The sequence below is a fragment of the Bos javanicus genome, chromosome 5 (genome assembly GCF_032452875.1).
Source record: "Bos javanicus breed banteng chromosome 5, ARS-OSU_banteng_1.0, whole genome shotgun sequence".
NCBI lineage: Eukaryota > Metazoa > Chordata > Mammalia > Artiodactyla > Bovidae > Bos > Bos javanicus.
Window position 1 is genome coordinate 87,984,785 of NC_083872.1, and position 72,089 is coordinate 88,056,873.

The following is a 72,089-nucleotide window of genomic DNA, read 5'->3' on the forward strand; positions in this document are numbered from 1 at the left end:
GCCCACGGCACCGGGATAGGTAAATGTGTCAGTACATGCCCCACTGCTCCAGGGTAATTGTCAGGGTGTCATTATCCACGACACTTCATTCTCTTTCCTAATTTTCCAGTTGGGTTTTGAATTTGTCATAGTTCCGTGTCATTTACTTTACTCCATCATTATTCTACACCAGGCTGCCTTTCTTAAATGCGGCTCCCCTCACGTCTACGGGTAGCGTTAGATTTCGTCTTAGGATGTTGTATTAAATAGCTCCCAAGTTTTTTTAGACTTGTCTCTCGGGTTCTCTCTTTTCCTTGGTGCCTGTCTGTTTAGCACAAGGATAGCTCCTGTTCTGCCTGATAAACCCAAGCTGGTATCTTGTGCTTTCTGCCATGTGTTATTTAATTAAAACATGTAGTTCTTTCTTGGTCTTCTAAATAGTTCTGGCACCATAATAGTTGCTGAGACTCGGGGCAGCAAAAGGACTTATCATTGAGCTCCTGACCTTGATCTAGCCTTTCCCAGTTTCACAAAATTTTCTTTGCTGATTGTAGTATGTAGTCTTAACTCCCTGGCAAGAATTAAAGATAAGCACTTTGGGTTCAGGTCCAATCCAGGGACTTTCAATATATATTCCTAAGGCTACAATATATACAAGAAATTCTTATTGTACTGAATTATATTTCCCAGGAAAAAAAAACTTTGGAAGAAAGTTTCTATGTGAAGGTAATGTTTTTAAGCAGCACTCTTTGACTGATGGACTGGTTGAGTTTGTTCAGCAAAAATGAAGTTAAATATTAAACATGTATAATTCACATGCATAAACAATATCTGTCAATAAAGTCATCCACAATGTTAACCCCTTCCTTAATTCTTTTTAAATATAATCATATTTAGTGTAATTATTCTGTTTTCTCTCAACTCTACACTTTTACAAGTTTGTTTTGAAAAATATTGCATGGAAAAAGAAAATTAATTTAAACCTCCTCGGGCTCCCTGTTCATTTATTTTTTTTTTTCAAATTAGAGCTACTGTATTTCTAACCCAAGACTCTAAGTTTTGTAATTTGATTTCCTGTTTATAAGGCAGAATTTTTTTTAAACTGACTTTTACTGAATTCAGCAAAGGTGTATGAATCCTCAATAAATAACAATGGCTGGTCCTGAGAATCATGACCTCTGGAGTGAGAAGGAAAGAAATTTCTATTAAGGCAGCAGTGATAAGTTTAGAAAGTCAGAATCTCTTTTCTCACAATATTATTTAGGGGTTGACTAAGGATGAATAAGGGTTTCCCAGGTGGCTCAGTGGCAAAGAATTCCTGCCTGCCAATGCAGGAGACATGAGTCAGGAAGAGCCCCTGGAAAAGGAAATGGCAACCCACTCCAGTATTCTTGCCTGGGAAATCCCAGAACAGAGGAGCCTGGTAGGCTACAGTCCATGGGGTGGCAAAGTGTCAGACACGACTTAGTGACTAAAGAACAAGGATGGTCAAACAGTGGTTTCTTGAGTAAAACAGGTGAGGAAGACAGAAGTCTATACACACCAATCTCCCAAGGCCAAGACATAAACCCAGCCAACAGCAGGGACTCCCTCAGTCAAGCAAGGCAAATGTCCAGAAACAGTGGCTAATTCTGTCTTGATTTAGCTGACTGTCAGCACTAGGGTTGCAACAGATGGTGCAAGGTCCCAGCTCGGTGGATGGAATCCAGGGGACCACTGACATTTAGAAGTTTTAAGATCAACCGTTTCTAATCTAAGGCCGTCTATTCATTTAAATTATAGTCACTGGGAAAGAGGAAAGAGGACCAAGAACAGCAATGGCCTTACCCTCTTGCTGAGGTTCAAGAGCAGGGCTCCATAAACTTAGGAAGAGACTATAGGCCAAGATCAAAGAAATCAAAGCATTAGTCCACTCCAAGACAGTGGGACCCACAGGAGAAGAAAAGCTATGACTTCAAGGAGCAGCCCAGTGGCCAAACTGGCCTGCCAAGGGATAATCATTCATCCAACAAGCATCATACTTCAAGAATGAGGGTTCCACATGTAAAATAGGTAATCAGTGCGAATTTACTGTATAGCTTAGGGAGCTCAAACCTGGTGTTCTGTGACAACCTAGAGGGGTGGGATGGCATGGGAGTGGGGAAGGAGGTTCAAGAGGGAAGGGACATATGTATACCTATGGCTGATTCATGGTGATGTATGGCAGAAATCAACACAATATTATAAAATAATTATCTTCAAATTAAAAATAATTTTTTTAATTTCCATTACCATAATAAAAATGTGGGTTCTGCAGTCAGAGAGTTTACAAATGAGTACAGAAATCACTCTAAGTCACTAGCAATAATAAAGTGTGAACAAGCTGTAACAGAATAACAGGAGTCCTAAACCTTGTCTGAGATGGGGAGAAGATGTCAGGAAAGACCTCTCCTGGAGGAACGCGTGTTTAAGCTGAAGCCAAATGAGAGTCTAATCTGCTGTGAAGGAGAACCTGGGAATAATTCAGGAGACCCACATTCAACCACACCTGCTAGATGCATGAGAGTAGGATACGAAAAGAGGAAGTTAGGAAAAAACATATTATTTTTTACTGGCTAGGGATGTGACCCTGAACAAGTATGTGGAACCCTGATCCTGGTGAACTCATGTGAGCAGAAAGTAATATTTTCTTCTTGGAGGATAAACAGTTTAAGCCATCTAGACTTAAATTTATCAAACTGTATTCCAAGGACAACTAGTCTCATAGATTAACCTACATCAAAAAGGTATGTGGTCAACTGCCTTTGAAAGACTCTGAACATTATTACCACCTCTTCAAGAATCACAAATCATGCTATATACATTTAATTAGGCTTCCCTGGTGACTCAGACTGTAAAGAATCTGCCTGCAATGAGGGAGACTTGCATTCAGTCTCTGGGTTGGGAAGATCCCTTGGAGAAGGGAATGGCAACCCACTCCAGTATTCTTGCCTGGAGAATTCCACGGACAGAGGAGCCTAGCAGACTGCAGTCCATGGGGTTGCAAAGAGTCGGACACAACTGAGCAACTAACACACGATATAATCTAATTTATTAAATAATTACTTTGTATATACTTATAAAATTATATCATTTATAATATTTCTATATGTCTTAATTCATTTAAATATAAAAATAAAAAGACATATTAATTAAATATATATACATTTAAGGCACCAAAAAGATTTACAATTAATAAATGTGCTTGAATTTTTTAACCATGCTAATTCACAAACTTATTTAACCATGAAACTCATTTTTATGTAAAAAAATATTAATATTTCTTAGAATTAGTGTACTGTGCATCATACATCAACCAAGTTTTTTTAAGGGGCAAAATAGTAAATATTTTATATATAGGGGAACATACATAAGTGTCACACTAACCAATTTTATTATAGTGGCAACCCAGTCATGGACAACATATAAATGAATGGATGTGGCTGTTTTCTAATAAAATTTTAATTATGAACACAAGCAATAGGCCAGACTTGGCTCCTGGGTAAGGTTTGCTGAGCCCTTTTCTAGACAATGACTCACTACTATAGGCCCCACATCAGAGATTACCCTTAGCCATTCAGTGACCAGTGGACTAAAGGGGAAAGAATGAGAGCCAGTATAAGAGGCAATCTGAGGCCTGTAATACCCAGAGCTGCTGCTGCTAAGTCGCTTCAGTCATGTCCAACTCTGTGCGACCCCATAGACGGCAGCCCACCAAGCTCCCCTGTCCCTGGGATTCTCCAGGCAAGAACACTGGAGTGGGTTGCCATTTCTGTCTCCAATGCATGAAAGTGAAAAGTGAAAGTGAAGTCGCTCAGTCGTGTCTGACTCCTATCGACCCCATGGACTGCAGCCTACCAGGCTCCTCCGTCCATGGGATTTTCCAGGCAAGAGTACTGGAGTGGGGTGCCATTGCCTTCTCCGAATACCCAGAGGGAAGAATACAAAAAGATGAACTCTGGGTAGAAAAGGAGAAAGCCTAAGAGATTACGATGAATGAAAGCAAGATATTTTAAGGGGGATAAACCTAGAGACTATTATATAAAGTGAAGTAAGTCAGAAAGAGAAAAACAAGTATCATATATTAACACACACATACGGAATCTAGAAAGATGGTGCTGATGAACCTATCTGCCAGGCAGCAGTGGAGACACCGACATAGAGAAGAGTCTTGTGGACACAGAAGGAGAAGGAGGGGAGGAAAGGGTGGGACGAATTCAGAGAGTAACACTGAAACATATGCATTACCATATGTAAAATTAAATAGCCAGTGGAAATTTGCTGTACGACTCAGGGAACTCAAACTCAGTGCTCTGACAACCTAGCGGTTTCCCAGGTGGCTCAGCGGTAAAGAGCCCGCTTGCCAGTGGAGGAGACATAAGAGACTCAGGTTCGATCCCTGGGTTGGGAAGAGCCCCTGGAGGAGGGCATGGCAACCCATCCTGTATTCTTGCCTGGAGAACCCCATGGACAGAGGAGCCTGGCAGGCTACAGTCCATAGAGTTGCAAAGAGTCAGACACGACTGAAGTGACTTAGCACACACACAAGTGACAACCTAAAAGGGTGGGTTGGGGTGGGAAGAGGAAGGGAGATTCAAGAGGGAGGGGATATGTACACCTATGGCTGATTCATGTTGCTGTATGGCAGAAACCAACACAATATTGTAAAGCAGTTACCCTCCAGTTATAAATTAAATAAATTTTAAAAGAAAGGAAAAAAAACCAAAATATTTTCATGTATTTTCTGAGCACATGACAACTCCAGCACACCAGGACCATGAACCAGTTGTATCCTTGGCCAGATCCCTCATCAGCATTTTCCTGGATAGAGCAAGTGGGCAGCACTTGAAGTTCCCCAGCACGAACATGCAGAAATACCTGAAGTGAAATTGAAAAACCAAAAGACTGGGAGGTAAAGGCAGGGACTGACAATGGTCAGACATGCCTCTTTTTATTCCTGCTCCCATCTTCAGGCAAACAACAATCAGGGTTTGTCCTAAATGTAGGGTGATAGCTACATACCTTTTGAGATTTCTGCAAATCTCTCCCAATATCCAAAATTCTGTCTTAAAGATGTAAATCTTGTAGGAAAACAGAAAAAACAAGGGAACAGGTGTTGAAACAGTCAGATATACACTGTCCATGCCTCTAGTCAATGACACCAGAAATACACCTGCAGTTCAACAAAGAGGGGCTTACTGACATGTTGCAATGGGGGAGAACACACACATGGAGAACCATGGGGCCCTCCCAGTAAGAAGCTGTTATGGGACTGTTAAGGAATATGCCATGAGACTTGGAATTTGTCTTAGATGTCTGTGAGGAGGAGTCAAGAAGTGGGGCTCTGCTTCAGATTTAATTTTTTGTGGTTGGACACTGCTCAGGTTTGGGGCCGTGTCTGGACATGATTATGGAGTGATATGGTTTGTCTTGATCCATCACAGCCACAAAGTGGTCTCGTCTGATGTTAATGTTCTATAACATTTTTATCTTCAACAAGAGCCCTTGTGGCCTAAATATGAGTGTGAGGACAATCCATAGCAACACTATAGCTTAGCTGGGTCAGGTTCTAGCTGTCAGACATAGCTTTTCCCTTTCTCATGACTGCAAATTTGAAGCATAGCAGAGGGAAGTTAGATGTGATTCAGTAGACATAAGTACTAAAAGGATAAATATTTGGAAAAGGATGAGAAATTCTAAAACATGAAGTTAGGCAACACAATATCAAGTAATTTCCAATGGAGAAAAAAGGAACTGTCTTAAAGAAATTCAAAGTAGTAGTACAAGGAACACTTAAGTGCTCCATGTTTTAAAAAGCGTATGCGAAAGAAGAAAGGAGAAACACAAAACCATTGTTGGCTGGGCAAGGAGAGCATGAACCAATGAAAAAAGACAAAACAGCCTAATACCCGATGTACTTAGTGACTGCTTCTGACTGCAGAGAATTTTGGATGGAGAGGAATGCTGCATCAAGCAACTTCTATATCAGAGTACCAGAGGGAACAGATGGTACTGCTCAACTGGATAGCTGAGAAGAGGTTAAAAAAGAAACTCTTACAACCATTTAGGAAAGGCATAGGGATGGCGTAGGCCCCTGGAGTTAGCAACAGCAGCAAACTGTCACTATCTCCAGATCTGAAGAGACAAGGGGAGGGCCAAACACTAGCCCCAGACAGGAGACTTTACGGAGAGGGTTGATAGTAACGCAGCCTTTACCAAAGGAAGGAGCCACAGTGGTTCAGCAGTGAGGAATCCAGGGAAACAAACACCCCAATGTCGCTTTTCTTCCTCCATCCCATCTCCTGCCGGTGACTCCCATTCGGCAGGGAAATGTGTGAGTGCAGGCCATAAAGTCAGCCTCCTGGGGCACAGAAAAGGTGCAATGTACATAGGGAGGGAAAAATGGAAGGTAAGTCACCTTCAGCTCAAAGATTCCACTGCTCCAAGATACCCTTTAGTGCCTTCCATTCCCAACCTGACAAAGCAAATCAGGCGTGCATAAAAAGTGAAGCTCCAACAATGAAATCCTACTTTTCCCTTCAACATGGGCATACTTTGTTGGGATCTGTATTCACTTTTCACTAACTGCTTACGATCTTCACTCCCCTTCATTGTCCCCCATTAGAGATCTCCCATCCCCTATTTCTGAGCTCTTTGCTCAGCTCTTTGCTCTTCCACCTGTTGCACTCTGCTAATGGGCCCCACTGGGCTGGCTCCTGGACACACTCCCCTCCCCCAGTCTCAACCTCCTAGTCCTATTCAGTCAACCTCCCAAGTGGTCTGGTGCTCCTGAGGCCAAAACCAATCATAATTCTTTATATGTTTAATGTGGGAGAAGTGGGAATAAGGAAATGTATTTAGAACCAAAATTATTCATGACCACTCCACAAGGAAACTCCATAATCACTCCACTCTATTAGTCCCAAAATATCAAGGACATAATATAACTTACTGTGAGTTTACATAATTATAAGCACCAAAGAATTGATGCTTTTGAACTGTGGTGGTGGAGAAGACTCTTAAAGAGTCCCTTGGACAGCAAAGAGATCAAACCAGTTAATTCTAAAGGAAATCAACCCTGAATATTCATTGGAAGGACTGACGTTGAAGCTGAAGCTCCAATACTTTGGCCACCTGATGCAAAGAGCCGACTCATTGGAAAAGACCCTGATGCTGGGAAAGATTGAGGGCAGGGAGGAGAAGGGGATGACAGAGGACAAGATGGTTGGATGGCAATGGGCATGAGTCTGGGAAAACTCCGGGAGATAGTGAAGGGTAGGGAAGCCTGGCATGCTGCAGTCCATGGGGTTGCAAAGAGTCGGATACAACTTAGCAACTGAACAACAAATGAGTTCACACATGCTCATTTATAATTAATCACTACAGCATAACCTAGGAAATAACTGCATTCAGAGAAATTATTTTGGTTAAAGCTTTCAGGCTAGAATTAGAAGTCAGCTATAATCTCCATGAGGGCAGAGACTATGTCTCACTTTGCTCACTGGTATCTCTAAAGGATGGAGCAAAGAGCATGCTCCTGGTTCTTAAAACTATGTTAGTTGAATAAGTATATTTAAATACTTCATTTAATACTTCACTAAATACATCATTTAAGATGATGACATCTTTCAAATTTCCAAAAGCAAAAAAAAAAAAAAGTGGTATCCCAATTTTGAATATTACATACTTTTCTTCTTTTTTGCCCCTTTGAAAAAAAAAAGAGAAAGAAAACCAGATGCAGAAATGAGTATATCATGCCTGTGAGCTTATAGCTTATACGCCTAATCAATCCATTTAAAGGTCTGCTAATTTGTCACTCTATTTTCCCCTTCATGTCTGTGCCTTTCCCTCCTCAAAACAGGAAGAAGCTTAATGTATTTTTAATTAAACTTTTAATTTTGAGGTAATTGTAGGTTCATATGCAATTGTAAAAAATAGTACAGAGATCATTTGACTCACTTTCAACATCTTGCAAAGCTACAGTGCAAGATCACAACCAGAATACTGAAATTGATGCAGCAACACACAGAATATTTCTACCATCAGAAGAATCTCTCTTGTTTCATACTTCACTTTCCTCCTCCCCGACTGCCTCATTCAGCCCTGGTGACCACGAATCTGTTCTCTATTTCCACAGTTTTTTTATCTCAAGAATGTTACACAAATGGAATTGTACAGTATGTAAGCCTTTGGAGACTGGCATTTTCACTCAACATAAGTCTTGAGATTCATCCAGGTTGTTGCATGTATCAAGTACTTGTTCCTTTTTATTGATGAATAGTCCATGGTACAAACATGCCAGTTTGTGTAACCATTCACTTTTTAAGGACATTTGCTTATTTCAGTTTCCAGCTATTACAAACAAAGCTGCTGTGGACATTTAAGTAAAGGTTTTTGTGCAAACTTCACGTAAAGGTTTTTGTATAAACATAAGTCACATGGTCTAACTCAAAGACAAGTGAGAAGTCCACGAAGACTACCTTGAGCTCCGAAAAGGAGGTGAATGTATTACATTTCTATAGAAGAATGAAGCTTAGGGACCAATCATTCAATCTACCACAGTTGCTTAACCTCCAGCTGCTGCTGCTGCTGCTGCTGCTGCCAAGTTGCTCCAGTCGTGTCTGACTCTGTGCAACCCCATAGACGCAGCCCACCAGGCTCCACCATCCCTGGGATTCTCCAGGCAAGAACACTGGAGTGGGTTGCCATTTCCTTCTCCAATGCATGAAAGTGAAAAGTGAAAGTGAAGTCACTCAGTCATGTCCGACTCCCAGCGACTCCATGGACTGCAGCCCACCAGGCTCCTCCGTCCATGGGATTTTCCAGGCAAGAGTACTGGAGTGGGGTGCCATTGCCTCCGTTACCTCCAGCTATCAGCTATCAAAAATAACAGAGCAGAAACCTTTCTTGAATGTTCTTCCTTGTAAGTCTTGAGTGTATTCTCAAGTGATAAGCACTTAAGAGTGGGAACAATAGATCACAGGGAACTGGTATATTTCTCCAAACACTATTGAACTACTGTCAATATGACCATAACTATTAACACTCCCATAAGCAATACAAAAGAGTTCCTATATCTTCAGATCCTTGCCAAGAATCAGAATTCACTCACCTTTTAACTTTTATTAAAGTTTTATTAATTAAAACTTTATAAGTTTTAATTTAAAATTTTATTAAACTTTTATTGCCTTTTAAACTTTTTATTTTCTGACATATGAAACGTGTTGTTTTAATCTGTGTATCTTAGATAAGATATGAGTTCATAAATTTGCTACTATTTAGACTCTGTTCGTTGTTGCTTCGTCGCTAAGTCATATTCGACTCTTTTGCCACCCCATGGACTGTAGCTCCTCTGTCCGTGGGATTTCTCACGCAAGAATACTGGAGTGAGTTGCATTTCCTTCTCCAGGGGATCTTCCCAATGCAGGGATCGAACCCTGTCTCCAGCATTGGCAGGTGCATTCCTTACCACCGAACCAGGGAAGCCCACAGTCTACAAATTGCCTATTCATATGTGTGCATATATTTTCGGTTTTGTTTATTTTTACTGATTCTCAATTCTTTCTATATTTGTATATTACACTTTTGTCAGTTTAAGATGTCAAAATATTTTTTTTCATTTTTGTCTATTAGTACTTCCTGCAGTTTCCTTTATGAAACAAAAATCTATAATTTTGATGTAGTCAACTTCATTAATTTTTTTTAATTTTATTTTATTTTTAAACTTTACATAATTGTATTAGTTTTGCCAAATATCAAAATGAATCTGCCACAGGCATACATGTGTTCCCCATCCTGAACCCTCCTCCCTCCTCCCTCCCCACACCATCCCTCTGGGTCGTCCCAGTGCACCAGCCCCAAGCATCCAGTATCGCGCATCGAACCTGGACTGGCAACTCGTTCCTTACATGATATTCTACATGTTTCAATGTCACTCTCCCAAATCTTCCCACCCTCTCCCTCTCCCACAGAGTCCATAAGACTGTTAAATTTTTTTACTTGAATTCATCTGGAATACACTTTTATAAGCAGTATAAGATATGGATATAGTAATATTTTTCCTCATTTTAGTGAGTTTTTTACAGCATTTTGTACCGAATACCATGGCACCCCACTCCAGTACTCTTGCCTGGAGAATCCCATGGATGGAGGAGCCTCATAGGCTGCAGTCCATGGGGTCGCAAAGAGTCGGATACGACTGAGAGATTTTCGACTTCACTTTCACTTTTGACTTTCATGCATTGGAGAAGGAAATGGCAACCCACTCCAGTGTTCTTGCCTGGAGAATCCCAGGGACAGGGGAGCCTGCTGGGCTGCCGTCTATGGGGTCGCACAGAGTCGGACACAACTGAAGTGACTTAGCAGCAGTTAACATATCAGTGATCAATGTAAAGAAATAGAGGAAGACAATAGAATGGGAAAGACTAGAGATCTCTTCAAGAAAATTAGAGATACCAAGGGAACATTTCAAGCAAAGATGGGCACAATAAAGGACAGAAATGGTACAGACCTAACAGAAGCAGAAAATATTAAGAATACGTGGCAAGAATACATAGAAGAACTATACAAAACAGATCTTCATGACCAGATAACCACGATGGTGTCATCACTCACCAAGAGCCAGACATCCTGGAATGTGAAGTTAAGTGGGCCTTAGGAACCATGACTACAAACAAAGCTAGTGGAGGTGATGGAATTCCAGTTGAACTATTTCATATCTTAAAAGATGATGCTGTGAAAGTGCTGCACTCAATATGCCAGCAAATTTGGAAAATTCAGTGGTGGCCACGGAACTGGAAAAGGTCAGTTTTCATTCCAATCCCAAAGAAGGGCAATGCCAAAAAATACTCAAACTACTGCACAATTGCACTCATCTCACACGCTAGCAAAGGAATGCTCAAGATTGTCCAAGCCAGGCTTCAACAGTACATGAACTGTGAAATTCCAGATGTTTAAGCTGGATTTAGAAAATGCAGAGGAACTAGAGATTAAATTGCCAACATCTATTAGATCATAGAAAAAGCAAGAGAATTCCAGAGAAACATCTACTTCTGCTTTATTTATTACACCAAAGCCTTTGGGGATCACAACAAACTATGGGAAATTCTTCAAGAGATGGGAATACCAGACCACCTGACATACCTCTTGAGAAATCTGTATGCAGGTCAGGAAACAGCAGTTAGAACTGAACATGGAAAACAGACTGGTTCCAAGTCGGGAAAGGAGTACGTCAAGGCTGTATATTGTCACCTGCTTATTTAACTTATATGCAGAGTACATCATGAGAAATGCTGGGCTGGATGAAGCACAAACTGGAATCAAGATTGCCAGAAGAAATATCAATAACCTCAGATATGCAGATGACACCACCCTTATGGCAGAAAATGAAGAGGAACTAAAAAGCCTCTTGATGAATGTGAAAGAAGAGAGTGAAAAAGTGGCTTAAAACTCAACATTCAAAAAACTAAGATCATGGCATCTGGTCCCATCACTTCATTGCAAATAGATGGGGTAACAATGGAAACAGTGACATACTTTATTTTCTTGGGCTCCAAAATCACTGCAGATGGTGACTGCAGCCATGAAATTAAAAGACACTTGCTCCTTGGAAGAAAAGCTATGACAAACCTAGACAGCATATTAAAAAGCAGAGACATTACTTCGCCAACGAAGGTCTGTCTAGTCAAAGGTATGGTTTTTCCAGTAGTCATGTATGGATGTGAGAGTTGGACTGTAAAGAAAGCTGAGCACTGAAGAATTGATGCTTTTGAACTATGGTGTTGGAGAAGACTCTTGACAGTCCCTTGGACTGCAAGGAGATAAAACTAGTCAACCCTAAAGGAAATCAGTCCTGAATATTTATTGGAAAGACTGATGCTGAAGCTGAAACTCCAATACTTTGGCCACCTGATGCAAAGAACTGACTCATTGGAAAAGACCCTGATGCTGGGAAAGATTGAAGGCAGGTGGAGAAGGGGACGACAGAGGATGAAATGATTGAATGGCATCACTGACTTGATGGACATGAGTTTGAGCAAGCTCCAGAGTTGGTGATGGACAGGGAAGCCTGGGATGCTGCAGTCTATGGGGTCACAAAGAGTCAGACATAACTGAGTAACTGAACTCAACTCAGTTCACATATCCCATTAATTTGTGATGCTGCATTTATTGTTTATTGGGTTCCTGTATTTAAATAAATCTATTTTTGAGTTCTCTATACTCCATTAGTCAATTTGCTTATTCGTGAGTCAGGCCAAACTATTTCTAATAACTATGTAGTTATTATCCTACAATATCCTGTAGGATAAGACTCCTTCTTTTGTTTTTTTTTTTTTCAAATTGATGTAGCTTTTTATCAACTTTAAACATATTTGAACGTGTTTGGCCAGCTTTTCAAAATTCCAGTTGGAATTCATTTATTGTCTGTAGATTAACTGGGGCACAATTAACATCTTTACTTAGATCAATCCTGTCCACTATAAATATGGAATATTGTTGTTGTTCAGTCGCCAAGTCGTGTCCTACTCTTTGCAACCCCATGGACTGCAGCACGCCAGGCTTCCCTGTCCTTCATTATCTCCCGGAGTTAACTCAAACTCCAAAATATAGAATATAGTTCTGTTTACTGTAAGCTTTTACGTCCTTTAATAGGATTACAGAGTTACCTATGTTAAGCTCTTATGCATCCTTGACAGCTCAATTAGTAGATACAGCATAGTCTTTACTGTGATGTGTATGGTACATTTTATTGCATTCTTAGTTGATTATTGCTGATTGGAGTAATACTACTGATTTTTGTTAGACCTTTTAGCTAGCACATTTGCTTGACTCTTTCTAGCATATTTCTAGTAGCTTTTTTTGGTTGGTCTTGTCAGATTTTCTATGATGATCAATTATTTTCAAATAATAACGTTAAACCTTATATCTCATATATTTTTCTTGTCTTATAGCATTGAACATGAGTTCAAAATCACATTAAACACCTGCAGTGATAGTGGTTATCCTGTCTTATTCTTAACTTTAATGAACATGTAGCTGAATTTTCTCCAGGGTGTAAACATTTTTCTAGAAGTTTCAGAATATTTTATTTATCAAAATAGAGAAATCCCTTCCCTTCCTGATTTTATAAGGTTTTTTAAAATTATAAATCAATACTGAATTTAGTAAAATGCTTTTTCTGCATCTATTCAGATAATAAAAAGAATTGTCTTCTTTGTTTTATACATGTGGGGATAAAATAATAATAATATTGTTTTAACACACTGCTGGATTCAGCTAGCTAATATGTTATTTAGGACTTTTAAGGGTACTTGTGTATTTGTATAGTAGATATAGATATACTACTACAATATTTTGAAATTAAGGACTTGTATAAAATACTTTCAGCAGCTCTAAATTGTTTCCTATTACCAAACAATAAACTGGAAATCAACAGATCCTTAAAACTTTAATAAACTTATCTGCGAAACTGTCTGGGCCGGAGCATTTGGAGAGCAAAGATACATGATTTCTATTTCCATTTTCTACAACTGTTATTTAATTTTTCTTTCTTCTTGCTTCATTGCTGTCGTGTTTTTATCTTAAGTTATCAAATTTATTAGCATACAGTTGCTCATATTTTTATTCTCATATCTATAGTCATGTCTTTATTTTTATTTTTTACTTTATTTGCACCTCTCTGACTGAGCGACTTCTCTTCCACTTTTCACTTTCATGCACTGGAGAAGGAAATGGCAATCCACTCCAGTGTTCTTGCCTGGAGAATCCCAGGGATGGGAGAGCCTGGTGGGCTGCCGTCTATGGGGTCGCACAGAGTCGGACACGACTGAAGCGACTCAGCAGCAGCAGCAGCAGCACCTCTCTTTACCTTATTAATTTTCTCAGAGAATAGCTTTGAGTTTTGTTCATCTCTGGTTTTTGTCATCTATTTCATTGAGTTCTGTCTTTACGTTTTTAATTTTATTCCTTCTCAAAAAGGTCTCTATTAGCATTTTTCAAACTTCTTGAGTTGAGAGTTTGGCTCACTTTTTAAAAATGAAACTTCGCTTAAAGGACTGTTTCAACTATTATACATATTTTACCATGTAAATTTTCATTAGTCATCAATTCTAATTATCTCTCCATTTTCTTAATATTTTGTATTTACTATATAAAATATTACAGTTTTGCATAGAATGTTTTTACATTACTATACTTTACTGTAAGGGTTTTACAGTAATGTTGACTTCCAGCTATATGGACGTTTAAAAGTATTCGTTTATTATTGTTGGGGGACTGATATAGTCAGTATGATCTTGTTCTTTGGGAATTATTAGAATTTTATCAGTCAGTGGGTTTCTTTACAAGAATATATACTTCCTACTTATTGAATAAATCTATGTAGATATGTGTGTTTACAATATATAAATAATATATGTGGCATCTATAAAACTTTATATCCAATAATACATTTTATACATGAGTTTAAGCAAATTAATTCTCCTACTCTAATCCTCAACATTTAACTTTGTCTCTTTGCCTTAGCTTTTGAGAAGAAGGAAATTAAAATCTCCAGCTATGATTCCTTAACCTTCTGTCTCATCTTACAAATCTATCATTCATTGCTTTGTATATTTTAAATCTATACTATTAGATATATGTGTATGACATAATATCTTTTTTATTTGTTTTTCCTTTTGCCATTTATAACATCTCCGTTAATCCTTTATGACCTTAGTCTTGAATTCTATTTCTCTGATATTAAAGCTGTTTCCTGAAGGTTATTTATTTTAGCTCAATTTTTAAAATATTTATCTATTTATTTACTTATTTGGCTGCATCAGGTCTTGGTTGCAGCATGCAAGATCTTCACTGCAGTGCACAGACTCTCTCTCGGGCTCAGTTGCTCCGAGGCATGTGAGATCTCAGTTCCCCAGCCAGGGATGGAACCTGCATCCCCTGCACTGCAAAGCAAATTCTTAACTACTGGACTACCAGGCAAGTCACTTTAGTTCATATTTATCTAGCAAATATTTTTTATCTAGCAAATATATTTTACCTAGCAAATATTTTCACTTTTTAAAAACTTCTATGTCTTATAGACAATATACTGCTATACTTTTAATAAAATGAGGTATTTCTCACCATCTTATATTTTCTGTTCACTCCATTTTTATACTTTCTCCATACTTTCTTCCGTTCAGTAAGTAAAACTTCGGCTAAAAAATAATTTTACGCATGTTACTTCCATTTTCTGGTGGATATCCTTACCCGAGTAAGACCCATATTCATGTTCTTTTATTCACAGCAATTGTCTAAACTTTCAGTACTTAGGAATATCTTTGTATAGAAAAAGTTCCTTGACTTTAGTCTTGGCAATGATTTTTCTGGATATAACACAAAGCACAAGCAACAAAAGCAAGAATAAATCGATGGGACTACATCAAACTAAAAAACTTTGCACAGCAAAAGAAAGAGCAAAACAAAAAGCAACCTGTGGGATGGGGGAAAATATAGGCAAATCATATATCTGATAAGGGGTTAATATTCAAAATAAATAAGGAAATAATACAACTCAATAGCAGAAATACAAATTATCTAATTAAAAGATGGGCAAATGACCTAAATAAACATTAAAAAAAAAACTCATGCTTTAGGTACATGCAGAAAATGTTCAAAATCACTATTCATCAGGAAAACGCAAATCAAAACCATGAGATGTCACTTCTTATCTGTTAAGATGTCTATTATCAAAAAGTCAAGAGATAACAAGTGCTGGCAAAGATGTAGAGTAAAGGGAACTCTTCTTTACTACTGTTGAGAATGTAAATTGGTGTAGACACTATGGAAAACAGTCTGGAGTTTCCTCAAAAAGTTAAAAACAGAATTACTTTATAATCCAGCAATCCCACCTCTGGGTATATATTCAAAGTTAATGGAATTACTATCTCAAAGGCATACCTGCACCCTCAGGCTCACTGCAGCATTATTTAAATAGCCAAGACATAGCAAAATAGTTGTCCACTGATGATTAATGGATAAAGAAGTTGTGGTGTATGTATACACACATACAATTGGAGAAGGAAATGGCAACCCACTCCTGTAGTCTTGCCTGGAGAATTCCATGGACAGAGGAGCCTGACGGGCTACAGTCCATAGTGTCATGAAGAGTTGGACATGACTGAGCCACCATAACTCACACTTATATATACAATAGAATACTATTCAGCCATAAGAACAGGGCCATGCTGCTACTTTTGATAACATGGATAGATCTTAGACCATTATGCTATGTGAAGTTAGTCAGAGAAAGATGCTGTTCTATTCAGCTCAGTTCAGTCTCACAGTCATGTCTCTTTGTGACCCCATGGACTGCAATGCACCAAGCTTCCCTGTCCATCACCAACTACCGAAGCTTGCTCAAACTCATGTCCAACGAGTCGGTGATGCCATCCAGCCATCTCATCCTCTATCATCCCTTTCTCCTCCTCCCTTCAATCTTTCCCAGCATCAGGGTCTTTTCCAATGAGTCAGTTCTTCGCATCAGGTGACCAAAGTATTGGGAGTTTCAGCTTCAGCATCAGTCCTTCCAGTGAATATTCAGGACTGATTTCCTTTAGGATGGACTGGTTGGATCTCTTTGCAGTCCAAGGGACTCTCAGTAGTTTTCTCCAACACCACAGTTCAAAAGCATAAATTCCTCAGTGCTCAGCTTAAAAAAAAAGAATTAAAGTCATTGAAAAAGAGTAGAATGATGATTATGAGAAGCAGGGAGTGGGGGAAATTGGTGAAGGTGGTGGAAGAGTATACAAACTTTTAGTTATAAATTATAAATTCTGGGCATCTAATGTCCAACATGATTCACAATACTGGGTTGTATACTTGGAAGTTGCTAAGAGAATAAATCTTAAAAGTTCTCACCACTCAAAAAAAAAAAAAAAGTAATAATAATAATGGTAACTAAGTGAAGTACTGGATGTGTTAACTTATTGTGGTAACAATTTTGCAATGTATACTCCATATGTCATAAACTCAAACAATGCTATATGTTACTTCCTGTTTTTAATAGGTTGAGGTTATTATTTTTAATAGTTTAAGGCTATTTTTCTTTAACATGTTGACACAATTACTGCATTATCTTCTTACCTCAAGTATCACTATTGAAAAGTCTAATTTCAATCTGATATTTTCAATTTTGTGGATCTAAAAACTTTTAGAATTTAAAAATTTTCTCTTTGAATTTGATATTCTTAAATTTCACACCTCCAGGTAAGGTTTTCCTTATTTATCCTATCTTGTCCTCCATAAGCTCTTTTGTATAACTAATGTTCATTTTTTCTTAATTGCAAAAAATGTGTTGTCACTATTTCTCAATTGTTCCCTCACCCTATTAAATTTCCCAGTCTCCAGTCTTCCTGGGAGAAGGCAATGGCAACCCACTCCAGTATTCTTGCCTGGACAATCCCATGGACGGAGGCGCCTGGTCGGCTACAGTCCATGGGGTTGCTGAGAGTCGACGCAACTGAGTGACTTCACTTTCACTTTTCTCTTTCATGCATTGGAGAAGGAAATGGCAACCCACTCCAGTGTTCTTGCCTGGAGAATCCCAGGGGCGGGGGAGCCTGGTAGGGTTGCACAGAGTTGGACACGACTGAAGCAACTTAGCAGCAGCAGCAGCCAGTCTTCCTGAGACTCCACCAGAGGTATACTCTCATTTATCCTCCTTATCATAATTTTTTATTTTCTATTTTTCTTTTTTTTAATTCTTTCCTGTGTCTTCTAGGAGATACTCTTACATTAACTTCCCAGTTAACTAATTTTTTCTTTGCCTCTACCCTTCATGCTCTATCCTTCATTGAAATTCTTTATTTCAGCTGTTATAATTTTTATAGCCAGTGTTTCTATTTGGTTGTTTATTATAACTGCTCCTTCATGCTTTATGTAACCAAAATGCTTTCATCTCTTTGATGACATTTATTACATTTATTTTAAATTCTTTATCCATCTGTTTCATTCATTCTGATTGGTTTATGATAGATAATCTCAGTGTTTTCTTTCTTTAGGCATAGGGTGCTTCTTAGCTTTTGGCCAAATGATGATTATTTTATCCTAGAAAAATTACCTGTATTAGCCAAAACTTGAGAAGGGCAAAGTTTAGGATTCTGTTTGTTCTCTTCATAAGTTTATGAAGAACGGGTGCCCACACTCCAAGTCACGGAGCTCCATGTCTTGACTATTTCTATTTATTGCCTGTGACCGTAGCTCTTTACTATCTGAAAGTGAAAGTCGCTCAGTCATCTTTGCGACCCCATGGACTATACAGTCCATGGAATTCTCCAGGCCAGAATACTGGAGTGGGTAGTCTTTCCCTTCTCCAGGGGATCTTCCCAACCCAGGAATTGAACCCAGGTCTCCTGCATTCAGGCGGATTCTTTACCAGCTGAGCCACAAGGGAAGACCAAGAATACTGGAGTGGGTAGCCTATCCCTTCTCCAGCAGATCTTCTTGACCCAGGAATGGAACCGGGGTCACCTGCATTGCAGGCAATTCTTTACCAACTGAGCTACCAGGGAAGCCCCTTACTATCTGAGCCACCAGGCAAGTCCTTGGTGACCCCAACTTTTAAGGAATGCTTCCTCTCACCTTAAACTGCTCTCTTCTCAAGGTTTTCTTCCTTTGATATATTGATCTAACTTAGAGTATGGAGGGACCGGCAGCAAGTCATTCTTTTGTTATCTGCTCCTCACTCAAGCCAGTCTCTGGCACTGCCATAATGTTGCCCCACAAACTCTTGAGTTATTGGGCTGGCACTACCTTATTTTCTGTTCTACAGTTAAATGGGAGCAAACACTAATCTACCCAGAGATATGTATGCAGAGAGACATTCACAACCCCAAAGCTCCCTCCCAACTCATTACCAATATATATATACACACACACATACACACACACACCATCACAACTACCTTCTTGAATGGATCTCACAGTCGTCAATTTAGTTATTCATGCTGGTTTTTTCTTTATGTGAGTCTCCAGGGTTAGATTGTGGAGGGAGTAGCAGCCCATATTTGTTCATCATGTTGTTGGAACCTATCTTTACTTTTCTACTGCATTAAACAGAAGAATTTTCCGAGTCTAGTAAATAAATAAGAAAGCTGAATCTATTTTCATAATTTTCCTCAAAGTTTGTTTCTACAAGTGTAGATGGACATGTCTCAGTCTATTAGCCATGAAGGATGGAGTAGAGAAGCTGTCCAAGAGAATACAGGGCTCAGTTTTCAGACAAGAGACTCAAAATGAGCTTTAGACTCCAGGATATGCTCCATGATATAAGAGTAGCAATTACAAGGGATTTTCTCTGGAAGAACATAGTTTTCAGCCTATCTGCTCTAGATGCAGGCTCAGAAATCTATCCTAAACAAGCCTTGAGCCACACCCAGTGAGCAAGTTACACCAGGAGGCTGCCATACTCAAGGTCACCTGAGAACCAAGTAGAGGGTAAGTCACAGAAGACATTATAAGCTCCTTATCTCTAGAGCATGAGCAAATTGGTTTACTTGATAACTGTGACAAATTCTACTTTACCAACTTTCAAAGGACAGGGGATTTTTTATTGTTGTTGTTTAAGATAGTGGAAAAAAGTAAAAGTGTTAGTCACTCAGTTGTGCCAACTCTTTGCCAACCCCATGGACTGTAGCCTGCCAGACTCCTCTGTCCATGGAATTCCCCAGGGAAAAATACTGGAATGGGTAGCCATCCCCTTCACCAGGGGATCTTTCCCACCCAGGGATCAATTCCGGGTCTCCTGCACTGCAGGCAGACTTTAAAGATAGAATCAATTATCAATTGCTGTGCAACAAATTACTTCAAAACTTAGAAGCTTGAAACAATAAATGTCTATTAATATTATTTCATAGTTTCAGTGGGTCATGAATTCAGTAGCAGCTTAGTTGATAGGTGCTGCTTACGAATTCCAGAACAGATGATAGGAAAAGCTGCAGTCATCTGAAAGCTTGAGTAGAACTGGAGGATCAGCTTCACTTACGTGGTTATCGACCAGAAGCCTCAGCTCTGTGCTGGCTGTTGGCAAAAGGCTTCAGTTCCTCAGAACCTGGGCTGCTTGAGTGTCCTCACAACATGGCTGCTGGCTTCCCACATAACAAGTAATGTGATAAAGAATAAGGAAGGAACCAAATGCCTTCTGCCACCTAGTCTCATCATTTCCAACATATTCCATTTGTTTTAAGCAAGTCACTAAGTCTATCCCAAGATAAAAGGAATTAACTTTCTCTTCCTGAAATGAAGGAAGGAATAGTAAAGAGCTTGTGGACCTTTGTTTTTTAAATCACCACTGCAACTTCAGTTCAGTTCAGTTGCTCAGTCATGTCTGACTCTTTGTGACCCCATGAATCGCAGCACACCAGGCCTCCCTGTCCATCACCAACTCCCAGAGTTCACCCAAACTCATGTGCATCGAGTTGGTGATGCCATCCAGCCATCTCATCCTCTGTCGTCCCCTTCTCCTCCTGCCCCCAATCCCTCCCAGCATCAGGGTCTTTTCCAATGAGTCAACTCTTCTCATGAGGTGGCCAAAGTATAGGAGTTTCAGCCTCAGCATCAGTCCTCCCAATGAACACCCGGGACTGGTCTCCTTTAGGATGGACTGGTTGGAGTACAAATAAATGATAGGTCTCCCTTGACCAACACAGGGTTTAACAAATCCAGTGCTACATCAAATTTTAGAACTTTGTTATGTAAAGTTTAAAAATAAAATAAAAATTAAAAAAAAAAACAAATTTTAGAACTTTGTCAATCAAGTTAACAAAGAATTTCAAGGACATAAAAGCAATATCCCTTTTGTCATGATGTGGCAAATAGATATTCAACTGTTTCTCTAAACCTTTATAATACTGAAAAATGCTAAGAACTCTAAGATGTTAGAATTGATCAGAAAAAGTATCTAAAACTTCAAAATAAATCCAAAGATGCCAAAATCACTTTTCATTGTCATACTGGAGCACTGTCTAACAGGTCTGTCCAAGGTTTATTTAATTTTCTAGGGGAATATATCTTTGTTTGACTCCTCATTTACTGTTCATTCAAGCTCAGACTCTATAAAGATATGTATTACTTTGTGAACTTTAGTCTGATAAGTGATGATTTCTCTCCAATAGAAAAATAACCCTAATGTTTATTATTTTATTGCTCTGTGAGATATAATGCATTTAGTCTCTTATTTAGTCAGCTTGTTTTATCATTCCTTTCATGACTGACTATAAAAGTCTTTGTTCCTTCAGTTCTTTTTTAAACCAGTTTTACCTCCTGGCTGGACCCCTCACTAATGAGTTAAATAAACATTGACATATTCTTACTTTATACTTGTACAGAGTCATGTTTTTAGCTTTCTGAAAATTATACTTTAATCACCTGTGAGCCGAGTCTATTTCACTATGTTGTCCAAGAAGTATACCTTGTGAATTTTTTCCTCATTCAAACATTTCTCTTGAGTCCTGGAAGAAATCCCAAAAGAAAAATAACTTTTCTTCATTGACTGTCTGTTTTTTATCCTTCTGATTTTGTGTTTTTATTTTCACTTTTGGTTGTGAGTCTGTACTCTGTCCAATTTGTGGTTGGGACCGTGTCTTCTCCCGTCATCCAGTCCATAGATTTCTAAACAGTGGACCATTAGGCCAATCTCAGTCTAGAGATCACCTTGCATATACATGAGTCTGCTCCGCACATATGCCTAGTCGCTCAGTCGTGTCTGACTCTGTGACCCCATGGACTGTAGCCTGCTAGGCTCCTCTGTCCATGGGATTCTCCAGCCAAGCGTACTGGAATGGGTTGCCATTTCCTCCTCCAGGGGATCTTCCCAAATCTGGGATCAAATCCACATCTCTAGTGTCTCCTGCATTGCAGGCAGGTTCTTTACCTGCTGAGCATTATTCACCAATGGTACAAAGGATGATTGGAAATCTGATTTTATGGTATGGCTCTGTCAATATAATGGGGACCCAGTCTTGGTCAGATGAGAGATGACAGATAATCTATAGTCTGTTTGACTTTTTGGTTTGTTGCTTTGTCTATGTGTGAGCCTAACCCAATTAGGAAAACGCTTTATGCTTATTGAAAAGGAGCTCTCTGAGATCTAGACAGATGAGTTTTTCATTTTTGTTTACCTTAGACCTGTGTCTGTAGTTGTGGAATTGAAGCTACAACCCTTCTGTGTGTCTCTGTGTTGATAAATGAGAAAAGAATTCCTTTCACTTCATTACTATGAAATATTTTCCTACCTCTGGAGGGTAATAATACATTAAATTTTAAAACCTCAAATTAAAGAAGCTCTGTTTTATTTGGTTGTAGAGAACTACAAGGGATTACATAAATTTAGGATTTCCAGAATTTTGATAATGCTCTTTAAAAAAGCAAAAAATAGAAGCTTTCACAGAAACTGCTAGGTCAGAAGCGTTTTTATATAATAATCCAAGTTCACACAATGAAAGTGAATTTTGCAAAAATCACAATGAATTTTCTAATTTTTCTTAAAAAGAGCTTCTTGTAGGACTTCCTTGGTGGTTCAGTGGCAGAATCTGCCTGCCACTGCAGGAGACATGAGTTTGATCCCTGATTCAGGAAAATCCCACATGCTGTGGAACAACTAAGCCTGTGTGCCACAACTACTGAGCCTGTGCTCTAGAGCCCGGGAGCCACAACTTCTGAGCCCTCTACTGAGCCTGTGCTCTAGAGCCTGGGAGCCACAACTTCTGAGCCCTCCAGCTGCGACTACTGAAGCACGAGCGCCCTAGAGCCCATGCTCTGCAACCAGAGAAGCCACTGATTTGAGAAGCCTGCACACCGCAACGGAAGACTGGCCCCTGCTCCCCACAACTAGAGAAAAGCCCATGCAGCAACAAAGACCCAACACAGCCAAAAATAAATATTACTAAATTAAAAAAAAATTTAAGAGCTGCTTGTTTTTTCCTTAGTTTTATCAAAGTGAAGGATAATCAAAGCATACCTTTTTAAAGATTTGTATTTACTTATCACAAAGAAACTAGGAATCTGCGGTACTTAGATTTTATTTTTTATAAGTTTAGATAATATTGCTATTATATAACTTTTAATTGAGGAAGATTACACTTCAGCTGGGCTTCCCAGGTGGTGCTAGTGGTAAAGAACCTGCCTGTCAATGCAGGAGATGTGGTTTCAATCCCTGGGTCAGCAAAATCCCCTGGAGGACGGCATGGCAACCTACTCCAGTATTCTTGCCTGGAGAATCCCATGGACAGAGGAGCCTGGCTGGCTACAGTCCATAGGGTAACAAAGAGTCAGACACAACTGAAGCATCTTAGCATGCACGAATACACACTTCAACTAAATAATTGTAATTCTGATGAATATTTTACATCAACAGTAATTATGTCCTGTAGTGTGTCACCTGAAACTTGTTTTCCAAGGTCTTTTTTTTTTTACTTTTAAGACAGAAAACTAATATTAAATTGAGTTAATAATTGGAATGCTCTTGGATACTTGACATAATATCTAAGTAAACATAATTTTAATATATATATTTTTGTTTCTTTTTCTTGCACATTGTAAAGAGCTATACTTCTGAGCTGGTAACATACACATTCATTTTTCCTACTTTAAGAAGGTATAAAAAGATGTGTGTAGCTGTAAAACATATGTGTGCTCATAAGTTTTGTGGTCTGCTAAAAGGCTTGTGTATCACAAACAGTTCACAATGAACTACCTCCAGTGTTTTTCTGATTAATAGAAGTGAGTTACTTAGGTTAAACACTGTATTGTTGAAGGTGTACTAGAACAATCAGCTACAAATGTGAAGGTAAGAAAATGGGGTATGTGTGAGTCCCCCCCACCACCACCGCGCAAAGAAACAGAGTGGCTTTGTCTTAAAGTGTTTTATTTCAGAACATGAAAAGGAATTATGAAAGAAAACTTGAATGAATTTAGAAAGTCATAGAAAGTTAGAACACAAACCCCATTTGCTTTGGTTTTAAATATGTGCAAACAATGAGTCTGAAAAGAAGAAATGAAATATGTAAAAGGAAAATCAGCAGAGTATGCTTAGTCTGATGCATTAATTTCAAAATAGAAGGCTTTCATGAAAGACTAGAATTAGGTTTTTCTCTCTTGAAATGAAAAACTGTTCTCAGAGTAATTAGTCTGCTCTTAACAAGAGGTAGTAAAAAGAGATTCCTCATATTCTCTGTTACCAGCCCAGGTAACAGAAATTCTATATCTCAGCAGAATAATGTTCTGTGCTTTGTACTGCATTTTTATGCCCTTCATTATTTTCTAAAGCAAACAACAGAATCAGGAAACTTAAGACAGACAACAGAAGTTATACAATCTGAAGAAGATAGAGAATAAAAGATTGAAAAACAAAAGTGAACAGAGCATAAAGAACTTGGGGAACACTATTGAAAAGTCTAATATATGTGTAATTGGAGATGTAGAAGGTGACCTTCAGAAGTTAATTTTCTGGATTAATAGCTGTTCACCACTGCAGGGCTCTAGATATTTCAACCATACTCCAGAGAGGTTCATATGTGCACATTCCTGGCTGCATCAAGGTAAATGAACAGAACAAAGCACAATATAACAAGACTTCTTTGTAATTAAAATAATCTTTGGAGTTAATTCTTATCTTGAGGAAGGGTTGTAATTTGTTAAGAAAAAATATCCAAAACTTGAAAACAAGGCAAAAGGATGACAGTTAATCTTTCCAGTGTTATACTGTGGCATTCGCTAATAGGTCTGCCCAAAATTTATTTAATTTTCTACAAGAATGTCCTTTTGATTGACGTACTATTTGGGGCTTCCCTGGTGGCTAAGTGGTAAAGAATCCACCTGTCAATGCAGCAGACCCGGAGACATGGGTTCGATCCAAGGGACCCACGAAGCTCCCTTGGAGAAGAAAATGGAAAGCCACTCTAGCACGCTTGCCTGGAGAATCCCATGAACAGAGGAGCCTGGCAGGCTACAATCCATGTGGTCACAAAGAGTCAGACACAACTTAGCATAAACAGCAACTATTTACCACTGATTATAACCCAGACTCTAAAGTCACAATCTAATTTATAGACTTTCACCCAGCATAGATAGAAATGATTTCTTTGACATGTGTTCACTTTCTGTTTGTACAAGTAATCATTTTACTTTTTTGAAACATTTACTTTGACAGGATGAAATCACTGAAATTCAGTTTTGGAAAAGTCAAATGATGGCATGTGAAACTTTGGTTGTGGGCAGAGATGGACACAGAATCTTCTCCAAAGAGTTGTTTTGTGTGTGTGTGTTTTAGGAGACAACTGACACAGCCTTAGATACTTTCATGTGATTTCATGAGGCAAAACCAAGTGTATAAGATTAAATGCTGCTTTACGAATCATTAAAAGCCATCCTAAAATCAATTTAAAAATTGACCAGAAGCCACTGCAATTTGCTCCAAAGAGAAATAACATGCTGAGTAAGCAATGCAAATGCTCCTCACCCTTCCCCAGACTGAAGTAACCTGCTGGATCAGCACGGTGACAGCTACGACTACAGTGAAGTCAAAGACAGCAAGACCTGCTGAACAGAAGCCAAAAAGATGGGCATTTCATTTACTCTGTTCTTAGTAACTGTATTAGTTTCAGTTTCGAGGAAGAGCATAATGGCAGAGTGTGATGTAAGACATATCCTCAAACTTCTTTGAAATTTGCTCTAGAAAACCATCTCAAAAATAAGAGAAAAGCCTCAAATTCCCATAAGATAAGTAATCAGGCTTTTTGTGTCATCTGATACTTTTGATCAAGAAACCTAAATTCAAATCAGTCAGATGTTCTGACTGCAAAGGACTACAGCATCCCTGGAAAAGGATGCAGCAGCTGTTTCCCACAAAAGATAAGGCTCCTATACATGACGCTCCTAAGTATTTTCCTAAAGTCACCAGAATCAGTTCTTCTAAGTTCACATAAACACACTCCGTTCTTGCTGTATTGATATCTTTGAGCCCCTCACTTGTGCTGTTAGATGATACTTTTTTAAAGTATTTTCTGCTATCTCCAAAAATTAAACAGTTTTAGTTGGGCTCAGTAAATAAGTATAATCATTTCTTTCCCCACTCCTCTCTCAAAAAAAAACAAAAACTGAAACAAGTAAATTTCCAGAACACACTGTGTAATAGTAAGGGAAGACTGCTAATTGAAGATGAGATGCAGACCTAAAAAATAATCTGAGAGAATGGAACAGCAAATACCCTTAAATCCTGACATTTTTGAACATTTTTATGTGTTTGCTTTTTTTTCTATTTGGGCTTGAGATTACTACTTCAAGAAGCTTATACTGGCAACGCGATGACAGTTATGAAGTGGAAAAGAAATGGAAAGAGGGTAACATTTCAAGTTTGTGTTTTTTTTCTCACAAAGTCCATGGATTGTGGGAGAAAAGTAAAAGACATGAGGAGAAAAAATAAAGCATTAATTAGAGGGCATATCTTTGAACAAACTTGGGGACAAAATTACAGATTTTTGTTTGGGTATTGTGTTTTGTTTCTGTATGTGAGCTATGCTCTGAGCTCTGTGCTACAGATTCTATTCTGGGATCCCCAAATCTTAGCATAGGTAGTACCAAGAATTTGATAGGCATTCCATAAACATTTGTTAAGGACATGATAAAACCAAATAATTAGTGAGCTATTAAAAACTGCTATGACAATAACCTTTATTTATAAAAAAGATTTCAGTTTAAGGGTAAGGTATAAAGAAGTGTTTCTGGCCAGTTCTTCTCAAACTTTAATGTTCATACAAATCACCTGGATATTCTTGTAAAATGGCAAATTCTGACTCAGTAGTTTTGGGCGGGGCTGAAGAATCTGCATTTCTAACAAGTTCTTAGGTGATGCTAATGCTGTGCATTCATGGGCTACATTTTTTATTTTTAATTGGAGGATAATTGCTTTACAATATTGTATTAGTTTCTGCCATACAGCAACATGAATCAGCCATAAGTACATATATGTCCCCTCCCTTTTGAACCTCCCTCCCACCTCCCACTTCATTCCACCCCTCTAGGTTGTCACAGAGTACCAGGTTTGAGTTCCTTCTGTCATACAGCAAATTCCCACTGGCTATCTATGTCACATATGGTAATGTATATATTTACATGCTACTCTCTCAATTAGTCCCACCCTCTCCTTCCCCTACTGTGTCCACATGACATGGGCCACATTTTGAGAACCAAAATCCTGGACAAGCTGACGGTCTGTGTCAATAAGGAGGCTACAGAGTTGGGCATCACAGAGAAATGTTGGACACATGGCCAGCAAGGAAAAAGGAAGGCATGGGTCAAGCAGGCATGGCCATAGGGGAGGAGAGGAATGACCATCCGAGAAGTCTGCACACGGCCCTGTCCTTTCTGGCTCTATGAAATGAAAAGTTTTATTTCCTGCTTGAAAAGCAAAGTTTCAAGAATCAGCAAGCAAATGGGAGAAGGAAACAGAGACTGTCTCCTTACCCTCGAAATCATATTCAGACCATCCATGAGGCTTTATGAGGCCAGTTGAGAGAGGTTGTGAAAGACCAGTCTCTGCCCCTTATGGCACCTTCTCAAGTCCTCATTTCCTAGAGGAGAGACCTTGGCTACAACCACAGGATGCCTATTTCCCCAAGATCTTTGAAGCTTGGAAGAGATTATTCTGGCATCACTGGCCTCTCAAGCAGCTTTCGCCAATTAATTGCCTCTTTCCCTCTCTTTTTCTACCCACCTGTCCTCTCCCCTACACCTAGTCAGCCATCAGCCTCCATCACGGCCATCATATTCATGGAGGTCATGATGCACTCAACAATGCACCTTTAGTTAAAGGTCAAAGTGACTGAATCTACTCACCTACATTCCTGGCCCACAGGTTACATGAACCTTTAGCCCCTGACGTTATCTTTTGAACTCTAGTTTCATACAAACACAAAAAACAAGAACAGAACTCAAGGTATGGAGGAAAAAACATGGTTATTTTCCGGTGCTCGCTCTTCACCCGAGATGCAACAGGCAGTAGTCTCCGCCTGCCTTCTTATGACAGTGGTGGTCCTGGGCTGGGGCCTCAAGTGTCAGTCAAGACACAGAACAACGAAAGTAGGAAGCTGGATGCCGCTGGGCGGCCGCTCTCAGAGCAACCACTTGACGCAGCTTCCGGGGCATAATTAATTTAGATACCATGTGAAAGTCAGCTCCTGGAGCTGTGTGATTCTGCAGCCCTGGAAGGGACTCTTGAGAGAAAACGACCCAAAGAAGGAGATGGGAGAAGGGGAACACATGACGGTGAAGGAAGAGAGGTGAATTTCAGCTCTAAGGAAGTTTTCTCCAGAACATTTCTCTTTAACTTTATATGGGAATATATACAACAACAAGGATTAAAATGTATATATGGCCTCAGGAAAGTATCCGTGCCATTCGTTAACCACCAGGTCATCTCCCTGGCTCTGTAATAACAACACAAATTACTGTCTCATGTGTAAACTACTGAGCATTTATTTCTAATGCTCATGCTTTACAATAAGAATAATGCATAATACTAAATGTGTCAATGTATATTATTGGGAGTCTTATTTTATTTCAACAATAATATAACTTTGCCAACAAAGATCCATATAGTCAAAGCCATGGTTTTTCCAGTAGTCATGTACAGATGTCAGAGCTGGATCATACAGAAGCCTGAGAGCCAATTGGTGCTTTCAAACCATGTTGCTGGAGAAGACTCTTGAGAGTCCTGTGGACCAAGGAGCTCAAACCAGTCAATCCTAAAGGAAATCAACTCTAAATATTCATTGGAAGGACTGATGCTAAAGCTCCAATACTTTGGCCACCTAATGCAGAGAGCTGACTCATTGGAAAAGACTTTGGTGCTGGGAAAGATTGAAGGCAAAAGAATAAGAGAGCAGCAGAGGAAGAGAAGGTTAGATAGCATCACTGACTCAGTGGACATGAATTTCAAACTCTGGAAGATAGTGAAGGACAGGGAAGCCTGACATGTTGCAGTCCACGGGGTCGCAAAGAGTCAGACATGAATTAGCCATTGAAAAACAACAACAATGTCCATCTACTTCTGATTGTGACTGAACAACAACAGATTTTATTGTAGTTGGTATGTTTCCAATCCTAAATTCAACAAGTAAAAAGGGAAAAATTAGTATTAATAAAATTTTTAACTAGAAATGTGTGACAAGATAAATGGGCCACCAATAACATAATATACCCAAAGAGAGAAACTAAATGAGTAGTTGTGCTCTGAGAGAAATCAAAGACCAATCATAACAGACACATGTCATCTCAACAAAAAATAAGCAGTGTTGAAGGCTTGCAATTTTAAGCGCAATGTTAGAAGCCATTGTGTCTAATCCCATTTAATCCTAGCAACGATCCTATAAAATTGGTACAATTATTGTCTCCATTTTACCCCTAAGCAAATTGGAGCACAAAGGGGATCAGTAACATATTAAAGGCCGTATAATTGGTAAGGAGCAGAACTGGAATTCAAGTCCAGGCTAACTGAAGTGCCCATGATTTTGCCAGTAAGATATACATGATCCCTAGAACCAGCAACCCACATTTGTTCCTCTGTACTTAACATTGGGCTGAGTGTTTTACTATCTTCTAAAGCATTAACATAAATCCATGGCATATTCAGTTCTACTTCAGCTAGTCTGAAAAAAAAGAACATCAAGAAGCTTCAAGTGAGTCCAAAAGAGGAAGAATTTCTTAAAGTTTATCCAGGATAGTTCAGGGGAAGTAGCACTCTGGCCAAATAGTGTGACCAGTTCAAATAACTTAGCCATAGGAGGGATATTCCAGATCAGTTCAGTTCAGTTTAGTTGCTCAGTCGTTTCTGTCTCTTTGCAACCCCATGGACTGCAGCACGTTAGGTTTTCCTGTCCATCATTGAGTTGGTGATGCCATCCAACCATCTCCTCCTCTGTCATCCCCTTCTCCTCCTGCCTTCAATCTTTCCCAGCATCAGGATCTTTTCAAATGAGTCAGTTCTTTGCATCAGGAGGCCAAAGTATTGGAGTTTCAGCTTCAGCCTCAGTACTTCCAATGAATATTCAGGACTGATTTCCTTTAGGATGAACTGGTTTGATCTCCTTGCAGTCCAAGGAACTCTCATGAGTCTTCTCCAACAACACAATTAAAAAGTATCAATTCTTCGGTGCTCAGCTTTCTTTATAGTCCAACTCTCACATCCATACATGACTACTGGAAAAACCATAGCTTTGACCAGATGGACCTTTGTTGGCAAAGTAATGTCTGTGCTTTTTAATATACTGTCTCGGTTGGTTTCTGCTTGGCTTCCCTGATAGCTCAGTTGGTAAAGAATCTGCCTGCAATGCAGGAGACACCGGTTTGATTCCTTGGTCAGGAAGATCCCCTAGAGAAGGGATAGGCTACCCACTACAGTATTCATGGGCTTCCCTTGTGGCTCAGCTGGTAAAGAATTCGACTGAATGCAGGAGACCTGGGTTCGATTCCTGGGTTAGGAAGATCCCCTGGAGAATGGAAAGGCTACCCACTCCAGAGGTTCTGGTCTGGAGAATTCCATGGACTGTATAGTTTCTGGGGCCACAGAGTCAGACACGACTGAGCGACTTTCACTTTCACTTTCATTTCAGACCAAGATCATCCAAATATCCCTCTTGCTCTGATACTATAATTTCCAAACCTTAAGATTATACTTTTATTTCCTGGATTTCTTTTTCCCCCTACAATGAGAGAATGGGAGAAACACTGGCATCACTTCATGGCTTTCTCAGAATAAATTAATAAACTGACATTCTTATTTATACATCAGTGTTTGTGAGTTGGGATACGTCAAGTCCGCCTGCTTGACTAAATTATCAAAGCTGAATTCTTTGATCTGTTACATCAAAGACCACACCAAAGTTCTGCCATTTTGAGAACCCGTTGGTAAAGCAGTTGACCTCCTGGCCTTTCAAGAGGATGTATTAATACTTATTTTGTGCTGAGCTAAATAAATGTGCACTCATTTGTTTTTGTTTTGTCTGTTTTTCATGTGTTGTTTCTTCAGTCACATACAATTTTTAAAACTAGGGGAAATATATCTCTTTGACTATGGATTGGTTGACATGATTTCTAAGGTATATAATTCCCTTGCAAGACATTTGGCCCTGTCCAATAATCAATAAGACTTCTGGTCCATAAAACATATGGTCCAAGGACTTCCCTAGTGATGCAGTAGTTAAGAATCCACCTGCAAATTCAGGGAACACAGGTCCCGCTCCTAGTCTGGGAAGATTCCACGTGCCACGAAACAACTAAGGTCATGCTCCACAACTACTGAAGCCCTCGCACCCTTGAGCCCAGGCTCCAAAACAAGAGAAGCCACTGCAGTTGAGAAGCCTGTGTACAACTAGAGTAGCCCACACTCGCCACAACTAGAGAAAGCCCATGCGCAGCAATGAAGACCCAGCACAGCCTAAAAGAAATACAAAATAAGTAAGCCAGAAAGAAAAACACCAATACAGTATACTAACGCATATGTATGGAATTTAGAAAGATGGTAACGATAACCCTGTATGCGAGACAGCAAAAGAGACACAGATGTATAGAACAGTCTTTTGGACTCTGTGGGAGAGGGAGAGGGTGGGATGATTTGGGAGAATGGCATGGAAACATGTATAATATATAAGAAACGAATCACTAGTCCAGGTTCGATACAGGATTCTTGGGGCTGGTGCACTGGGATGACCCGGAGGGATGGTACAGGGAGGGAGGTGGGAGGGGGATTCAGGATGGGGAACACGTGAATCCGTGGTGGATTCATGTTGATGTGTGGCAGAACCAATACAATATTGTAAAGTAATTAGCATCCAATTAAAATAAATAAATTTAAATTAAAAAAAAATTTTTAAAGACCTATGGTCCACACCTAAAGCTCCTTGAAATTTGGTCCTATTCAAAATGTCCATCACCACACTTGGTCCATGACAAATGATTTTGGATAGAACAAAATAACAAAAAAAAAAAAACTTTAGCATGGACCAAATATCTGTTAACCATATAATAACAAAAAAGATGAAAAAAAAGTAGAAGAGGAGGACAAATAAACATTAATTAATAGCCAGTGTAGTACTATTTGGGGAGAATGACTTTGAACCAGAATTATTCATGTTCCCAGGAGAAGAAGTTGAATAGAAACATAAACCAAAGTCACATAAAATGAAGGCTAAATAAAAGCCTTAGAGAAAGTCAGAGTTCTTTGGTCTGTTCCTAATTTCCAGAAAATGCGTTTACAAATGGTCAGGCAACTGAGCATCTGAGATCTAATTGTGTCACATCTAACAAACTGGTTTGATGTTCTCCTTTTAGAAGAGCAGATGGAGTCGTCTAAAGACTATGAGAAACCCCTGAAGAAAGATGTGACAGTCTGAGGAACAGACTTAAACTAATGTTTAAAAAAATAAATGCTTTCGTGAATTAGCAAGGATTTTGCAATCCAGATCTAAATGAGATTTTCATCATTCTTTAAACAATGCCAAAGTAATTTTCTGGTTTTGAAGAAGAAAAAAGGACAAGAATTTAAGAAGCTAAGTAAAGAGCAATTGATGAGAAGGAGTTCGGCATGAATGCAACATCAAGGAAAATGGTTTCAGAGGGTTTTTCTTGTATTAAAAATGTCTTTAAAATATAGGGCACTGCAAAGAATAATATAATAAACACTTGTGTATCTAATACATAGTTCAAACAAATACTCATATTTTGTCATACTTGCTTCAAGTCACTTTTGAGAGAAACAGATCCTTATAAATACAGTTTACATCCTCTCTATTCCTCTTCCCAGTTCAATTCTCCTCCCTTTCTCCCCAAAACTCATTACTATGAGTTGTGACGTGTACTACATCTACTATATAGGTATGCAGTATAAAACAGTACCATATATACAAGTATATATACAAAGTAAGTGTAGTATTAAAATACATATAAAATACACCAGGACTTCCCTGGTGGTCCACTGGTTAAGACTCCGAGCTCTGACAATGCAGAGGACTAAGATCCTACATGTCACACGGTTTGGCCAAAAAAAGAAAAAAATACAGATTGGAAAAACACCAAACTTGTATATCATGTAGGTATACATGTAACTCATATATCTCGTGTACTTTCAACTATATTCATAAAATTACTTTTAAACTGAGACATTTCAGAGCATAAATTTCAGAGTTAGTTGATGTGGCTAAAATCTAGTGGCCATTCTTGGAAAATAATAAGAATAGAGATAAAATTTAGAGCAAGGACTTTGTTATAGTGAATTCTGAAAGCTATTTTATAAATTCTGAGCATATACAGAGAATGAAAAGGGATTTCAAAGATGGTGATGTGACCAAAAGTTCTACCAAGAAACTCATGTTTTATAAATTTGAAATCAGAAATGAAACGAGTCCAAATAGATTTCAAAGGTGAATTGAGGTACTATAAAAGATTATGGTGGCTCATTGAACTCTCTTCCAGGCATGCTAAGCTACTCTCTGGGAATAATTTACACAGCTTTGGAAACGACATTAACTCTTCAAACCTCTAGGGTACTCCTCAGTAAGTTACTATCTGATGTACTGATTTTTCTTAGCACCTAAATTATTCTCACAACAGTAGCTCTTTCCTGAGATTAAGTTATGGTCTCCATAAACCATATAGTTTTCTGATTACTTAAGTGTTCCTGTGACCTTCAAATGTGCTCAACTTATTCACAGAAGTAATTTAGGCCACCTAGAAAACCCACCTAAACAAGTAAAATTCACTCTGATGCTACTGTGTCCATATGCTTAAAGACAACGGTATGAAAAAGGTCAATCTGATACATTCAAGCCTATTAAAGAATCTACTGACTGTACTGCCAATTCAAATGGCCATTATGATTGGCAAGCAAAGCCAATTAAATAAGGAATGGTTCACTTATGGCTTTTATGCAGTCAGAACTTCAGTGAGTTACAAATGCTCTGTAAGTCTGGCTCATGGTCAGATTTCCTTGGGATCATTAACAGTCCCTTGGTAATTTTATCAAAGAGAGAGGTATCGATCCCAGTATCCCAGCCAAATTTTAACTTACAGAATTACAGCTGACCCTTCCCAAATTCCCTCAGATTAAGTGATATATTCTGTGAGAATAAGCACCCCTGACTTCTAATGTGCTTCATCAAACCCACGGATGTTTCAGTTCAGTTTAGTCGCTCAGTCATGTCCGATTCTTTGCAACCCCATGAACCACAGCACACCAGGCTTCCCTGTCCATCACCAACTCCTGGAGCTTGCTCAAACTCATATCCATTGAATCAGTGATGCCATCCAACGATCTAATCCTCTGTCATCCCCTTCTCCTCCTGCCTTCAATCTTTCCCAGCATCAGGGTCTTTTCAAATGAGTCAGTTCTTCACATCAGGCGGCCAAAGTATTTGAGTTTCAGCTTCAGCATCAGTCCTTTCAAAGAATATTCAAGACAGATTTCCTTTAGGATGGACTGGTTGGATCTCCTTTCCATCCAAAGGACTCTCAAGAGTCTTCTCCAACACCACAGTTCAAAAGCATCAGTTCTTTGGTACTCAGCTTTCTTTATAGCTCTTTATAGAGCTATAAAGCTCTACAAAGCTTTCTACTCAGCTTTTTTATAGCTCTTTCCTTATAGCTCAGCTCTCACATCCATACATGACTACTGGAAAAGCCATAGCTTTGTCTAGATAGACCTTTGTTGGAAAAGTAATGTCTGCTTTTTAACATGCTGTCTAGGTTTGTCATAGCTTTTCTTCCAAGGAACAAGTGTCTTTTAATTTCATGGCTGCAGTCACCATCTGTAGTGATTTTGGAGCCCCAAAAAGTAAAGTCTGTCACTGTTTCCAATGTTTCCCCATCTATTTGCCATGAAGTGATGGGACCAGATGCCATGATCTTTGTTTTCTGAATGTTGAGTTTTAAGCCAAGTTTTTCACTCTCCTTTTCACTTTCATCAAGAGGCTCTTTAATTCTTCTTCACTTTCTGCCATAAAGGTGGTGTCATCTGCATATCTGAGGTTATTGATATTTCTCCCAGCAATCTTGATTCCAGCTTGTGCTTCATCCAGGCCAGCATTTCTCATGATGAACTCTGCATATAAGTTAAATAAGCAGGGTGACAATATACAGCCTTGACATACTCCTTTCCCAATTTGGAACCAGTCTGTTGTTCCATATCTGGTTCTAACTGTAGCTTCTTGACCTACATACAGATTTCTCAGGAGGCAGGTCAGGTGGTCTGATAGTCCTATTTCTTTGAGAATTTTCCAGTTCCTGCCTTGTCCAACTCAATAACACAGAAGCCTTGATGAGCCCACAGAAACCTCTTCTCCCACCACACACTCAACAACAAAAAATGAACCTATTCTAATTCTTCTTTAGTGTGTTTTTGATCACTCCATTGGCAGGATCAACTCAATGTGGCATAGACAGACACTTATTTACAACCACCGATTTCTCTACATGCCTTCCCAACAAAGAGAGAGAAGCTGAAGTGTGAAGAGCAAAGCCATGAGCTTTGACTCCTGCTGGAAAAAGAGAAAATCATCAGCCTCACTGTCTACGCCCCTTGGAGATCAACTTTAGCTATACTGGTTCAGAAATGGAGGTCGGAAAACACCAAGCAATGACATTACTTTAGCAAAATGAGAAATCTGATCAGTACTTTTTCCCTGAGAACACCTGGGGAAGATCATCTCTAAAGGGGGGTAAACTAACATGGAGTAAAGTGGCCCAGAAGATGAGGCAACTGTAGTGTCCCACCAGTCTGCAGGATAACTTGGAATGAGAATCCACAGACTAGTGGATTTTTAATTGTCAGTCTTATAATTTTGTCAATAGAAAACTAAATAATATGTTATTTATTTGCTTGATTTTATTTGAAAACTCAGTTGATTCAATGAGAAAAAAATGAACTACCAGGGTTTGATATCACTCAGGTTTTAATCTCGAACTCATCAACAAGTTAACAGAGTTCTAGCTTTCATATACTTGTTTTGTATGTTTATATAGCTCAAGTTACCTATAAACACTAGAGTGGGATTTCTTCGGTAATAAGGATTAGAGGCATTGTTATTGTGGAAAATAATATAAATGATTATAGTTAAGAAAGCACTAATGCCATTCCTCGGAATATAAACTACAGCATAGTTGGCTGTGAAACATAAATACATCTAGTTAACACTTAAGCACATTTTGAGGGTCTGAAAAATCATCTTTTCTCTTTCTGAGCAATACTGACACTCATTACCACCTTTGAATATAATTTCATGCAACTTAATTTTCTTATTTATAAAACTGTTTCCAGGTGTGATTATTATTCATCCATCACATGATATATTTTTAAAAATGAAAACTGACAGCATTCACTTCTAAAATTTATGTATGCTGGTAGAATGCTCTAATTATACAACAAAGTAATTTAGTTAATGTAATTTTTTTGGTACTCAGTTATACTCCCTAAAGATGTTCGTAAATTAAAAAAAAAAAATTAAACTCCAAGTCCATGTATTTTTTCATTAATACTATTCACGATTTCTTTGTGGATTGTAACTATATAACCCAAGGTGATGTCTGCTAATTCTTTCTCAAGTTCCTTTTCTTAATCTGCATAATAAGAAACCCCAAGGATAGACAGAAAGAGCATCTTTGATATAATCGTGGGCTCACAGCAAACTCTGACAGTAGAGTCTGAAAGGATTACTTCAGAAGGTAGGTCCTGAAAGTGAGAAAATTCAGGGAAATTTCAGACATCCTTAATCTATTTGTGAATGCAGACAGCAGAAGTACAACAAATGACCCCAGTACTAAAGAACTCCAGAAAGCCATTCCACTTTGTATTAAGATATAGGTGCAATCATTCATTCATTCAACATTTATTGAGAGCCTATTAGATGACTGGCACCAGGTAGAGCTTCCCTGGTGGCTCAGCTAGTAAAGAACCCACCTGCCAATGCAAGAGATACAAGAGACATGGGTTTGATCCCTGGGTCTGGAAGATCCCATGAAGAAGGAAATGTCCACCTGTTCCAGTATTCTTGCCTGGAAAATCTCATGGACAGAGCAGCCTGGCGGGCTACGGTCCATGGGCTTACAAAGAGTTGGACATGACTGATCACTGATGCACCTATGCCTACTAAGGTACCAGGCAGCAGGAATTCAAGAATGAAAAGGATGGGTCTCTGCTCCAGTCTGGGGAGGGAAGGGGGAAGACCGATGCACAAAGGATTTGCCTGTAGTGGTTAAGATTGAACATGGCTACAAGCTTCTCCTGGAAATGATGGTGATTCAGGTAAACATCAGTCAAGTCTGCTCTGAAGGAAGATCCGTGGTAAAGAACAATCGAGCAAAAGACCCTGGCTCCCGGGGTCCTCCTCCAACTGAGCATCAGAGTCTGCTGGCAGAAACCCTGTAGTCTCCAGCTTAGAAATCCCTCCCCTGTTGCATCAAGACTGTTCACAGACCTTGAGTCCTACAGCAGGTGTACCCAACCTCTTGGATCTAATGCCCAGTGATCTGAGGTGGAACTGATGTAATAACAGTAGAAATACACAATAAATGTAATGCTCTTGAATCATCCCTAAACCAATCCCCCGCCCCCCACCAGCGGTACAGGAAAAACTGTCTTCCATGAGACCAGTCCCTGGTGCCAAAAAGGCTGGGGACTGCTGTCCTAGAGGACACCCCCCAACAAAGGGGCCTGGTGGGACTTTCTGCCTGCAGCACTGTTTATTTATCCTCTCTCATAATTAAACCTTCTTCTAATCCTACAAGGTAATAATATTTGCAAATGGAGAACACCTGGCTATCCAACATGATGAATTTTCCAGGCTTCTGGGAAAAGGGTTGTTCAAGCCAAAAGAAATCTAACACGCCCCCAGAAAGTAACCTGAGCCCTTCACAATATGAATACACAGGCACAGGGGTTAAATGTATAATGTATATTCAGCACAGAGAAAGCATGAATATTATGTCTCTGTGTGTGTGCGTGTGTGTGTGTGTGTGTAACCACAGAATTCTAAGCTTGTAGGGTGTGCTTTACATCTATATCATATGTTATCCAGATACCAGTTGTATATTATAAGCTGCATATGCAATACCATATGGACACCATAAAATATCACATGTGTTGTCAGGATAATTTTACATTTAGTGCATGATTAAAATGTCTTATATTATACACCTATCTTTTCTGTGTGTGCATGGATTTGTCTCACAAATTGCTTTCATTATCAAATTCAGATATCAGTCAAAGTTAAAGTCTCTTTACTGAAATTTAATAAAAAGCAATATGGAAACGTGACTACAGTTTGTTTTTCTTCCCTAGATTTTTCTGCCATGCAGCATTTAACACTGGTGCAGCCGTCAATACCCATTCATCTGCTATCGGGCAGCTTTTTCCTTTCACTCACTGTGACATTTTTAAAGTGGCAAAAAAAAAAAAAAAAGAAAAAAAGCTTAAAACAGCATATTTGTCACTTTTTTCTTTCTAGTGACCTTTTAAACACTAGGGAAAATTATATGTACTAAACCCTTTAATCACTCCATGTACATTTCACAATAGTGCTTTCTATAGGGGTATCCTTTAATTAAATTTAAGAAATTTACATTGTACACACTGCTGTTCATTTAATTATTCAAACATTTAAACATAAAAAACCTCATAACTTTTAGCTATGGCAACCATGTGATGTAACTATTATCTATATTAAGAATCATTTTTTATAAGGAGAATTTCAGAAATAACTTGTACATACCCTCAGCTTCCAGTCTTTAAGTCCTGATAAATAGCTACATGAAGCACTTTCCTTCAGTATTTAAGAAATTTAAGAATTTAAATCCAGTGAAGAAAAACAGTCTTTATGTTTCCATATTGTTTTTTATTAAATTTAAGGAAAATTAAGAAATTTAAGGAAAAAGATACGTGGATGGCAAGACATTACATGGAACGCTTCTAGGAGGAAGATGTTGATTGGGTCTCTGGGCTTCCCTGGTGGTCCAGTGGTTAAGAATTCCAATGCTGGGGTCATGGGTTTGATCCCTGGTCAGGTAGCTCAGACCCCACAAGCCACGGGGCAACTAAGCCCAGGAGGCACAACGTAAGATTGCCAGTGCCACAACTAAGAGCTGACACAGCCAAAAATAAACAAATACAGAAGTAAATATTAAAAAGAAAACTGAATCGCAACCCTATTTTGGATCAGCTGTGTGACCTTGAGGGAGTCACTGTGTATCTTGATTGCACCCTTATGTCACCGTTTGCAAAATAAAATACTGATAGCCACTTCTTTTCATCACAGTATCATTGTGGGGATCGAATTAGTAAATATCTGTGAATATGCCCTGAAGTCTACTTTAAAAATGAAAAGTAACATGACTTTTAGTTCAAAAACAAATATTCTCTGTTTTCTAGAAGTGGAGAAATTTAAAATTCTTGTAACACAACCAGAAAGAAACCAAAGGTTTAAAACAAGCTAAAATATCAACATTAGCAGTACATTATTTTAAATCAGTGTCCTTTCTAAAAAGAGAAACAGAAATACTGCTGTCCCTGCTATAGAATGGTATTACAAATTGCAAAGAGTAGTAATTCTGGAGTGCCCATTTAGTTTCATTTTTATTCTTATCATTTTCACTATGACTGTCATACCTTTAGACACGAATAAGTCTCACAGACATAGAAAACAAATGTATGGTTACCAAAGGGGAAACAAGGAGGGATAAGTTAGGAATTTGGGATTAGCATAGACTATATATAAAATACTTTATCTATATATATAACTACTATAAACTACTATATATAAAATAGATAACAAGGACCTACTGTATAGCACAAGGAACTATACTCAATACTCTGTAATAACCCATAAAAGAACCTGAAAAAATACATAAACATATATATACATATATAACTGAATCACTTTGCTGTACATCTGAAACTAACGCACACTGTGAATCAACTATGTGTGTGACTTCTAAGTCACTTCAGTTAAGTCAGACTGTTTCTGACCCCATGGACTACAGCCCACCAGGCTCCTTCATTCATGGAATTTTCCAGGCAAGAATACTGGAGTGGGTTGCCATTTCCTAGTCCAGGGGAACTTTCCAAGTCAGGGATTGAACCTGCCTCTATTCCATCTCCTACACTGGATGCGGATTCTTTACCACTGAGCACGTGAGAAGCCTGTAACTTTCATACTAGAAAAGTTTTTTTTAAAAAAAGGAAAGTGAATGGGCAGCACACCCTAGGTCAGAATCTCTTATTTCACCACTTATGAGTTAGCCACCAAGAGAAACTTAGTTTCTCAAATCATCAGTTCTCTGGTCTCTGCAACTGAGAACATAATACTGAACACAGAAAGTTCTTAGGAGTTCCTGCTCCCTCATAAATAGTGTATCTTAGTCAGTCAGTCAGTTCATTCGCTCAGTTATGTCCAACTCTTTGCAACCCCATGGACTGCAGCACGCCAGGCTTCCCTGTCCATCACCAACTCCCAGAGCTTGCTCAAACTCATGTCCATCGAGTCCATGATGCTATCCAACTATCTCATCCTCTGTCATCCCCTTCTCCTCCTGCCCCCAATCCCTCCCAGCATCAAGGTCTTTCCAGTGAGTCAGTTCTTCACATCTGGTGGCCAAAGTATTGGAGTTTCAGCTTCAGTATCAGTCCTTTCAGTGAATATTCAGGACTGATTTCCTTTAGGATTGACTGGTTTGATCTCCTTGCAGGCCAAGGGACTCTCAACAGTCTTCTCCAACACCACAGTTCAAAAGCATCAATTCTTCGGTGCTCAATTTTCTTTATAGTCCAACTCTCACATCCATACATGACTCCTGGAAAAATCATAGCTTTGACTAGATGGACCTTTGTTGGCAAAGTAATGTCTCTGCTTTTTAAATATGCTTTTAGTTTGGTCATAGCTTTTCTTCCAAGAAGCAAGTGTCTTTTAATTTCATGGCCGCAGTCACCATCTGCAGTAATTTTGGAGCCCAAGAAAATAAAGTCTGTCGCTGTTTCCATTGTTTCCCCACCTATTTGCCATGAAGTGATGGGACCAGATGAAATGATCTTCGTTTTTTGAATGTTGAGTTTTAAGCCAGCTTTTTCACTCTTCTTTTCACTCTCATCAAGAGGTTCCTCCTTACTTTCTGCCGTAAGGGTGGTGTCAGTGTATCTGAGGTTATTGATATTTCTCCCAGCAATCTTGATTCCCGCTTGTGTTTCATCCAGCCCAGCGCTTTGCATGATGGGCTCTGCATATAAGTTAAATAAGCAGGGTGACAGTATACAGTCTTGAAGTACTCCTTTCCTGATTTGGAACCAGATTGTTGTTCCATGTCTGGTTCTAACTGTTGCTTCTTGACCTGCATGCAGATTTCTCAGGAGGCAAGTAAAGTGGCCTGATATTCCCATCTGATATCCCATAGTTTGTTGTGATCTACACAAAGGCTTTGGCATAATAAAGCAGAAATAGATGTTTTTTCTGGAATTCTCTTGCTTTTTCTATGATCCAACAGATGTTCCCAATTTGATCTCTGGTTCCTCTGCCTTTTCTAAATCCAGTTTGAACATCTGGAATTTCATGGTTCACAGTACTGTTGAAGCCTGGCTTGGAGAATTTTGAGCATTACTTTACTAGCGTGTGCTGCTGCTAAGTCACTTCAGTCCTGTCCGATTCTGTGCGACCCCATAGATGGCAGCCCACCAGGCTCCCCTGTCCCTGGGATTCTCCAGGCAAGAACACTGGAGCGGGTTGCCATTTCCTTCTCCAATGCAGGAAAGTGAAAAGTGAAAGTGAAGTCGCTCAATCGTGTCCGACTTTTAGCCACCCCATGGACTGCAGCCTACCAGGCTCCTCTGCCCATGGGATTTTCCAGTCAAGAGTGAGATGAGTGCAATTGTGTGGTAGTTTGAACATTCTTTGGCATTGCCTTTCTTTGGGATTGGAATGAAAACTGACCTTTTCCAGTCCTGTGGCCACTACTGAGTTTTCCAAATTTGCTGGCATGTTGAGGGCAGCACAGTGTATATTAAGGCTCTGGTTTGTAATACAGAGAAACGGTATTTATCACTGTTGTTTTGGCAAGAACTCTGTTACCACACTTTGCTCTCATAGTAAGGTGGAAGACAATCTGATTCTGGAGTTCAACAAGAGTCCAACCAGCGTTCTAGAAAGTTGCTGTGCCCGTCTTTGGGCACCACATGAGGACAAAGAAGAAAGCTGAGCAGCGCTGAAAGCAACCCGCGTTGACACAGTGGGGGAGGTGGGGCGGGAGTGGGCGTGGCTCCCAGGGCTGAGTCTCGCCCCTTCTCCCTTTCCCCTCAGTGGCCACGCCCAGAGCAGCCGCTGAGTCCTTACTACTCGGGGATCCAAACAGACACAGCCACCTCCGAAAACACTATGGCATCACCTCTCCCATCAGTTCAGCAGACCCTAAGGAAACTGAGTGCCTACTTACGCAGAAACTAGCTGAGACTCTGAATCCCTCTGGGGTTTGGGAAGAGGAACTACAGTGCAGGAATTTCATTTTGGGAAAATGAACTTTTCAGTAAAATGTTTTACTTTTGGATCTCATAGATGAAGAGTACATACAGAAGGTGCTGATACTAATTGATGTGTTGTGTTGCCCGAAGACATGTTTATGGAAGTGTCTTCTTCACCTCATACTATGATAAACTGAAATTACAGGAAGAAGTAAATGATGTAAGGGGCTTCCCGTGTGGTCCTAGTGGTAAAGAACCCGCCTACCAATGCAGTAGACATAAGAGATGCTGGTTCCATCCCTGGGTCCGGAAAGATCCCCTGGAGGAGGAAATGACAACCCACTTCAGTATCTTTGCCTGGAGGATCCCATGGACAGAGGAGCCTGGTGGGCTACAGTCCATGGAGTTGCAAAGAGTCGGGCATGACTGAAGCGACTTAGAACACACCTAAAAGATGGAAGAGCTGTTGAAGAGGCATTGGTAACCAGTTATCAAGTTGCACTTTTGTGGAATAGAGATTGATATTTTGTTTGCAAGATGGACACTGCAGAAGACTTGGATTTAAAAGATGACAGTCTGCTTAAATTTTTAGATATAAGATGCATAAGAAGTCTTATTGGTTGCAGCATAACTGATGAAATTTTACTACTAGTACTAAACATTGCTTCAAAGGCAGTGCGGTGGTAAAGAATCTGCCTGCTATACGGGAGACTTGGGTTCGATCCGTGGGTCAGGAAGATCCCCTGGATTAGAAAATGGCAACCCACTCTAGTATTCTTGCTGGGAGAATCCCATGGACAGAAGAACCTGGCAGCTACAGTCCATGGGGTCAAAAAGAGTTGGACACAACTGAGTGTGTACACACACACACACACTAAACCTTGACAACTTCAGGTTAACCCTAAGAGCTATCAAACTGTGTGCCAAATGCTGCAACATCTATTCCAATATATTAGGTTTCGTTGGTGCTATTTCCTGGGCTATGATAGTAGGAAGAACTTGCCAGTTTTACCCAAATGCAGTAGCATCAACACTTACACATAATTTTTTTTTGGGGGGGGGTGGGGGGGGTATTTTCCAAATGGAAATGACCAAATCCAGTCCTATTGAAACAGCCTGAAGAAAACAGTCTTAATTTGCCTGTATGGGACCCAGGGCTTCTCAAGTGGCACTAATGGAAAAGAATTGCCTGCCAGTGCAGGAGATGCAAGAGACTTGGGTTCGATCCCTGGGTGGGGAAGATCCCCTAGAGGAGGAAACAACAACCCATTCTGGTATTCTTGCCTGGGAAATCCCATGAACAGAGGTGCCTAACAGGCTACTCTTTGGGCAGCAAAGAGCCGGACACAACTAAGCGACTGTACATACACACAGTTTATAATATCAAGGTCACTAGTATTTTAATATATTCTATATAGAACTATCTTATAAGCCAAAGTTGTATGGGCATTTGTGCTTTAAAAAATAGTAATGGAGACTTCCCTGTGGTCCAGTGGTTAAGACTCTGCTTCCAATCAGGGGACATGGATTCAATCCCTGGTCAGGGACCTAAGGTCACACACGCCTTGGGGCAACTAAGCCCGTGCCCCACAACTACTCAGCCTACGCACCACAACGAGAGAAAGCCCAAGCACCTCAATGAAGATTCAGTGAAGCAAAAAAAAAAACTAAAAAAAAGCTAATAAAAGAATACTAAAAAAAAAAAAAAAAGATTCCATCCGGGAATCAAGATGAAGTTCTCCCCATCCTTCAAGTGGTCGTCTTGGAGCCATCTTGATTTGGTTTTGGCATCCTAATGAAACAAAGTCTGGAAAGGACAGCCCTCCCCCTCAAGGCTAAATATCACTGTTAGTTTGCAACCTCCAGAGTTTGATTTGTCACCTGAGTGAAATTCAGAGTTGCCCCTCCCCTACACGGAGGACAAAGAGAGACCAAAGGAAGAGGCAGACCCTCCATATTGGTAGGTGGCAGGTGTAATCAGCAAGGAAACTTACTTAAGAGGCTTGTCACGGGACCACAAGATGGTTAGGTCTCTGCCCCTCCTGGTCAGAACTTTTTAAATGTATATAGATGCCATAACTATGTTTAGTCATGTATATACCATCCAGATGGTCTCAACAACATCTCATCCCCTCAAGGCTCTGTCTTTGAAATAGCTCCTAGTGTGCGAATGGTGGGTGAAATGTGTATTTCAAAGACAGGGGAGAGGGTGTGGAGCCTCTGATTGCCTGCATCCAACTGCCAGGTCAACAATCGTCCTGGGATGTCCTGGGACTTCCCTGGCAATTCAGTGGTTGAGACTTCGTGCTTTCACTGCAGAGGGCCTGGGTTGGATTCCCTGGTGGGGGAACTCAGATTCCGCATGCCTCATGGTAGAGTCAGACAAACAAAAACAGTCGTGACATCTTTGTCCCTTCCCATCATCCTCTTGTACGAACAGGAAGTGAAGTAATGGGCTACTGTCATGCCTGGTGGCAACTGGACTGCTCTGATTAAGTACACTAAACAACGCAAGAAAGGAGAGTACTACGATCGCTTGAAGCCGTCGTGTCAGGGAGGTTCTGAACAGGGTCCTGGGCTGGGTCTTAAAGAATGAATAAAATTTACTAGCTGGCAAGATTGGGGGAAATATTCCTTAACAAAGACAATGTGTGTCCAAATCTCAGGGACATGAAAGGACATGGATGGTTCACTGTGTGGAAGCCAGATTTGAAATTTGAGATCGGACGGGGATCAACAGTGACTGTCTCACGGCACCATACTGAGAAGTCAGGGTTTTAGCCTCTCTTCTGCTAGGACCCAACGAAGTGTTCAGCGGGAAACAAACTTTTCCAGATTCTGTGTTTTGGAAAGATCATTAAAAGTTTGTATATAGAATGGGTTGCATTGAGGAGGGTGGGGAGATTGCACAATAAGAAATTAATTAGGGGGCTTTCCTGGTGGCTCAGTGGTAAAGAATCCACGTGCCAATTCAGGAGACACAGGTCTGATCCCAGACCTGGGAAGATTCCACATGCCGCGGAGCAACTAAGCCTGTGTGCCACAACGACTAAGGTTTTGCCCTAGGGCCCATGTGGCACAACGACTGAAGCCTGCATAACCTGGGGCCCATGCTCTGCAACAGGAGAAGCCACTGCAACAAGCCCACGCGCCTCACTGGGCAGGAGCCCTTGCTCCCAGCAACTAGAGAAAGCCTTGCACAGCAACAAAGACCCAGCGCAGCCAAAAAAAAAAATTTTTTTTTAAATATTCTTTTTTAAAAATTATTTTAGGAAATTAATTAGTAGACTTTAGAATAGTCCAGACAAGAAATTGTGTGCCCCTGGACTAAGGCAGCATGGGTGTAAGTTCAAGAAGGGGACAAGTAGGAGATGGAATCAGAACATAGAGAATGAGTGTAAGAAGTGGGAAAGAGAAAGCAGCATTTTCCAGTTTCCTGACTAGGGTGCCTGAGTGGATAGTGGGCAGATTAAACATAATGAAATGTTTTTCCATGTGAAAATGCTCAAACACGAACACACCAGAAGACATAATGAAGCAGTCCTATGTTTGCACTTATTTACAACAAATGTTTAGATTTCTGAGACACTTTTGTTTATATTTGACATTTGGAAATAAAGGCTAAACAATTCTATTCCTATATATTTAAAATCACTTTGAGTGTGCGGTAGCTCCAAACGCTAGGCCATCTTCTGGGCAATGATATGCTTTCCCAAATTGGGACATAATTCAGCAATAATGTGTCATGCTTGATAATGTTCTCAACAAAACATGACACAGTTTCCTTCCATTTACGTGGTAGTGGCAGTCTTAGAAAATTCTGTATATCTTTACACGGTACAAATTTACTGTACAGTGTGCGTTAATTGCTCAGTCATGCCTAACTCTTTGCGACTCCATGGACTGTAACCCACCAGGCTCCTCTGTCCATGGAATTCTCCAGGCAAGAATACTGAAGTGGGTTGCTATTCCTTTCTCCAGGGTATCTTCCCAACCCAGGGATTGACCCTGGGTCTCCCACATTGCAGGCAGATTCTTTACCATCTGAGCCACCAGGGAAGCCCCAAAATTCTATGTATCTTTACATGGTTCAAGTTTACTGAATGTTCATAGGTAAAATGGTGTTATACTCCAGGCTTAGAAAATTGTGAACAACGTTTTCCCTTACATGGATGCCTGTTGAGAACATCTGAGGTTGTACAGAATACAAGACCATTCTCTGTGTGAGACTGTCCTGAGTGTTACAAAATCTTGAGTGTCTCTGCCTCCTCATATACTATGGTGACACTTAAGTGATTTTAGCAACCGAAGCATTGAGGCAATTAAAAATACTCCCAAGACATTTCCCAAACATTCCCCAGGAAATCTATCACTCTGACCCCATTTAAGACTAGTGTGTTTGGGGAATGTTCCAGAGAAAACACCACAGCATCCTCTTTTTCAGCATCTGTGGGTACCATTTCAGCCCAGTAATTAAAAATCTCCTTCTTTAAAGAGGGCCTTCCCTGGTGACTCAGACGGTAAAGAATCTGCCTGCAATGTGGGAGACCCAGGTTCAATCCCTGGGTCTCAAGGATCCCCTGGAGAAGGGAATGTCTATCCAGTCGAGTATTCTTGCCTGGAGTATCCCATGGACACAGGAGCCTGGTGGGCTACAGTCCATGGGATCACAAACAGTCGGACATGACTGAGTGACTAACACATACTTTACTTAAAGGGAACTAATGATCTTGTTAATTGAGAAATCTTCTTAGCTTTGAATCAAACTGCACTAATGGTTAATCAGAAAGCATGAGAAGAAAAGAAATCAGTATCTGTCAGTTATTCTTTAGTTTTTAGAAGAAGTCTCATCTCTGCCTCTGAGTGTTGGTGGGGCCTTAAGCACTTCATGAACTATAACAGGACCTGTCAGTCTAGCAGTAGAGTTCAGGGCAAGATGTGGAGAATGAGCCTAGCTTTACTTTATGGCTGCCCTGGCCCACTAGATTGTTGAGTCTAGAGGCATGCTGGAGCTAGCTCAGGCTGGCTTTTGAAAGCCAACCTAAATTTTGCTGAATTTGTGAGCTGGTTAACAATATATTAGGAACTCAAAATTACCCATGGTGACAGTATTCAGGGCTTCCTTGATGGCTCAGTGGTAAAGAATCTGCCTGCAATGAGACGCAAGAGACATCAATTCAATCTCTGGGTCAGGAAGATCCCTGGGAGAAGGGAATGGCTACCCACTCTAGTATTCTTGCCTGGGAAATCCCATAAACAGAGGAGCCTGGTGAGCTACAGCCATGGGGTCACAAGAGTTGGGCACGACTGAGCAACTAACTAGTATTCAAATGATGGAAACTGGAAGACACTGTGAATCAGGCCTCTCCTCATTGCCCAGAGCCAATGGTTAAGCATTTGCTGGTACTCCATTGGTTGAAGTTCTCCATCCTGCAGGACAGGGAGATTGCCCCTAAAGAGGCATTTTTCAGAAGTCCATCATCCTCTACATCCTATCTTGGCCATAGGCTGCTCATTATAACTTCAGTGCTTGGTGATCGTGCTTATGTATGATCACACTTACATGTTACTTGTGGACACCTCAATGCTGTTTCTCTGAAGCATCCATGCAAGGATATCATGGACAAACTGCCTCTATCCTGGGCTAAAATGACTCACCCCAAATAGACACTTTTGGGAAATGCTAGCACTGCTGTCCACCAAGGAGTGCATTCCAGGCTTCCCATAACCCTCTTAACAGCAGTTCAGTTTTACTCAGTTTCAGCACGAGTATAAAAGTAGATTCATTCCTTCTTCACTCTATCATCTGTCCCTGCAAGCCCAAGCTTGGGGAAAAGCCACAGTTGCCTCTGAAGTGACTTTAAACTTACAAATCCCTGAGCTTCAGTTTCTGGGTCAAAAAGAATAAAGAGTTTTGCCAGCCTCAAGTCACTAGATGCTGTAGAAGTCCGTCAAATCTGCTGACTCAACACATTTTGCTTTAACTATTTAGGAAAGATGCCAACTGAAGTTGAATGACAAAAGAGATGTGCAGGGAGTGCGAAAACTAAAGAGAAGGCAGGAAAATGAATATGTATTATTATTCCTACTTCAAACAGTCTGACAGCATTTTCACTAGTTATTCTGTCTCCTTTCTGCACTGTATCTTCTGAACTAGTTATTATTTTGGCTATTTTACAGGCGGCAAAATTAAATGGGACTTCCCAGGTGGCTCAGTGGTAAAGAACCTGCCTGTCAAGCAAGAGACACAAGTTCAGTCCCTGGGTTGGGAAGAACCTCTGGAGAAGGAAATGGCAACCCACTCCAGTATTCTTGCCGGGAGAATTCCATGGACAGGGGAGCCTAGCGGCTACAGTCCATGGGGTCACGAAGAGTTAGACATGACTGAGCGACTAATACTTAATACTTAAAATTAGTTTGGTCAGATAAATAAGCTAGGTCTGGGACATTTGGAGAAATCAGAGCTAAAATCCTGGTTTTCTAAGATCTTCCTCTCAATCACTCTGACTGCAGTATGTGTTTCCCATTTGGTAACATGAAGGTAGTGTAACTAAGGTAGATTCAAGGTATGTTGCCCTTGAACCTCACCCATGCTTAGGCTTTTATATAAATGAACCTCTTAAAATAGTTGAAGAGTCAAACATCCATTTAGTTCAACTGAATTCTAGGACATTTTTTAAAAATCAGTATAAGCTACAATAATTCATATTATTAATATTTGATCATTGTATCTTTTTTCTCTTTTTCCTTTTTTGAAGCAAATTTATTGAGATATAAAAGCATGCAATAAACACAATAAGTGTACAACATAGTTAAGTTTTATGTATGTATAAACCCACAAAACCATTTTTACATTCAAGATGATGAGTTTTCTATTACCTCCCAAATATCCTCATGCCTTTTGTAATTCCTCTCCCTTTCCCATCCCACCTACCCCTGCAGGCAAGATATGATCTGCTCTGTCAATATAGATAATTTTTTATGCTCAAAGTTTTATCAAATTGACTCATATTATATGTACACAATATCTGGCCCCTTTCACTCAGCATTGCAATTTTGAGACAAATTCATGTTGTTAAATCTGTTGCCCATTTCTAATCAGGTTATTTTCATATTATTGAGTTATGAGAGTTTTTTATGTATTGTGGATACAGTGCTTTAGCAGCTATATGCTTTGCAAATATTTTCTTCCGGTCTGTGGCTTGTCTTTTCAGTCTTTTAACAGTATCCTTCAGAGAGAAAGAGTTTTTAATTTTGATGAGGCTGAATTTATTAATATTTTATTTTACAAGTCATATTTTTGACATCATATCTAAGAAATCTTTGTCTAACATAGTGTCACAAAGGTTTCTACTTATGTTTTCTTCTGGAGGTTTTATAGTTTTAGGATTTACATTTAAGTCTATAATCCATTTTGAGATTTTGAGTTAACTTACATATACACTATCAGGTTAAGATTGAAGTTTGTTTTTGTTTGTTTTTCATATAGATATCCAATTATTACATTTATATTTTGCATATATGTTTCCAGTTATTCTAGCATCATTGTTGAAAAGACTATCCTTATCCATTGAATTATCTCTGCATCTTTTTCAAAAATCAATTGTCCACATGTGTGGGGGTCTATGTTTAGTTCCTTTTGTTTCATTGACCTTTTTTCCCTATCCTTATGTTATTGCCATAGTTTATTGGTTAATGTAACTTTATATAAGTCTTGAAATTAGGTGATACTAGCATTCTGATTTTGTTCTTCTTCTTCAAAGTCATTTTGGTTATTCTAGGTTCTTGTATTTCCTTGCAAATTTTGGAGTTAGCTTGTCAATATCACACACACACACACACACACACACATACACACACACAAACACACTCACACAGAGCCTGTGAGTGTTTGATTGGGTTCGCATTGACACTATGGTTCAGTTTGGAAAGAACTGACAACTATATTTCTATATACTTGCAACAAACATTCAAAATTTTAAAATGAAAATTAATATCACAATAGCATCAAAATATTAAACACTTTAAATATGATAAAAGATGTGAAAGACCAGTTCACTGAAAAGCACAAGACGTTGCCAAGAGAATCACAGACCTGAATAATCAGAACAATGTACCTTGTCATAAGTCAGAAGACTCAACACTGGAATGATTTCTTTTCCCTTTAATAATGGAAGCAACTGCATTTTTGCTTCTCTTTGACTATGTTCTGCCTAAAAGAATCTGAGCAGAAAAAAATATGCGTAACTTCTGAGTCATATCTTTTTCGATTTCCATTTTTTCCTTCCTTTGGGTCAATGAGAATGGGGATAGAATTTGAGGGCAATGCCTCTTCAAATCTAGTCTTCTGACCAGCAGCATCAGCATTACCTGGGAGCTTTTTAGAAATTCAGGTTCTCTGTCCTCACCCCAGACACACTGAATCAGAAACCCTGGTGTTAGAGTTCAGCACTCCCTGTTTGGGAAAAAAAAAAAAAAACCAGGTGGGTCTGATGCAGGGTAACATTTGCCAGCTACGGCCCACTGGGAATGCAAAGCATCAAGTAGGGCCTGACTGGCTGATATCCTCACTGAGCGAGTTGCCCACTCTCCCTGGACCACCAGCCTACCTCCATCCTCTTATGTGAAGGAGAAATAAACTTCTTTTGCTTGAGACATCTGTAATTTTTTGCTTGCTTTTTGTGTTTCTGAAATACCTTTTTATTGGAGTCTCACTGATGTAGGCGTTTGTCATTTTTGTCTCTTTGTTATACCAATTTAACCCATCCCTAGGTAAGGCCCCTTCTTGCCTCCCTGTGATATTCTCCTGTCCTTGTGTCTGCGAAGTTTCTCTTTTAGGATACACTGTTTATCTAAATGCTATCAAGAGCATCACTTCATGTCAAGGATTGTATTTGCAAGGATTGTACACCAAAGAGTACATCATAATAAGAGTCAGTACCTTTCCTGTATGCATCTTGACACTTGGAAAAGTTGGATAAATAATAAAGCTACATAATATGTTATATTCAAAGATATAAATTATCATATTCAAGTTAATCTTAAAAATTTAAATATGAAACATGCATTTTCCTTTTTGCATAATTTCTTCGCTTTTTCTCTAACTTTGATGAGGAACTACGAGGTTTATCCTTTCCCTTCAAAGTATTAACTTTTTTTCAATCCATTCCTATCATGTAGGTACTTTAGTCATCAGTAACAGCAAGAATTATCCTGAAGACTTGTTGGAAAGAATTGAGAAGGTATGAATAGCCCTAGTTGCTAAAAGTAAAAGAAAAACTCTTTAGATAATATTCACACTTGACTGTTTATCAAATCTTCAAGCAGGAAAAAAAGAATTATGATGTGGAAAAAATTTAGTATTATTTTAATCATTTAGGTAGGTAGGTGATAGGAAGATAGATATAAAGATAGATAGATAGATAACTTCCCAAAATATAGTGAAATGCTGTCAATAACTTGATGGAAATTTTTCAATGATTCATCACAAAGCACTTCTTATGATGCTTGAAACAGCCTGTCAAACAACTTGAATACTTCCTGGTGACAGGAGATTCAAGTGTTCACAGCTCGCTCAATATTCCACTTATTTGTGAAGCACCTATTCTGTACCATGCAGCCTCTTCAATTTTTGAACAGTTTTAATTGTTTTAAAGTTCTAACTCATACTGAGAGGAAATCCTCCTGTAAAGAGCTTCAACACAGCTCCAGAGAAGAAACACACTCTGCTGGAGGTTGGAGAGAGACACACAACTGCCTCCAGGGAGCTCAAAATGTCATGCGGCCAGGGGTTGGGGGTCTGACAATGGAATAATAAACACTGAGCTATATGGGGGTTCCCAGGTGTCTCAGCTGTAAAGAATCTGCCTGCCAGTGCAGGAGATCTGGGTTCGATCCCTGGGTCAGAAAGATCCCCTGGAGAAGGAAATGGCAATCCAGTCCAGTATTCTTGCCTGGGACATCCCATGGACAAAGGAGCCTGGTGGGCTACAGTCCATGGAGTCACCAAAGAGTTGGACACGACTGAGTAACTAAACAACAACACAGATTTACAAAGTGCTCTGAGAAGCCAGATGCAAAAGCCACTACTTCTGCTGAGAGTGCTCAGAAGACTCCAGAGAAAGCATGGTATCAGAAAAGGGTGAACGGGACTCAAAAGAGAAAAAACATCTCGTTCGAGGAAGAGTATGAATACAAGCATGGAAGCCTAAAAAAGCATGACTTATTTGAGAAACTTAAAGTGGCTCAGTAAGTCCAGAATAAAAGTCTGTGGAGCAGAAGATAGGACCGACAAAAGTTGGTAAGAAGCAAGTCAGGAAAACACTTGTTCTTCATGATAAGAAGTTTGAATTCCAGGCTTTGGGGGAATCAGTAAAGAATGTTGAATGAGGTCTGTGACAACCTGGAGGGATGAGGTGGGGAGGGAGGTGGGAGGGACGTTCAGGAGGGAGGGGACCATGTATACCTATGGCCAATTCATGATGATGTATGGCAAAAACCACCACAATATTGTAAAGTAATTATCCTCCAATTAAAATAAATAAATTGAATAATAAAAAAAGAATGTTAAATAAGGAAGTAACATGATTGGCTTTCATTTTTCTTTTTGAAGTTTTATTAATAAGCTTTATTTTAAGCAGATATGGTATATAACATCCTAGAATTTTTCTTTTAGTTTTTATTGTATATTGGAGTATAGTTGATTTACAGTGTTGTGTTAGTTTCAGGTATACAGCAAAGTGATTCAGTTATACATATATCTATTCTTGCTCAAATTATTTTCCCATTTAGGTTTTACAGAATATCAAGTAGAGTTCCCTGTGCTATACAGTAGGTTCCTTTGTGGTTTATCTTTTTTAAATATAGTAGGGTGTATATGTTGATCCCAAACTCCTAATTTATCCCTCTCCCATACCTTTTCCTTTTGATATCCATAAGTTTTTTTTTCTGATTTGAACAATTACTCTGAAGTACAGGATGAATCTGAGAAAGGAGAAAACATAAGAATAGAGAAAAAGTATTGGGCTTCCTTGATGGCTCAAATGGTAAAGAATCTGCTCACAATGCAGGAGACCTGGGTTCGATTCCTGAGTCCAGGAAAATCCCCTGGAGAAGGGAATAGCTTCCCACTCCAGTATTCTTCAGAAAAGGCAAGGGCACCCCACTCTAGTACTCTTGCCTGGAAAATCCCATGGGTGGAGGAGCCTGGTAGGCTGCAGTCCATGGGGTCACAAAGAGTTGGACACGACTGAGCAACTTCACTTTCATTTTTCACTTCCACGCATTGGAGAAGGAAATGGCAACCCACTCCAGTGTTCTTGCCTGGAGAATCCCAGGGACCGAGGAGCCTGGTGGGCTGCCATCTGTGGGGTCGCACAGAGTCAGACACGACTGAAGTGACTTAGCAGCAGTAGCAGCCAGTATTCTTGCCTGGAGAATTCCATGGGCAGAGGAGCAATCTGAGAAAGGAGAAAACATAAGTAGAGAGACCTGTACCTGATGTGTTTCCTCTCTTTCTCTCTCCAACCCTCTCTCTGTTCCTTTCTCCTGAAATAGTAAATATGTCTAAACCAAGGTGCTACAAGTGAGGAAGAGATGAACCAACAGAATTCAGAGATAAAATCATCATCAGTACTTTCCAACCAACCAGATATGGGGATTGAAGGAGTGGGCTCTAATTCTGCCCCTTGGAGCATCACAGATTTCTTCCCTATGATAACTCTTCATCCACTTGAGAATAATTATCACATTCTTTCCCTCATCTTTAAGACAAAGTGCTCCTTCTCTTTGACCCAAGAGCAATAAAATGCCGTTCCCCAGTCTTACCATCCTCCAATGTTTGATTAGATAAAGAAGGTGCCTTCTCTGAAATTTCTCAACTCAACAATGTGCTCAAAACTCAGTGAACAAATTAATGCATTCTTCTTCAGCCTATAGGTATTTACACCAGCCAAAACATCTCCCTCACTGTTCAGTTGTCAAGAAAATATACTAATGCTTCTAAATCGAGAACAAAAATAAAATCCCTCAGAAATAAAGTTTAACATTTCATATTTTTGGCTCTTAAAACATTCTTCTATTTGTGCTATCCTGAACATATGACTTGCAAAGTGAAGTAGCCATAAATCAGGCTGCAACACCCCTCCTCTCAGACATTTGTCAGGAAAAATTATTAATACACTGGCTAAGAGAACACTAATAAAACAGTGCATTGCATTGCATTTGGTCCTTATTCAACAATGGCAAAGAGTTCCAAAGCAAAAGACAAAGAAAATTAGAATTATTATTATCCCATACCCTGTTCTACTGATGAAGCACATTCTTGATGCTGGCAAAACTCCTGGACCTGATCTTTATTTTTTAACCTACTGATTCTTTTCCATCAGTGACAGACTTGTTCTGCCACAAGAGATGCATTTCCAAATTGGCCTGAGGGAGACATGTGGGTTAGAAACAATATTGTCATTGGCCTAGTTCTGGCAAGATGGGTGGAAAATCAGACAACTGTTATGTTTTGCAGTTGTGGGCTAATAGTGCCCTCTGTTTTCCATTTTTGCTCCCATCAACAGAATTACCAGATGGCTAAGAAGCCACTATAATAGAAGTAATGTTCCAATATAGTGGGAAAAGACCAACCCAATAAACACCCTGACATTTATCTAGTTGCAATTAGCAATCTTCGTGTTTAAAGATAAAGTTTTTTAAAAAGAATACATAACAGAAACCCTTGAAGCTTCACTCCTTTCACCAGAATACTTGTGCGTTGTTTTTTTTAAAGAGCAATACATTCATTGCAGACTCCAGCATTCTCACCCATCCTCCCAAATGCCAAACCTTATGACCCAAAGGACCACAGTCACTTAAAAGACTTGTAACACTCTTCAAAATGCCTCCAGAGATTCTGAGTCAGTGGGTCTATGATGGAACATAAGAATCTGTAATTTCAAAAAATCTTTCCAGATGATAGGGAACCACTTTGAGAAGTCTGAGATCTACCTGTGGGAGAAACTTTTAACTCAGGCTGCTGGCCAGGGAACTAATCAGTTGGGTGGATTTTCAGTTCAGACAGCCTCTGCTCCTACCTCCGGGTTTCTTGGCGCCTCCTAGTGGACGGAGAGCAAAGTACCCATGGTGAGTGTGTTCCCTGAGAACCAGTGATTTTTAGAATAGTCAAGGAACTGCCTGGAGGAAAAATAAAAAAGCTTCCTCTCTTAACATGTGAACATGTAACTCTAGTAGGACTCAGTTAATAAAACCACTGTTTTCTTCACCACCACCTTCAAGTTTGGTTCATTCCATTGAGTTAATGCTTCATCTACTCCTGAAAGAAATTCTGGGAAGATGAAATTCATTTTTCCAGGCATCCTCAGATAAGAAAACCATTTTGTGTGAAAGAGTCTCATCTTTTAATTATAAGTTAAGTCAAGAGGACTTCCTAGGTGGTACAGTGGTTAAGACTTAGTCTTCCAATGCACTGGGTTCCGGTTTGATTCCTGGTTGGGAAGCTGAGATTCCACATGCCTGGGGACCAAAAAACCAAAATAGAAAACAGAAGCAATATTGTAACAAGTTCAAAAAAGACTTTAAAGATGCCCACATCAAAAAATAAAAAAGTTAAGTCAAAAGTGCATAATTCAAAGCTACAATGTTACTCCTCGCCAACTTGTACTGGTACTCCCAAATGAGGTCTGCACATTCAAACTTTTCTCAATATCCTCTCTAGTTTCTCCCCTTCCTCCACCTCACTCATTCAGCTTCCTCTGCCCAGGCAAGACTGCAGGTGGAGCTGGGGTCAGAAGAGAGAAGGGAGAAGTAAGGACTCTACAAAGTCTTGCCTGACTAAAACCATACCACCCGCCACTGGCTCCCTCTGCTGGCTGCTGTGGAAAGCGTGAAGGGTCTTTGTGGAGCTCCTGCCATCATTGAGAACTCTCACCGAACAGATTCGTTCTGTCTGGCTCACGGCTCACAGGTCCTCCTCTGTCAGTTCCTGACTTCCTCTGCACAATTAAAGCCTTTCTTTTTTTTTTTAGCTGATGATCTTTTGTTTTTGTTTTTTGATCGATTACCATAATAAGTTGATTTAACATTTATCATCTCATATATATGCCCAAAAATGAATATGTTTTTTCCTCTTGATGAGAAGTCTTAGGATCTATTCTCTTAACAACTTTCAAATATACCCATAAAGCAGTGTTGGGGCTTGCCTGGTGACTCAGACGGTAAAGAATCTGCCTGCAATGTGTGAGATCTGGGTTCAATCCCTGGGTCAGGAAGATCCCCTGGAGGAGGAAATGGCTGCTCACCTCAGTATTCTTGCCTGGAGAATCCCAATGGACAGAGGAGCCTGGTGGGTTCCAGTCCATGGGGTCACAAAGAGTTGGACATGACTGAGCAACTAACACATTCATAAAGCAGTGTTAACTATAGCTGTCGTGTTGTACAATACATTATAGCCACAGAACTGGTTTACCTTGTAACTGGAAGTTTGTGTCTTTTGACCTTCATCCAGTTCCTTTACCCAGCCCTGCCTCTGCTGCTGCTGCTAAGTTGCTTCAGTCGTGTCCAACTCTGTGCGACCCCATAGACGACAGCCCACCAGGCCCCTCCGTCCCTGGAATTCTCCAGGCAAGAACACTGGAGTGGGTTGCCATTTCCTCCTCCAATGCATGAAAGTGAAAAGTGAAAGTGAAGTCGCTCAGTCGTGTCCGACTCTTAGCGACCCCATGGACTGCAGCCTACCAGGCTCCTCTGCCCATGGGATTTTCCAGGCAGGGGTACTGGAGTGGGGTGCCATTGCCTTCTCCCGCCCTACCTCTGCTAACTGCAAATCTCTTTCTAAGAAGTTGGTTTGGTTTTTTTTTTTTCTTGTTTGTTTGTTTATTTAGATTCCCCATACAAGCCAGAGCACACAATATTTATCTTTCCTGTCTGGCTTATATCCAAGGTAATACCCTCAAGGTCCATCCAAACTGTCACAAATGCAGATTTTCCTCCTTTCTATGACTGAATAATATCCCATTGTATGTTTAAGCCACAGATTCTTTATCCATGCATCCACCAATGGACACTTAAGTTTTTTCGTGTCTTGGATACTGTAAATGATTACAGCCTTTCTTGAAGAGCTCTCTTGCTCTCCCTGCCCCTCAGAGCTTGGGCAGGATTCAAGGCAGTTCAAGGCTAGCTTTCTTTCTCACACGTGGCCCACATCTGATCCACTGAAAAGACTCCTGTGTCATTCGCTGTCCCACCATCAAAGCAGGAATATCGAACCAAGAATTTTGCTTTTAGGTGCTTCAAGCACGTATCAGACATCAGTCAACCATGTTCCTCCAGCAACAGGAAAATAATGTATTCCTTTGAAGTGCATTTTGCTTGACATAAAGCAAAGAAGCCTTCCTTCTACTTCATCTGCATGAGGAAAGAAGATGGGAAGAATACTAAAAACCCCCTCTAAAAATCCTCTTATCTCTCTAACCAACTCCTCTCAGTCTCTCCAGCTTCTCCCATAACCCAAGGTAGATGATCTACAAAATCAGTCTATTGTTGTTATTCAGTTGCAAAGTCTTGTCCGACTCTTTGCAACCCCATGGATTGCTGAACCCAGGCTTCCCTGTTCTTAACACCTCCTGGAGTTTGCTCAAACTCATGTCTATTGAGTCAGTGATGCCATCCAACCATCTCATCCTCTGTTGCCCCCTTCCCCTCCTGCCTGCAATCTTTCTCAGCGTCAGGGTCTTTGCCAATGACTCAGCCCTTCGCCTCAGGCGGCCAAAATATTGAAGCCTCAGCTTCAGCATCAGTCCTTCCAATGAATATTCAGGGTTGATTTCCTTTAGGATTGATTGGTTTGATCTCCTTGCTGTCCAAGGGACTCTCAACAGTCCAAAATATGTTTAAGTGACCCTGCACCCCCTCCTTGGCATGCAGTACTTCTATTGTCTTGAATCCTCAGATGAAACAGCCATTTACAGAGTCCCCTTTTACATTTGGGCAGCTTAAATCTTAGTCTTTTAGACTGCAAAACTGAGAAGGGCAATGGATTTCCAATAGAGGATCTGAACATGCCCTGCATTCAGTTGGCTCTTTGACATTTGAAGTCTGGGCAGACTGGCAGGTCCCATTTGCCAAGGAGCAATTACTTCTGTAGTAATTAGGTCTGAAATCATGTTGCCTCTTTGAATCAAAAGCAGTTATCTGTGCAAGATAACACTCAACCAGTGCAGACACAGAAGAGTAAACAAACAGCCAGTGTTTCCTCAGCCAGACACAAAACTGAACTTCATGGCACATAGAGATTCTGAGAGTATTAAACAATACAAGACTAGAATCCTAAGGATACCGAAGAGATTTATTGACCAAAGACAAAATCTAAAAATATAAACTGATTATTTCTATTATAACAGGAAAAGAACAGAGGGACAAAGTGAGGGGAAAAAGAGAAAACTTAAGTAGTAATTGGAAAGCAAAAATTTAGATGTATCAACTATTCTGAAGATCAACAGTTTGATTGCCTTGTTTTACATAAATAATAACAATAGGGACTTCCCTGGTTAAGACTTCGCCTTCCAATGCAGGGGGCCTGGGTATGATCCTGAGTCAGGGAGCTAGATCCCATGTGCTGCAACTTAGACTTGGCACAGCCAAAATAAATAAATAAAAATAAATATTAAACATAGAAATTATTTTTAAAAAAGAAACAGCAATTCTGAATTGCTAAGAGAACTAAAAATTTTCCACCTCCCTTTTCTGCTTTTATTTTTGGTCTGCGTGAGATAAAGACAGACAAAAGGACAACTACAGGTTTGACTCCAGCAATAAGCATATCAGCTTAAAATGAACAAAGCTAACGCAAATTGGCAAAAGTTTTTCATGCAAAATGAACCATCAAATCCCAGGACTTGAAGCATATAAATTCTTGGCATTATTCAATGGGTGTTTATTGACTGTTCATGCAATATTAAGCTTAGGGCGAAGATGGCAGTGGGGAGTGGGTGCTTATGGAGTGGTTAAGAATAAAAGTATGAGAGAGATCTTCCCTTGAGACATTTTATCCTCATTAAAAAGTAATTCTTACAGGTTCAAATCATTGCTTCAAATCCAAAGACATTCAGAACTGCATGTAAAGCCATATTTTGTTTCAAAAATAAATTTCAAGACTTCCCTCATGGTCTAGTGGTTAAGAATCTACCTGACAATGTAAGGGACATGGGTTCAATCCCTGATCTGGGAAAATTCCTCATGCCACAGGGCAACTAATGCCATGTGCCCGTGTGTTCCAACGTCTCCACCACTAAAGAGAAGCCACCACCACAAGAAACTCAAAGCACAGTGAAAAGTAGCCCCTGCTCGCCCAACTAAAGAAAAGCTCACATGCAACAACAGAGACCCAGAACAAGCAAAAATAAAATAATTAAAAAGATTCACATCCTCCATAAAGTTTTTTTTTAATCAATAAATTTCAGATTTGCTAACAAACAAAAACAGTTATCCCACCCCCAAATAAAACCCACAGCAAACATCAACACAATAATGAAAACTGTAAAGCATTAACTTAAAAATTAGAAAAAAGGCAAAATTCCTGATGTCACCAGTTCTGTTCACATTACACAGGATATCTGAACCAGTAAAAGAATAAAGAGAAAAGATGTAAAAAACATGAGAACTGAGCAGGGAAAATCAACAGCCAGTATATGCTTATATACATTTGTTGTTGCTGTTGTTTTGTTGCTAAGTTGTGTCTGACTCTTTTGCAACCCCATGGACTATAACCTGCTCCTCTGTCCATGAACTTCTCCAGGCAAGAATACTGAATAGGTTGCCATGTCCTTCTCCAGGGGATCTTCCGAACCCAGGTGCAGTCAGGAGATCTTTTACCCTGAGCCACTTGGGAAGCCCAGCACTTGTATACATAGAAAACTCAAAAAAAATTATATAGCTAAACTGCTATAAATATTAAGAGATTTTTAACAAAGTAGCTGGATATAGGATTATTAGTTTTTAAATCCATATTAAAAAGTCAATTGTACTTTTACACACCAGCAATAGACATTTACAATGTATAACTTTAAAAGATATCACTTAAAAATCAACAGTTAAGAAAAGTTGTATAAATAAATTTAACAAAATCTTTGCACAGTCTCCAAGAAGAAAAATATAATACTTTACATGAAAGATGACTTATGAGAGCTATACCATGTTCATGGGATACATGAACATAGATATACTGTATCAGTTATCCTTAACTTATTCTGTATATTCAATTTCATTCTAATCATAGTTCAATAGGTTTTATGGAACATTAAAAGCTAATTTTTACTCATATGTAGATTGATGGGTAGATAGAGAGATGAACAGTTATTTAACAAAGCGATATAGCAAAAAGTTATTATAGAATCTAAGCAGTGTATAGTCCCTTGAGCTGCAAGGAGATCCAACCAGTCCATCCTAAATGAAATCAGTCCTGAATAGTCATTGGAACGACTGATGCTGAAGCTGAACTCCAATACTTTGGCCACCTGATGCAAAGAACTGACTCATTGGAAAAGACCCTGATGCTGAGAAAGATTGAAGGTGGGAAGAGAAGGGGATGACAGAGGATGAGATGGTTGGATGGCATCACCAACTCAATGGACATGAGTTTGAGTAGGCTCCGGGAGTTGGTGATGGACAGAGAGGCCGGGCATGCTGTAGTTGCTGGGGTCACAAAGAGTTGGACACGAATGAGTGACTGAACTGAACTGAACTGAAGCAGTGTGTTTATGAGTGTTTGCTACAAAACTCTTTCAACTTCTTTTCATTTTTGGAACTTTTCATAATAAAATGTTGGGGGAAAATCATATGTAAATGTCAACAGGTAAGACTAGCCCAGAGACTCCTGAAAAGGAAGAACCAGGAATGCACATAGGAAAAGTTCAAATAGAAATTATAATAATTAAGAGATTATGACATTGGTGTGGAAATAGAAAAACAAATCACTAGAATAGAATAGAAATCAGGCATTTATGAAAACCTAGTTTATTTCAGATCTGACCTTATAGATCACTGGGGAAAGGGTGGGTCATTCGTTAAATGGTACAAGGAAAATTGGTAAGCATATAGAAAATAATTTAAATGTTAACAACAAAACTTTAAAACTTTTAGGAAAAAGTAAAGAGAATATCTTTAAATATCTTTAAATTAGTGAAGGCAAAAAAAGATATATAATAAAACCATTTGCAGGAAAGATTTAAAACAGACAATGTTAAAATATATATATAATATGTATATATATATATATATATATATATATATATAAAGGATACTAAAAGGATAAGCAAAACATTACTGTTATTGTTCAGTTGCCAAGTCATGTCAGACTCTTTGCAACCCCATGGACTGCAGCACACCAGGCATCCCTGTCCTTCACCATCTCCCGGAGTTTGCTCAAACTCATGTCCATTGAGTTGGTGCTACCATCCAGCCATCTTATCTTCCATTGCCCCCTTCTCCTCCTGCCTTCAATCTTTCCCAGAACAAGGATCTTTTCCAGTGAGTTAGCTCTTTACATCAGGTGTCCAAAATATTGGAGTTTCAGCTTTAGCTTCAGTCCTTCCAATATTAAATGTATAAAATTTATGAAATGTTTTTCTTTCTATGCCAGTAGCTCTCTTGTGAACATGGTGAACATTTTTGAAATCCACTGGACTTTCTGTAAGAAGTGTGGCAACACCAATCTCACAAAATGACGCAGTACAAGAAGGGCAAAGATCCTCTGTATGCCTGGGGAAAGCAGCCTTATAACAGGAATCAGAGTGGCTATGGTAAGCAAACTAAGCTGTTTTTCTGGAAAAAGGCTAAAACTACAAAGAAGATTTTGCTAAGGCTTAAATGTGTTGAGCCCAATGCAGATCTAAAAGAATGCTAGGGGACTTTTTGGCTGTCCATGGTTAAGACTTCACCTTCCAATACAGGGGGACAGGTTCCATCCTTGGTTTGGGAGCTAAGATCCCACATTACTCAGAGCCAAAAAACCAAACATGAACAGTATTGTAACAAATTCAATAAAGACTTTTAAAATGGCCCACATCAAAAAAAAAAACTTAAAAAAATAAAAGAATGCTGGGTATTCACAGATGCAAGATTTTTGAAGAGGGAGGAGATAAGAGGAATGGCCCAAGTGATCCAGATCTAAGCTCTAACTTTTGTTTTATTATAGAGACATAAACTATTGAGGTTATGCTCACTTCATTTGGTGGCTTTGATCTTTGGGGAGGAAAATAGTGTCGTCAACAAAGTTCTCCTTGTGGGGAAATTTATGTTTTAAAAAAGTATATGGAGTGGAGAGATGAAGATGAAATTTGGAATGAGCATATCAAAAGCCACAGATGTCGTGGTAATGATCTTTTTTTTTTAATTGGGTGATATATACGAATATATGTATTCTAATACTTTGGCCTTCTGATGCAAAGAATTGACTCATTGGAAAAGACCCTGATGCTGGGAAAGCTTGAAGGCAGGAGGATAAAGGGACGACAGAGGATGAGATGGTTGGATGGCATCACCAACTCAGTGGACATGAGTTTGAGCAAGCTCTGGGAGTTGGTGATAGACAGGGAAGCCTGGCATGCTGCAGTCCATGGGGTCACAAAGAGTCGGACACGACTGAGCAACTGAACTGATACATGAATATTTCTTTATATTTATAAAACTGGACACATACTGTTTTATACATGATACAATATGCAAATTAAAGATTTTAGGTCAAATGCAGAATGCTAAAAAGCCTAATGCGTGCTGTGCTTAGTCGCTCAGTCCTGTCCGACTCTTTGCAACCCTGTGGACTGCAGCCCACCTGGCTCTAGTGTCCATGGAGATTCTCTAGGCAAGAATATTGGAGTGGGTTGCCATGCCCTCTCTCCTCCAGGGGATCTTCCCAACCCAGGGATTGAACCCAAGTCTCCTGCATTGCAGGAGGATTCTTTTACCATCTGAGCTACCAGGGAAGCCCAAAAGGTCTAATAGGAAAGTAAAAATCTAAAAAAGCTAGTCAAAATAGAAAGAGATCAGTAAACTCTTAAAATCCTAAGATTTTTATGTCTCTCAACTTTAAAGGAAATAAGCCAAAATAAGGGTGACGCTGGCTTATACTTTAGTAAATTTGGTAAAGCATCCATGAAATATAATCTAGAGGTGTAAAAACCACACATGACTTCATGAAGTTCTTTTTTATTAGCCTTCTCAAAGTTTACAAATTGTAGCTAAGTATGTCTTTCCTGCCTTAGAAGAGCAAGGGAGTGGAAATTATGACCAAATATCCATCCCTCCCTCCTTCCTTCCATCCTTTCTCTCTACTTCTGTATTAGTTTTGGTTTCCTAATACTATATATTAAATTACAAAAAGAAAAACCCCACAGAAGCTTAAAACAAGTTTATTATTTCACAGTTTTGGGTCAAGAACTTAGTCACAGGCCAACTGGGTCCTCTGCTCAGAGTCTTGCCAGGCCAAAAAAGCAAAGTGTGACAAGAGCTGTGTTGTCATCTGTGACTGAGTCCTCCTCCATACACATTCAGATTGTTGGCAGAATTCAGCTCCTGTGGTTATAGCACTGAGGTCTCAGTATTCTTGCTAAGTTCTGGCTCATGGTCATCTCAGTTTCTAGAGGCTGCCCTCTGGTCCTAGCTACACGGCATTCCTACAACTTACAGCTTACTTTTCAAAGCCAGCAGGAGATATCTCTCTCATGCTTCAAATCTAACTTCTTTTAAGGGCACACCTGATTGAGCCAGGCCCTCCTGGGATAATCTCTCTTTTGTTTAATACAAATTCAACTGACTGGGGACGTTAATTACAGCTGGAAACCACAAGTTGTTTAAGATGTCTGAAGCATAGAATGACAGGCGGCATTGAGTGGGATAAAATGAGAGAAAAAAGTTAAATCACTTAAGACATTTTAAACCAATTATGGAATGTGGTCCTTATCTTAGCAACAGTTAGAAACCTTGAAATAGTGAGGGTTTTTAGGAGCAAAAATATTGACTGATCAGATCTGCAGTTTAGAAGAATGGCTTTAGGGGGCAGTAATAATGATGTGCTTAGTGTCGTGTCCGACTCTTTGGGACCCTATGGACTGTAGCCTGGCAGACTCCTTTATCCATGGGGATTCTCCAGGCAAGAATACTGGAATGGGTTGTCAAGCCCTCCTCCAGGGGATCTTTCCAACCCAGGGATCGAACCCAGGTCTCTCGCACTGCAGGTAGATTCTTTACCATCTGAGCCACCAGAGAAGCCCAAGAATACTGGAGTGGGTAGACTATCCCTTCTCCAGGGGATCTTTCTGACCCAGGAATCAAACTGGGGTGTCCTGCATTGCAGGTAGATTCTTTACCTGCTGAGCTTTCAGGGAAGCCCAGTAAGAATGATAAAGAGAACACTTCATTTGAGCAAGTATTTGTTTTGTGGCAAAAATAACTCTAGAAACTAAAATGAAATGCATGGTCTCAGAAATGCTTTAATTTGGAAAAAAAATTTATTATAACCAGAAAAAAAGTCACATGCCCTTCCTCCTCTAACCTACCACAAATATACACAATATGATTTTTGAAAAAATAGCTGAGAGACAGGAAAGTCAAAATACAAAAAAACAACCTTTAGGGGAGAAGCACATTGCAATCCATACCGTATCTTCATCTACTGTTTCCAGGAAGGGTAAAATTTCATCCTTACATGTCCTTGAAGTCAAAGGGATACAGAAAACTTAGCCAGTTACAAAAGTCATTGTGTTCACAGGATAAATTGTTCAGGAGAAGAAGGAATATGACTGATGGCAACACTAATTGAAACTTCCCCTCCCCCCATCCTTTGTTTTTTTAAGTAATACACCAAGCGTTGGGAGAGGTCAAAACAGAGACGTGACCAATGCACAGGTGAGCTTGCCGAAAAACATCTCTTGATGAAGGGAGGAGAGAATATGGCTCTTCAGAGAGAAGGGGCATATCCTGGTCATAAATTTATCTCCATCTGTGGCATTCGATCACTTCTCGGTCAATGTGTCAAAGGGCTTATTTTGTGATTGGAGCAACCCACGTGTATGATAAATTGCCAGCCTCATCTCTTGACTGACTTGTAAATCTCAGTCCTTTTCGGGAATTAACTACTTGCTAAATTCATTTATCAAAATTAAAACTAGGTTTTCGGAATGTTGCCCTCCAAATCCCAAGAAACTATAAAAGATTAACCTTTTGCAGATCCTTCCAGACTGAACACCAGTGGGTAACATCAACGCAAGTGATTAATAGGAGCTTTCTAAGATCCGGGGGAGTTGCTGACAGCCATTTCCCTCATATGACAGCATAAGTCATCTCCTAATCAACCTATGAAAACACACACCCTGAAACTCTCCGTACTAATGGAACACATCCAATTAATATTTAGAATATCCATAGGAGTTCTGTTTTGCATTAGTACCAGAGGTTTTTACAAGTGTATCAGACCTCCTCAAGGCTGTAAAACAGAATTCATTAACTCAGTCTCGTTCAATCACTCCAGAAGCAACAGTAGCAGCCGCAGAATGAAAGTCCAATCCAGAGTGAATCAGCTTCCAGAAGTCGCAGCTTCTCTGTGATGCTGCTGTTTGTTTTTAAGGTCATTAGCTAACATTTGTATCTCACTGACCCCTGGACCATCCAAGTTGCATACAGCCTGTATATTCACCATGGAGAAGCACACTCCTCTTCCGTCTTCTTTCTTCCTCGTGTATTTACAGCCCATGGTGCTATCTTGGGGCCTTAAAGGCATTTCATCCAAATATCCACATTTGCACAAAATGTTCCGACACCTTCCCAGTACAATCCGTGACATTTTCCCTCCCCTCCCTGGGAGGCGTGTGCTGTGAACCTGCTCCTACTTACATGTGAAATGGCAGCTGGGCTTATTAATGGTTCCCTCAGATCCTCTACCTCCTTTAGTCCTCAAAACAAACTATGGCTCAGTTCATAACAGGTCTGAGAACACCCTAAATAAAGTACCACAGAGACTTCGTTTCCCACTAAAGGGTACAGGTTAGACCCAGATGGAGGTATAAAACAGTATGTGTCCTATCAAAGTAGTCCCAGATTCCCTTAATTACACTTTATGGAGTTGTTCCCTTTGAATCCCCTAAATCAGTGGCAAGAGATCTTTTCCTTTTCCCTGGGGAGCTACAAACTTACACGGTAATCATTTAAATGGGGATCATACAGGTTATGCTAAAGTCATTCATTTTATAAACTTATACAATACCTAGCAGTACCGAGTATGTATGGTAACCGTACACTGTGTGAAGCAATTTATATGCATTATTTCTACCAATCTTGACAATGATTTTGTCGGAGACCGAGGCACAGGGAGTGTCTGTAATGTGTCCAAAGTTACTCAAATAGAGAGTGGTTAGATCAGGAGTTCCAGAGCCCGGGCTGTACTTACTGACTGCCTTCCCTTTCACCGTGAGTGAAGCTCTGAAGTAGGTCCTAGAGTCATATTGGATGGATGAGTCACATGGATGCTGAAGACAGTATTTCTGCCCCACCTCCACCTGGGGCTTAAAGTCCAAGAAAAACATGTCAAAATCTATTACAAACCTAAGAACAGAATGGTGATCCAGCATGGAGAATGGAAGAGCCAACTTAGGCTAGAAGATTGAAGAAAGCTTCCCCAGAGGAGTGGCATTCAAGCCATAAACATGATGAATGATATCCATGGGTTCCATCCCTGGTCTGGGAAGATCCCATACGCTACAAAGTAACTAAGCGGTTCACCACAACTGCTGAAGCCTGCATTCCTACAGCCCATGCTCCTCAACAGGAGAAGCCACGGCAGGGAAAAGAGTAGCCCCCATCACCACAAGCTCAGCAACAAAGACCCAGCTCGGCCAAAAATGGATAGATTAAAAAAGGTTTAAAACTTCCACCAGAGCACATGGACTGGCAGGCATAACAACCTTTCCCCTTGAGTGGAGGATCTTTGTGTAGGACAGAACATACTCAGCACCATGAGGTGGTCCTTGCTAGGAATTAGGTAAGAAAGTATTTCAGGATAGTGAGATTGGAATGCAAAGACCAAGAGAATCAATTTTTGATAACAGAAAAATAGTGAAGAACAAGGCAGAAGATGGAAAGAATCCACCTTAGAGTTTAAGGATAATGGTGAAGGCTTGAAATGCAAAGAAAACTTGTTAGAGGCAAAAAAAAAAAAGTGATCTGATCTGTATTGATAATTCACCTGAGGTCGTATACTAGCTCCACCAATTACACATTTGTAATTCTTGTATGTAATTTTATTTTAAAAATTGAAAGTGATCACAAAAGTCTAGACTATAGGAAGGTATAGGAAAAATAACAAATAAATCATGAGTTGAAAAAGAGAGACAGAAATAAAGCAGGAATCTATACAGTGAAAAAGTATGAAGAGAAAAAGCAGCCATGACAATGTGGCAATTTATTTGGTTACTGATTCCAACAGACAAATTATAAAATAATATTTTAAAATTGGCATGGGAGCAATGGAAATGTGAGCATTAACTAGATTTTATAATATAAGGAATTAACATTTGGGGAGTGATATTGGCACTGTGGTTTTGGTTAAGCATCCTCAGGTTTGAGAGACGGTTACAGACATATGGAAAAATCTGGTACGAGACTAGAGCTTGCTTCAAAGTAACTTGGGAAGTGGGAGTGTGGGTGGGGATATGGGTAGAGTAAGACTAGCTATGAATTGATAACTTTGCAGCTATATGATAGGTACATAGGGATTCATTATACTATTCTGTGCATTTTCATGTAAGTTTCAGGTTCTTTATAACAAATTCTGTTTAAGGACAAAACAAGATTCTATTCAATGAGTAATGGAAAAATTGCATTGCTTCTGATGATGGTCAGTTAGGGAGATAATGAAAGAGAGGAAACAATTTTTAAGGGGAGGATACACAAGTCAGAAAAAGACCAAAAGATGAAAAGGACTGGAACACAGAGACACGGAGGCATAAATACAAACAGAAAAAGAGGAAGCAACCAAGCAAAAGACAGACTTGTGAAATGACATTACCACCTTGTGGTCTTTTAGGATATTGCTCCTAGCTACTCCAGCCATGATGTTTTTTCACACTTGTAGGCATTTGTGGGGACGCCACACCTACACTTGGACCAGGTGAAACGGAGGTAACAGCCATGCCTAAGCTTTGGTCTGGAGGTTTCTTATTTGTGACCAAATTTTGTTGACTCTCCTAATATTTTCAGACCATACCTGACCTTTTATCACAAGGTTCCCACATTTGTTACGTTTTATTGTCCTAAGTTTCCCACTTTATTTATTCAGGGTTAGCTCCTGATTTGGTATTTCAGGACTTTGTAAATAAATCTTTGTTCACCTATCCAAACCCTCTGTGGTTTGTTTTTGTTAAAAACAGCTTTATCGAGATTATAATTGATATCCAAAAAATTGGACATAATTAACATATATAATTTGATGAGTTTGGAGAGATGTATAAACCATCATGACAATCAAGGTGATAAACATAATCATCACCTCTGTTTATTACATCATCTATTTGCTACTCTAACTCCAGCCTAATCTTACTTTTTTTTTTTTCAATATATAGTAACACAATCTTTTTTGTTTTTGTTTTTTAGTATTTATTTATTTGGCTGCTCCAAGGGCTCCAGAAGGAGATGGGCTCCTTAACGGTGGAACATAGGCTAGTTGCTCTACAGTGTGAGTGATCCTATTTCCCCAACCAGGGATCAAACCCGTGTCCCTTGCATTGGAAAACGAATTCTTAGCCACTGAACCACCAGAGAAGTCCCTTAATCATACTTTCTAATGCCTCCATCTCCTTGAGCATCATACTCACCTTTCTCTTCCCTTTTCCAACTCCACAGAAGTTGTTTTTCTTGCAGTATGTGACAGAACAGCACAATGTAGTCATTGTGTGGGAGCAGCCCCACAGACAAAGGAAAGGATTGGAAAATGTGGAAGCAAAGGGATTCTATAGCTAAAATGGCCCCATTATACAGCTATTTGACCCAAGGAAGAACGGTCCATCTCATAAACAATAGCCAAATAGCCCCAGTGCTATTACTATCACATGGTATTATGTTTTAAATTTTTTCCTCCTCTCCATCCACATTCCTCCTGTGTGAGCTCCTGCTGATCTCCCTGGCATGGACTCTGCCAGCGTCCAAGCCAACCTCCTTACTTCCACTAGCCCCTCCTGACCTTCCACACTGCCTCCAGGGACTTCCCCAAAATACAGGTTAATCCTGGACTCTCTGCTTAATACCTTCCACTATTTCCTAACATCCACGAGAAAAGAATCCTAAGCTCAGACAGCCATGCTGTTTCTAATCTCATCCACTGCAGTGCCCTCAAGGCACATACACTGCCCCATTCATTCCAGATTGCTGGCTGTTCCCGACAAGGCCACTGTATATGTGACACCCCCTGTCTTGGCACTGATTCTTATCCTTGTCTGATAATCCATTTTTATGCCTGGTTAATTCCTAATCTTGATTTGTCTTCACTTAGACACTGAATTGGGCTTCCCAGGTGGCTCAGCAAGAAAGAATCTGCCTGCCAGTGCAGGAGATGTGGGTTCGATCCCTGGGTCAGGAAGATCCCCTGGAGGAAGAAATGGCAACCCACTCCTGTATTCTTGCCTGGAGAATCTCATGGATAAAGGAGCCTGGTGGGCTACAATCCATGGGGTCACAAAGAGTCGGATGCGATCAAGCACACGCACGCACACACACAGACACTGAATTGAGACTCAGACCTCACACGACTGACCTCACTTCCCAACTGAGTGCTCCTGTAGCATCTTCACACGATTCTACTTAACTCACTGTGTGGTGATGGTGATGTGTTTATTGGTCTCTCTGCAGCCCTGCCTCCAGTCTCGTTAGAGTCAAGAGAAAGGTAACTGGAAATGTGCTGCATTAATATAAGCTCTCTTAGAACTTAGCACAGTGCCCCACAAGGCGTGGGTATGCAATAAAGTTTGGCTGCCTTCTCCTCTGCAGCTCTCTGTGGGAATCTGATCTCTGAATACAGAGTGGGTGGCCAGAGCTTTAATAAAGAAAAGAGATACCACTGGGGACTTATCAGATTGGGTATTTTTTAATGATAATTAGCCAGTGTTAGTAAAGATTCTCTTAAAGTTCAGCTAGGAAGTAAAAAAATTTGTTCAAGCCTTGTAGAAGTAAATATAACAAAATATATTAAACTCGTGCATATCATTAAACTCAGAATGCCACATGCAGGAACTGAAATTGACAATATGCACACAAAACTCCATACAAGAATGTTTGTCACAACAGTATTGATATAGTCTAAAAAAATCTGAGAATCGAAAATGTCAAAAATAGAAGCTTAACAGAGCAAACTGTGGTATAACCATATGATGGAACTCTAGGCAGTGCTTAAAAATTATATAATATGAAATTTACTCTTGAAAAGCAAAAATAAAAAATGCTGGTTATAAGACAACTGTAGTCAATTTTATAGTGCATGTGTGTGTGTGTGTGTGTACATTTGTGTGTGTGTGCATATGTTTGTTTCTATCATTATTCATCATCAGTCATCGCTCAGTCGCGTCCAACTCTTTGCGATACCATGGACTGTAGCCCACCAGTCTCCTCTTTTCATGTGCTTCTCCAGGCAAGAATACCGGAACGGGTTGCCATGCCTTCCTGCAGGGTATCTTCCCAACCCAGGGATCAAACCCGCATCTCCTTTGTCTCCTGCATTGGCAGACAGATTCTTTACCACTGAGTCACCTAATGCAATAGACATTGTACATACATACATTTATACACAAACATAAGATAGCCATGCAGAGTCAAAGTTTGGAAAATATATATAACCAAAATGAAAATAGGTTTATAAATAATGTAGTTGGCTTCTCTGTACTTTCTGATTTTTCTCCACTGAACAGGTATCCATTATAATAATACGAGGGAAATATAAAGTTGGTTTTCTTTTTAAGAGAAGAGGAAGCGAAAAGGAAAGGCAACTGAGTCCCTGAGGCCATCAAGAGAAGAACTAAGGAAGCTGACCTGAATGTAAAAGAGCATCTGAATCTTAATAACACATAGACCTCTGGAATTTTACAGAAGGTTAAGCCAATTGGTCATATGTGCCTTAGTGTCAAGTACTTAGATCAATATGTACTTGAGGTCAGTGTCAATGAATGGAAATAACTGGAAGAGGAGGGAACTGGAAAGAGGAGGTGATATCTGTCAATATTCTGGGTCAGATTATTCACCTAACCCTTCTTTCCTTGCTTGTCCCGGCCCGCCTCTCCACTCTGCCTCCATCCTTAACACAGAGACTTGGAGAATACTAGAAACTTCTTTTACTCATGGAGAACAGGCAGGATATCTGTGGAAGCAGCGAATCAAGAATATCTAGACCATATGCCTGCCCAGTCTACTCAGAGTTGCTTCACCCTAGACTTAGGCCTCTCACCCCTAACCCAGAGCTCAGTGGACACAGTTCAGTGCTTGGAAATTTATTTAAACTTCAGTTCAGTTCAGTTCAGTTCAGTCGCTCAGTCGTGTCCAA

General features: G+C 39.7%; 1 pseudogene; it reads left to right on the plus strand.

Annotated features, from left to right (window-relative positions):
- Nucleotides 1-27,983: 27,983 nt before the first annotated feature.
- On the plus strand, nt 27,984-44,087 carry LOC133248756 (poly(A) polymerase alpha-like; annotated as a pseudogene).
- The last annotated feature ends 28,002 nt before the right edge of the window (nt 44,088-72,089 follow it).